At 38.6% G+C, this 68,086-nt stretch overlaps 2 protein-coding genes and 4 long non-coding RNA genes across 10 annotated transcripts; 3 read left to right on the top strand and 3 right to left on the bottom strand.

Annotated features, from left to right (window-relative positions):
- The first annotated feature begins 13,783 nt into the window (after positions 1-13,783).
- On the top strand, positions 13,784-14,923 carry LOC121859624. 2 transcript variants are annotated; one of them, XR_006087686.1, is made up of 3 exons: positions 13,784-13,983; positions 14,122-14,237; positions 14,492-14,923. It is a non-coding gene; the product is annotated as an uncharacterized LOC121859624 (long non-coding RNA). The 2 variants fall into 2 exon arrangements; XR_006087685.1 differs by lacking the exon at positions 14,122-14,237.
- Positions 14,924-17,406: 2,483 nt separating this feature from the next.
- On the bottom strand, positions 17,407-20,634 carry LOC121859585. The gene is made up of 6 exons (XM_042356522.1): positions 20,040-20,634; positions 19,615-19,712; positions 19,012-19,203; positions 18,511-18,606; positions 17,774-17,865; positions 17,407-17,415 (listed from the first exon to the last, which is right to left on the bottom strand). Exons 1-6 carry the CDS (start codon positions 20,222-20,224, stop codon positions 17,407-17,409), a joined length of 672 nt encoding a protein of 223 aa, XP_042212456.1. The 5' UTR covers positions 20,225-20,634.
- A 283-nt stretch (positions 20,635-20,917) lies between these two features.
- LOC121859623 lies at positions 20,918-21,913 on the bottom strand. The gene is made up of 3 exons (XR_006087684.1): positions 21,769-21,913; positions 21,557-21,644; positions 20,918-21,000 (listed from the first exon to the last, which is right to left on the bottom strand). It is a non-coding gene; the product is annotated as an uncharacterized LOC121859623 (long non-coding RNA).
- Positions 21,914-24,103: 2,190 nt separating this feature from the next.
- On the bottom strand, positions 24,104-25,967 carry LOC121859622. Its single transcript, XR_006087683.1, has 3 exons — positions 25,846-25,967; positions 24,914-24,977; positions 24,104-24,225 (listed from the first exon to the last, which is right to left on the bottom strand). It is a non-coding gene; the product is annotated as an uncharacterized LOC121859622 (long non-coding RNA).
- Positions 25,968-29,077: 3,110 nt separating this feature from the next.
- Positions 29,078-33,408, top strand: LOC121859430. The gene is made up of 3 exons (XR_006087640.1): positions 29,078-29,335; positions 29,584-29,709; positions 30,905-33,408. It is a non-coding gene; the product is annotated as an uncharacterized LOC121859430 (long non-coding RNA).
- Positions 33,409-43,441: 10,033 nt separating this feature from the next.
- LOC121859429 (phosphatidylserine decarboxylase proenzyme, mitochondrial-like) lies at positions 43,442-64,818 on the top strand. 4 transcript variants are annotated; one of them, XM_042356230.1, is made up of 6 exons: positions 43,442-43,671; positions 51,894-51,997; positions 59,681-59,734; positions 62,405-62,656; positions 63,269-63,513; positions 63,761-64,818. In XM_042356230.1, the coding sequence occupies exons 4-6, from the start codon at positions 62,425-62,427 to the stop codon at positions 64,412-64,414; spliced, it is 1,131 nt and encodes a 376-aa protein (XP_042212164.1). In that variant the 5' UTR covers positions 43,442-43,671; positions 51,894-51,997; positions 59,681-59,734; positions 62,405-62,424; the 3' UTR covers positions 64,415-64,818. The 4 variants fall into 4 exon arrangements, with proteins under 4 accessions (XP_042212164.1, XP_042212162.1, XP_042212163.1 ...); XM_042356228.1 differs by lacking the exon at positions 51,894-51,997; XM_042356229.1 differs by lacking the exons at positions 51,894-51,997; positions 59,681-59,734.
- Positions 64,819-68,086: the final 3,268 nt, after the last annotated feature.

Genomic DNA, 68,086 nt, shown 5'->3' with positions numbered 1-68,086 from the left:
GGCCAAAATCCTTTAAGGCTATAGACTTACAATTTTCGTCATTTCGGCCAAAAAATGGATTTTGTTCAAAATTTCAGTATAGGTACTCCTGAATGTGCTGCTTAGGATCTGTTACCAAAATTTGATATCTTGATTATAACTTGTTCAAATGGCTTTTTAGAAAATGTTCAAATGATTTTAGAATATTTTAATTACTTTTGCAATGCTAATTACTCGCCACTTATGGGTTTTCGAGGTCATTTCTTGGTGCTTGTGTATTATTCTGGATGTACTTAAATAGTTAGGCACATTAAATTTTAGTTCAGAGAAAACGTATTTTTGGCCAAAAATCCTTTAAGGCTATAGACTTACAATTTTCGTCATTTCGGCAAAATGGTTTTGTTCAAAATTTCAGTATAGGTACTCCTGAATGTGCTGTAAGGATCTGTTAACCAAAATTTGATATCTTGATTATAACTTGTTCAAATGGCTTTTAGAAAATGTTCAAATGATTTTTAGAATATTTTAATTACTTTGCAATGCTAATTACTCGCCACTTATGGGTTTTCGAGGTCATTTCTTGGTGCTTGTGTATTATTCTGGATGTACTTAAATAGTTAGGCACATTAAATTTTAGTTCAGAGAAAACGTATTTTGGCCAAAAATCCTTTAAGGCTATAGACTTACAATTTTCGTCATTTCGGCCAAAAATGGATTTTGTTCAAAATTTCAGTATAGGTACTCCTGAATGTGCTGCTTAAGGATCTGTTAACAAAATTTGATATCTTGATTATAACTTGTTCAAATGGCTTTTAGAAAATGTTCAAATGATTTTAGAATATTTTAATTACTTTTGCAATGCTAATTACTCGCCACTTATGGGTTTTCGAGGTCATTTCTTGGTGCTTGTGTATTATTCTGGATGTACTTAAATAGTTAGGCACATTAAATTTTTAGTTCAGAGAAAACGTATTTTTGGCCAAAAATCCTTTAAGGCTATAGACTTACAATTTTCGTCATTTCGGCCAAAAATGGATTTTGTTCAAAATTTCAGTATAGGTACTCCTGAATGTGCTGTAGGATCTGTTAACAAAATTTGATATCTTGATTATAACTTGTTCAAATGGCTTTTAGAAAATGTTCAAATGATTTTAGAATATTTTATTACTTTTGCAATGCTAATTACTCGCCACTTATGGGTTTTCGAGGTCATTTCTTGGTGCTTGTGTATTATTCTGGATGTACTTAAATAGTTAGGCACATTAAATTTTTAGTTCAGAGAAAACGTATTTTGGCCAAAATCCTTTAAGGCTATAGACTTACAATTTTCATCATTTCGGCCCAAAAATGGATTTTGTTCAAAATTTCAGTATAGGTACTCCTGAATGTGCTGCTTAAGGATCTGTTAACCAAAATTTGATATCTTGATTATAACTTGTTCAAATGGCTTTTAGAAAATGTTCAAATGATTTTAGAATATTTCAATTACTTTTGCAATGCTAATTACTCGCCACTTACGGGTTTTCGAGGTCATTTCTTGGTGCTTGTGTATTATTCTGGATGTACTTAAATAGTTAGGCACATTAAATTTTAGTTCAGAGAAAACGTATTTTTGGCCAAAAATCCTTTAAGGCTATAGACTTACAATTTTCGTCATTTCGGCCAAAAAATGGATTTTGTTCAAAATTTCAGTATAGGTACTCCTGAATGTGCTGCTTAAGGATCTGTTAACAAATTTGATATCTTGATTATAACTTGTTCAAATGGCTTTTGAAAATGTTCAAATGATTTTAGAATATTTTAATTACTTTTGCAATGCTAATTACTCGCCACTTATGGGTTTTCGAGTTCATTTCTTGTGCTTGTGTATTATTCTGGATGTACTTAAATAGTTAGGCACATTAAATTTTAGTTCAGAGAAAACGTATTTTGGCCAAAAATCCTTTAAGGCTATAGACTTACAATTTTCGTCATTTCGGCCCAAAAATGGATTTTTGTTCAAAATTTCAGTATAGGTACTCCTGAATGTGCTTAAGGATCTGTTAGCAAATTTGATATCTTGATTATAACTTGTTCAAATGGCTTTTAGAAAATGTTCAAATGATTTTAGAATATTTTAATTACTTTTGCAATGCTAATTACTCGCCACTTATGGGTTTTCGAGGTCATTTCTTGGTGCTTGTGTATTATTCTGGATGTACTTAAATAGTTAGGCACATTAAATTTTAGTTCAGAGAGAGAAAACGTATTTTTGGCCAAAAATCCTTTAAGGCTATAGACTTACAATTTTTCGTCATTTCGGCCAAAAATGGATTTTGTTCAAAATTTCAGTATAGGTACTCCCTGAATGTTGCTTAAGGATCTGTTAACCAAAATTTGATATCTTGATTATAACTTGTTCAAATGGCTTTTAGAAAATGTTCAAATGATTTTAGAATATTTTAATTACTTTTGCAATGCTAATTACTCGCCACTTACGGGTTTTCGAGGTCATTTCTTGGTGCTTGTGTATTATTCTGGATGTACTTAAATAGTTAAGGCACATTAAATTTTAGTTCGAGAAAACGTATTTTTGGCCAAAATCCTTTAAGGCTATAGACTTACAATTTTCGTCATTTCGGCCCAAAAAATGGATTTTGTTCAAAATTTCAGTATAGGTACTCCTGAATGTGCTGCAGGATCTGTTAGCAAATTTGATATCTTGATTATAACTTGTTCAAATGGCTTTTAGAAAATGTTCAAATGATTTTTAGAATATTTAATTACTTTTGCAATGCTAATTACTCGCCACTTATGGGTTTTCGAGGTCATTTCTTGTGCTTGTGTATTATTCTGGATGTACTTAAATAGTTAGGCACATTAAATTTTAGTTCAGAGAAAAACGTATTTTGGCAAAATCCTTTAAGGCTATAGACTTACAATTTTCGTCATTCGGCCAAAAATGGATTTTTGTTCAAAATTTCAGTATAGGTACTCCTGAATGTGCTGCTTAGGATCTGTTAACCAAAATTTGATATCTTGATTATAACTTGTTCAAATGGCTTTTAGAAAATGTTCAAATGATTTTTAGAATATTTTATTACTTTTGCAATGCTAATTACTCGCCACTTATGGGTTTCGAGGTCATTTCTTGGTGCTTGTGTATTATTCTGGATGTACTTAAATAGTTAGGCACATTAAATTTTAGTTCAGAGAGAAAACGTATTTTTGGCCAAAAATCCTTTAAGGCTATAGACTTACAATTTTCGTCATTTCGGCCAAAAAATGGATTTTGTTCAAAATTTCAGTATAGGTACTCCTGAATGTGCTGTAAGGATCTGTTAACCAAATTTGATATCTTGATTATAACTTGTTCAAATGGCTTTTAGAAAATGTTCAAATGATTTTTAGAATATTTTAATTACTTTTGCAATGCTAATTACTACGCCACTTATGGGTTTTCGAGGTCATTTCTTGGTGCTTGTGTATTATTCTGGATGTACCAAATAGTTAGGCACATTAAATTTTAGTTCAGAAAACGTATTTTGGCCAAAAAATCCTTTAAGGCTATAGACTTACAATTTTTCGTCATTTCGGCCAAAAATGGATTTTGTTCAAAATTTCAGTATAGGTACTCCTGAATGTGCTGCTTAAGGATCTGTTAACCAAAATTTGATATCTTGATTTAACTTGTTCAAATGGCTTTTAGAAATGTTCAAATGATTTTAGAATATTTTAATTACTTTTGCAATGCTAATTACTCGCCACTTATGGGTTTTCGAGGTCATTTCTTGGTGCTTGTATTCTGGATGTACTTAAATAGTTAGGCACATTAAATTTTTAGTTCAGAGAAACGTATTTTTGGCCAAAAATCCTTTAAGGCTATAGACTTACAATTTTCGTCATTTCGGCCAAAAATGGATTTTGTTCAAAATTTCAGTATAGGTACTCCTGAATGTGTTGCAGGATCTGTTAACCAAAATTTGATATCTTGATTATAACTTGTTCAAATGGCTTTTAGAAAATGTTCAAATGATTTTAGAATATTTTAATTACTTTTTGCAATGCTAATTACTCGCCACTTATGGGTTTCGAGGTCATTTCTTGGTGCTTGTGTAATTAGCATTGCAAAAGTATTAAAATATTCTAAAATATCATTGAACATTTCTAAAACATTTAACAATTATATCAAGATATCAAACAGTTAACATCCCAAGCAGCATTCGAAAATACTACTACTGAATTTTGAGCAAAATCTATTTTGGCCGAAAATTGACAAAAAGTAGCAAGTCTATAGCCTGTGCATACTCTCGAACTGAAATGGCTAGCTATTGAAATACATCAATAATACACAAGCACTACCTCACATAGTATCGAGATTAGCATTGCAAGCAGTAAATATTAAAATCACTAGCCATTTGAACAAGTTACAATCAAGATATCCAAATTTGGGTAACAATCCCAAGCAGCACTCGAGAACCTATACTGAATTTCGAACAAAATCATTTTTTGGTCGAAAATGATAAAAAATTGTAAGTCTTATGCCTTTAAAGGATTTTTTGGCAAAAACATTCTCAGAACTGAAATATGTGCCTAACTATTTAGTACATCCAGAATAATACACAAGCACCAAGAAATGACAACCCATAACAACACCATCTGTGAGAGAATTACTACACCACGTGAGGCCTTATAACACCATCTGGTGGGGAACTACTACACCACGTGAGGCCCAGCATAACACCATCTGTGAGGAATTACTACACCACGTGAGGCCCCTCATAACACCATCTGTGAGGGAATTACTACACCACGTGAGGCCCGTCATAACACCATCTGTGGGGAATTGCTACACCGTGAGGCCCGCATAACACCATCTGTGGGGAATTACTACACCACGTGAGGCCCTCAAAACACCATCTGTGAGGAACTACTACACCACGTGAGGTCCCTCCTAACACCATCTGGGAGGGAGTTACTACACTACGTGTTTGCTGTTCAACACCTACAATAATCTGTATGTTCACTGTATGTTCCTTTACCTTTCTCTAATGAAGGCTTTTGTTAAACCACCAATGTATGTAATCAGTCATTTATGTCCAATGTATATTTTTCAGCCCGGGCTGCAGAACTTTCAATAAACCTTTAATTATTATTATTATTATTATCATAGAAAACGGGAAATTTGTATCATAAAAATGGGAAATATCTACTTTCCGGGAAAGTTGGTTATCTACTTTCCCGAAAAGTAGACAGATTTTCTACTTCTCGGGAAAGTAGATTATCGACTTTTCGGGGAAGTAGATTTTCGAATTTTGCGGGAAATATTACCTAATTTTGCGAAGTAGATTATCATAGAAAACGGGAAATTTGTGTCATAAAAAATGGGAAATATCTACTTTCCGGGAAAGTTGGTTATCTACTTTCCCGAAAAGTAGACAGATTTTCTACTTCTCGGGAAAGTAGATTATCGACTTTTCGGGGAAGTAGATTTTCGAATTTTGGGGGAAATATTACCTAATTTTGCGAAGTAGATTATCATAGAAAACGGGAAATTTGTATCATAAAAAATGGGAAATATCTACTTTCCGGGAAAGTTGGTTATCTACTTTCCCGAAAAGTAGATAGCTTTTCTACTTTTCGGGAAAGTAGATTATGGACTTTTCGGGGAAGTAGATTTTCGAATTTGGGGGGAAATATTACGTAATGTTGCGACGTAGATTATCATAGAAAACGGGAAATTTGTATCATAAAAAATGGGAGATATCTACTTTCCGGGAAAGTTGGTTATCTACTTTCCCGAAAAGTAGACAGATTTTCTACTTTTCGGGAAAGTAGATTATCGACTTTTCGGGGAAGTAGATTTTCGAATTTTGGGGGAAATATTACCTAATTTTGCGAAGTAGATTGTCATAGAAAACGGGAAATTTGTATCATAAAAAATGGGAAATATCTACTTTCCGGGAAAGTTGGTTATCTACTTTTCCGAAAAGTAGATACATTTTGTACTTTTCGGGAAAGTAGATTATCGACTTTTCGGGGAAGTAGATTTTCGAATTTTGGAGGAAATATTACCTAATTTTGCGAAGTAGATTATCATAGAAAACGGGAAATTTGTATCATGAAAAATGGGAAATATCTACTTTCCGGGAAAGTTGGTTATCTACTTTCCCGAAAAGTAGACAGATTTTCTACTTCTCGGGAAAGTAGATTATCGACTTATCGGGGAAGTAGATTTTCGAATTTTGGGGGAAATATTACCTAATTTTGCGAAGTAGATTATCATAGAAAATGGGAAATTTGTATCATAATAAATGGGAAATATCTACTTTCCGGGAAAGTTGGTTATCTACTTTCTCGAAAAGTAGATAGATTTTCTACTTTTCGGGAATGTAGATTATCGACTTTTCGGGGAAGTATAGATTTTCGAATTTTGGAGGAAATATTACCTAATTTTGCGAAGTAGATAATCATAGAAAACGGGAAATTTGTATCATAAAAAATGGGAAATATCTACTTTCCGGGAAAGTTGGTTATCTACTTTCCCGAAAAGTAGATAGATTTTCTACTTTTTGGGAAAGTAGATTATCGACTTTTCGAGGAAGTAGATTTTCGAATTTTGGGGGAAATATTACCTAATTTTGCGAAGTAGATTATCATAGAAAACGGGAAATTTGTATCATAAAAAAATGGGAAATATCTACTTTCCGGGAAAGTTGGTTATCTACTTTCCCGAAAAGTAGACAGATTTTCTACTTCTCGGGAAAGTAGAGTATCGACTTTTCGGGGAAGTAGATTTTCGAATTTGGGGGGAAATATTACCTAATTTAGCGAAGTAGATTATCATAGAAAACGGGAAATTTGTATCATAAAAAATGGGAAATATCTACTTTCCGGGAAAGTTGGTTATCTACTTTCCCGAAAAGTAGATAGATTTTCTACTTTTCGGGAAAGTAGATTATCGACTTTTCGGGAAGTAGATTTTCGAATTTTGGGGGAAATATTACCTAATTTTGCGAAGTAGATTATCATAGAAAACGGGAAATTTGTATCATAAAAAATGGGAAATATCTACTTTCCGGGAAAGTTGGTTATCTACTTTCCCGAAAAGTAGATAGATTTTCTACTTTTCGGGAAAGTAGATTATCGACTTTTCGGGGAAGTAGATTTTCGAATTTTGGGGGAAATATTACCTAATTTAGCGAAGTAGATTATCATAGAAAACGGGAAATTTGTATCATAAAAATGGGAAATATCTACTTTCCGGGAAAGTTGGTTATCTACTTTCTCGAAAAGTAGATAGCTTTTCTACTTTTCGGGAAAGTAGATTATGGACTTTTCGGGGAAGTAGATTTTCGAATTTGGGGGGAAATATTACCTAATTTTGCGTAGATAATCATAGAAAACGGGAAATTTGTATCATAAAAAATGGGAAATATCTACTTTCCGGGAAAGTTGGTTATCTACTTTCCCGAAAAGTAGACAGATTTTCTACTTCTCGGGAAAGTAGATTATCGACTTTTCGGGGAAGTAGATTTTCGAATTTTGGGGGAAATATTACCTAATTTTGCGAAGTAGATTATCATAGAAAACGGGAAATTTGTATCATAAAAAATGGGAAATATCTACTTTCCGGGAAAGTTGGTTATCTACTTTCCCGAAAAGTAGATAGATTTTCTACTTTTCGGGAAAGTAGATTATCGACTTTTCGGGGAAGTAGATTTTCGAATTTTGGGGGAAATATTACCTAATTTTGTGAAGTAGATTATCATAGAAAACGGGAAATTTGTATCACAGAAAATGGGAAATATCTACTTTCCGGGAAAGTTGGTTATCTACTTTTCCGAAAAGTAGATTATCTACTTTTTGGGAAAGTAGATTATCGACTTTCGGAAAGTAGATATTTTCCCATTTTTTTTGTGACAAATTTCCCGTTTTATTGATATCTACTTTCGCAAGTCGGTAATATTTCCCCAAAAATTAATCTACTTCCCCGAAGTCGTATCTACTTTCGAAAATAGAAAATTCTATCTACTTTCGAAGAGTAAAATAATACTTTCCCGGAAAAGTAGATATTTCCCATTTTATGATACAAATTTCCCGTTCTAGATAATCTACTTTAAAATAGGTAATATTTCCCCAAAAGATTCCCGAAATCCCAAAAACACAAAAACCCACTAATATTCCAAAAATATTCACTTCCCCGAAAGTCGATAATCTACTTTTTCGAAAAGTAGAAAATCTATCTACTTTTCAAAGTAGATAACTTTCCCGGAAAGTAGATATTTCCCTATTTATGATACAAATTTCCCGTTTTCTATGATAATCTACGCAAAAATATTCCCAAAATCAAATCTACTTTCCCCGAAAAGTCGATAGAAAATATATACTTTCCGGAAAGTAGACAACCAAAGCAGATATTTCATTTTAGATACAAATTTCCCGTTATCACTACATCCAAATTAATATTCCCCAAATCGCTTTTCCCGAAATCGACCTACTTTTCCCGAAAAAAACCATACACTTTCGGGAAGTAACCTTTCCAGGAAAGTAAGATATTTCCCAGTTTTTATGATACAAATTTCCGTTTTCAAAATTAGGTAATATTCCCCAAAATTCAAAATCTACTTCAGTCGATAATCTACTTTCCCGAAATAATCTATCTACTGGGAAGTAAATAATCAACTTTCGGAGAAGTAGATATTTCCCCATTTTATGATACAAATTTCCCGTTTCTATGATTATCTACATCGCAAAATTGAATATTTCCCGAAATCACGAAGTCGATAAATACCCCGAAAATGAAAATATCTACTTTCGGGAAGTAGACTTTCCCGGAAAGTGATATTTCCATTTTATGATACAATTCCCGTTTTTATGACAATCTACTTTCGCAGCCGAAATCTACGCACCGAAGTCGATAATCACTTCCCGAAAAGTAGAAAACCTCTACACTTTCGGAAAGTAGACCTTTCGAAAGCATTTTTATGATACAATTTCCCGTTTTCTATAAAATCAGGTAATATTCCCCAAAAAAATAAAATCTACTTCCCCGAAAGTCGTCTACTTTCCCGAAAGTAGAAAATCTATCTACTTTTCGGGATAAATAACAACTTTCGGAAATAGATATTTCCCATTTTATGATACAAATTTCCGTTTTCAGATGATAACAAGCAAATTAGTATTTAAATTCGAAAATCTTCCCCGAAAAGTCGATAATCTACTTTCCCGAGAAGAGATATCTACTTTGGGAAGTGAATAACCAACCCCGGAAGTAGATATTTCGATTTTATTACCATGCACAATCTCGCAAACACGTATATTTCCCCGAAACTCGAAAGTCGATAATCTCCCAAAAATATCTTTCGGGAAGTAGATAATAATTTCCCCATTTCCCTGTACAAAATTCCCATTTTCTATGATTATCTCTCGCGGAAGTAATTATTCCCCAAAATCTACTTCCCCGAAAAGTCGATAATCTACTTTCCCAAAAAGTAGAAAATCTATCTACTTTTCGGGAAAGTAGATAACCAACTTTCCCGGAAAGTAGATATTTCCCATTTTTTATGATACAAATTTCCCGTTTTCTATGATTATCTACATCGCAAAATTAGGTAATATTTCCCCCAAAATTCGAAAATCTACTTCCCCGAAAAGTCGATAAACTACTTTCCCGAAAAGTAGAAAATCTATCTACTTTTCAAGAAAGTAGATAACCAACTTTCCCGGAAAGTAGATATTTCCCATTTTTTATGATACAAATTTCCCGTTTTCTATGATTATCTACATCGCAAAATTAGGTAATATTTCCCCCAAAATTCGAAAATCTACTGCCCCGAAAAGTCGATAAACTACTTTCCCGAAAAGTAGAAAATCTATCTACTTTTCAAGAAAGTAGATAACCAACTTTCCCGGAAAGTAGATATTTCCCATTTTTTATGATACAAATTTCCCGTTTTCTATGATTATCTACATCGCAAAATTAGGTAATATTTCCCCCAAAATTCGAAAATCTACTTCCCCGAAAAGTCGATAATCTACTTTCCCGAAAAGTAGAAAATCTATCTGCTTTTCGGGAAAGTAGATAACCAACTTTCCCGGATAGATATTTCCCATTTTTTTATGATACAAATTTCCCGTTTTCTATAATAATAACAATAATAGTAATTAACGGTTTATTGAAAAATTTCTGCAGCCCGAAGGCTGAAAATATACATTGGACATAAATGACTTATTACATACATTGGTGGTTTAACAAAAGCCTTCATTAGAGAAAGGTAAAGGAACATACAGTGAACATACAGATTATTGTAGGTGTTGAACAGCAAACACGTAGTGTAGTAACTCCCTCACAGATGGTGTTATGCGGGGCCTCACGTGGTGTAGTAATTCCCTCACAGATGGTGTTATGAGGGGCCTCACGTGGTGTAGTAATTCACTCACAGATGGTGTTATGAGGGGCCTCACGTGGTGTAGTAGTTCCCTCACATATGGTGTTATGAGGGGCCTCACGTGGTGTAGTAATTCCCTCACAGATGGTATTATGCCACTTATGGGTTTTCGAGGTCATTTCTTGGTGCTTGTGTATTATTCTGGATGTACTTAAATAGTTAGGCACATTAAATTTTAGTTCAGAGAGAAAGAGTATTTTTTGGACAAAAATCCTTTAAGGCATAAGGCTTACAATTTTTGTCAATTTCGGCCAAAAAATTGATTTTGTTCCAAATCTCAGGAAAGGTACTCCTGAATGTGCTGCTTAAGGATCTGTAAACCAAAATTTGATATCTGCAATATTACTTATTCAAATGACTTGCAAAATTAATTACAATTTTCTAAAAGCCATTTGAACAAGTAATAATGCAGATATCAAATTTTGGTTTACAGATCCTTAAGCAGCATATTCAGGAGTACCTTTCCTGAGATTTGGAACAAAATCAATTTTTTGGCCAAAAATCCTCTAAGGGGTAAGCCTTACAATTTTTGGCATTTCGTCCAAAAATAGATTTTGATCAAAATCGCAGTACAGGTACTCCTGAACATGCTGATTAAGGATCTGTCAACTAAAATTTGATATATGGATTATTGCTTGTTCAAATGATTTTTAGAATATTTTAATTACTTTTACAATGCTAATTACTCGCCACTTATGGGTTTTCGAGGTCATTTCATGGTGCTTGTGTACTATTCTGCATGTACTTAAATAGTTAGGCACATTAAATTTTAGTTCAGAGAGAAAAAGTATTTCTGGCCAAAAATCCTTTAAGGCATAAGGCTTACAATTTTTGTCAATTTCGGCCAAAAAATGGATTTTGTTCAAAATCTCAGTATAGGTACTCCTGAATGTGCTGCTTAAGGATCTGTTAACCAAAATTTGATATCTTGATTATAACTTGTTCAAATGGCTTTTAGAAAATGTTAATTATTTTTGCATTGCTAATTGCTCGCCATTTTGGGTTTTCAAGGTCATTTCTTGGTGCTTGTGTATTATTCTGGGTGTATTTAAGAAGGTAGGCACATTAAATTTTAGTTCTGAGAGAAAAAGTATTTTAGGCCAAAAATTCTGTAAGGGGTAAGCCTTACAATTTTTGGCATTTCGTCCAAAATTAGATTTTGCTCAAAATCGCAGTATAGGTACTCCTGAACATGCTGATTAAGGATCTGTTAACGAAAATTTGATATCTGCAATATTACTTATTCAAATGACTTGCAAATTAATTACAATTTTCTAAAAGCCATTTGAACAAGTAATAATCCAGATATCAAATTTTGGTTAACAGATCCTTAAGCAGCACATTCAGGAGTACCTATACTGAGATTTTGAACAAAATCCATTTTTTGGCCGAAATTGACAAAAATTGTAAGCCTTATGCCTTAAAGGATTTTTGGCCAGAAATACGTTTTCTCTCTGAACTAAAATTTAATGTGCCTAACTATTTAAGTACATGCAGAATAGTACACAAGCACCATGAAATGACCTCGAAAACCCATAAGTGGCGAGTAATTAGCATTGTAAAAGTAATTAAAATATTCTAAAAATCATTTGAACAAGCAATAATCCATATATCAAATTTTAGTTGACAGATCCTTAATCAGCATGTTCAGGAGTACCTATACTGCGATTTTGAACAAAATCTATTTTTTGGCCGAAAATGCAAAAATTTGTAAGCCTTACCCCTAATGGGATTTTTGGCTAAAAATACTTTTTCTCTCAGAACTAAAATGTATTGTGCCTTACTACTTAAATACATCGAGAATAATACACAAGCACCAAAAAGTGACATTGAAAACCCATAAGTGGCGAGTAATTAGCATTGCAAAAGTAAATACAATTTTCTAAAAGCCATTTGAACAAGTAATAATCCAGATATAAAATTTTGGTTCACAGAGCCTTAATCAGCATGTTCAGGAGTACCTATACTGAAATTTTGAACAAAATCTATTTTTTGGCCGAAAATGCAAAAATTTGTAAGCCTTACCCCTAATGGGATTTTTGGCCAAAATACTTTTTCTCTCAGAACTAAAATTTAATGTGCCTAACTACTTAAATACATCCAGAATAATACACAAGCACCAAAAAGGAACCTTGAAAACCCATAAGTGGCGAGTAATTAGCATTGCAAAAGTAATTAACATTTTCTAAAAGCCATTTGAACACGTAATAATAATCCAGATATAAAATTTGTGTTGACATAGCCTTAATCAGCATGTTCAGGAGTACCTATACTGAGATTTTGAACCAAATCTATTTTTGGCCGAGAATGTCAAAAAAATTTTGCCTTACACCTTTGTAATTTTTCGACCAAAATATTCTTTTCTCTCAGAATTGAAATTAAAGCAGTTTAACTAATAAAGTATTTATAGAATAACACATTAACACTGAAATCGCACTTTGGAAACCCATTGTTGGGACCACCGCCCCTGAGCGGGCTTCCGTGGGGCATTGCTGCCTCTACGGAGAGTCTCTGGGGGTGCCGCTGCTCCTGGGAGGTCCCTTGGGGGCGACTCCGCCCCTGGGAGGTCCATTGGGGGCGCCTCCGACCCTGTGAGGGTCCCTAGGGGCGCCGTGGCCAATGGGAGTTCCCCTGGGGATGGTACCATTCCTAAGGAGGAGGGTCCCTGGGGGCAGCTGCCTGCCTGCCTGCCTTACATCTATACACACACACGCACACATTATATATATATATATATATATATATATATATATATATATATATATATATACACACACACACTAGCAGAAACGCCGCCCTCCGGGCGGCTCATTCGCTAGGCCACGGTAGGACACCACCCTCCAGGATGTTCCACATTGTGTCACTGTTCAGTCCCCAAAACTTTTTCTTCCATCAATAGTTCATTAACGGTGTATGTACGTTCCACCATGTTTTTTACTACAACGGTACAGCAAAGTACATATTTTTAGCTTTAAACTCTTATTTTCTTATTGTGTAATCATCACTACATATAACACCACCCATCATCACTACATATAACAACATTCATCATCACTACATATAACACCATCCATCATCACTACATATAACACCACCCATCATTACTACATATAGCACCACCCATCATCACTACATATAACACCACCCATCATTACTACATATAACATCCATCATCACTACATATAACACCATCCATCATCACTACATATAACACCATCCATCATCACTACATATAACACCACCCATCATCACTACATATAACATCATCCAGCATCACAAAAACACACACACACACAGACATACTTCTTTGTGATATATATATATATATATATATATATATATATATATTCTTCTCTGTCTATCTATATATCTATTTTCTACCATCCTAGGAGGCGATTCAGGACAAAAATCGTCTGAGGAGGAGCTGGTGGAGATAGATGAACAAGAGGAGATGGTGGAGGAGCCGCTCCTCGTGGTGGAGGAAGAGTTGGTGATGGTGCGGGAGGCGGTGATGGAGAGGATCAGGAGAGACAAGGACGACTCGACCCGTCTCTCTGTTAAGGAGACTTTTGTGGTAGGTGGCGTGTTCTCTCTCTTTCTCTTTATACATGTCTGTCTATCTATAATTATCTCTGTCTTTCTATCTCACTTACTCTTTCTCTCTCTCTCTCTCTCTCTCTCTCTCTCGTAGTACAGGTATTGTGTCCCACAGGTACATCAGAGTGCCACGGGCCGGGTGGTGTTGGTGGGGGTGCTGGGGTCATGCCTTGGGCTTCTGGCTGGATTTCTTCTGGCTCTCCTCCTGGGTTGCTGCTACGTCCGGTGTAGGTGAGGAGAGGGAGAGAAAGAGGGGGGCTGGTGAATGAGAGAGAGGGGGATGATTAACATTTTACTTGGTTTAACTAACTCTAATTTAATTTAATCTAATCTAAATTAAACTAACCAAAATTAAAGCTGCTCTACTATTCATTCAACATAACATATCCTAACCCAAGCACTCATAACCTAACATAACTTTATCTAACATAACCTTAACTACCCTAATTTAAACATGACCTAACCTAACCCAACTTCACCCACAGCCGCGGAAGAGCTCTCGAATTTAACAAGAAGCACAACACCTACCAGAGCGCTGACGTCATAGACGGGGCCGTATGACGTCATTAGTGTCACCATGGCGACCCTCCCCTCACACTCATCTTTAGTTCAGCCCCGTCAAGCCCACCCTCACCAGCTACCAAGTTTATTATGATATTCTGAGGTGCTATATTACCTATGATGTCTTGATCGGTGTTAGTGCCGATACGTATGCCGATATTGGTGTTTTGTGGCCTTGAGTTTGTGGTTGATTTACGACTGACCGTTCGTACTCATTTGTATACTAATTTACATATATATTTACACACTTACGTATAACCACATGATTGGCACTTACATTTGTGTACTATTTTCTGTATAATATTTATAGACCGTAAATTTCCATACTAACTTCCTAGTGGTCATTCACACTCGTACATACACTAATTTACCAATGAACATACTGCACTGTTCTCTGGCCGTTTAATCAAATTCCTTTAACTTCTGGGGTGTCTAATCTTCAGGTGAAATAAACTTGTACCTAAGCTAACATAATGTGAAATAATAAAGTAAACACCAAGTCGAGTTTTATCAGTGTGTGTGCTTGCGTGTGTGTGTGTGTGTGAGTGCGCGTGTGCGTGCGTGTGCTTGTGTGTGCAATGTTTGTATAAAAATAATTTTATTTATGATTCCTAGCATATAGTTATATACAGTACTGTGTAAGTGTATGCATACAGTATACTGTATATAAATTAACTATGTAATAATGTACCGCACAAAAAACTACAGTATATCTCTACCTAATCCTACAGTCCTCTTCAGCTTTACCAACCAACAAGAAGCTTTAAAAAAAATTGTTCTTCAGATTGTTATCGTGGCTGTCTGCTATCAATGATATCGTAATATTTTATCAATGAACAAAAAAACTGGTGGTCTCCTGATATACAGAATTAATCAAGTTTATTGACGTAATTAATTATATTGTATTCATGTTTGTACTTAAATGTCGTACGTAAATGAAGGAGTTATCGTAGATGTGATTATTATTACTATTACTACTTAAATTACTGCTAGATGTATGTTGTTTTAAACCAATAGTATCATATTAATATCTTTAAACCTATTTACCCATTAGTAAACCAATAGTATTCTGTGTAATTATTATCTGGCATAAATAAAATGTTCAGAGCGTGAAATAAATTTGAACCAATAAGCTCTTTTCTTTCCCTTGACGTCACGGACTCAGTGACGTCAGGTAAATTATGTGAACCTTTTCCCGGGTAGAGCGGTGACAGAGAAAGGGAGGAGAGGGGATGGTGAGAGAGAGAGAGAGAGGAGGGGTGGTGAGAGGGAGGAAGGGAGGGAGGGGAAGGGAGGGAGGGGAGGGGAGGGGGAAGGGAAAGGAGAGACAGGGATGGGCGTAAGGGGGGAGAGATGAGAGGCCAGACACAGCTCTATGGTCGAGACAAGATGAACAGTTCTAAGGAATGAATCACAATTACCAGATGGTAGATAAATAAACGTCTTTTGTTATTTTTTTTATATAAAACCAACAAAATCTCTCTTTACATTAAGTTAAAAGTCATAAGACAATAAAAAAGACAGGAAATCATTAAGAAAATCCACCTTACATACTCTCCCTTGATTCGGGACAATAAGATAATTTAGTTAATTGCGTCTCGTGTTTATATTCTACAAGATTAGTGAGTAATATTTATAAACTCTTACATACTTACTACTTACCTAATCCCCCCATACATCAAGTACAGTGCTTCTACATACATGATGCCAATATCCAAACACTACCTTATTAGGAAATCGACAATATATCACTAATGTAAAATCTATACGAATTCAGTGTTATATTGTGGATACACCGTAAATATAAAAAATAATAAATCCGTGTTATATTGTGGAGTATTATTTCACAAGCTGTATCAACATAAAACTAAAAGTCAAAGTTTCAATTGTTTTTTGCCATGAGATGAGGAACCACAGGAAACTTTTTCAATGTGAAGTGTATAGACACATTAGTTTCAGTACCTTGGTTAATGTAAACATCACACGGCGGAGTAGAGACTGAGCAAGTGCTGTGTTGCTTCCATCAGCCAACACAGACGAGGAATAACAATAGTGTACACAACCCGGAGTTATTTGTGGAGTTGTATGTTGTATAAATAATAGTTGAAACGTCTCACTTTAATACAACACCGCCATATCCCGTCAGTTATTCAGGGTTAAGCATACAAATTCCAGTCTCGTGTATGCTAGTGTTTATATATCAGTAACTACCTGTTGGAGTGTGTACTCTTGAAGATTCCAGCTCATAACTTCCAGTAGCAACTAGCCATCAATAGGCAGCTTTATTTAGTACGTGAGCTAGCTAGTCCCTTCCTTAATTCTGATCATTCAAACTAGGGCTTATTACGGGAAAGATAATCTGGTCGAGAAGGCATCATCTTGAGGTGTTCGTCTTCCTGGGATGGAGGTTGTGGAGACGATGGAGGTGATGGCTGATGTGAGACGCCCGAGTCAGCACCAGAAGGGGTTTGTGGAGACGATGGCTGATGTGAGACGCCCGAGTCAGCACCAGAAGGGGGTTGTGGAGACGATGGCTGATGTGAGACGCCCGAGTCAGCGCCAGGAGGAGGTTGTGGAGACGATGGAGGTGATGGCTGATGTGAGACGCCCGAGTCAGCACCAGAAGGGGGTTGTGGAGACGATGGCTGATGTGAGACGCCCGAGTCAGCGCCAGGAGGAGGTTGTGGAGACGATGGAGGTGATGGCTGATGTGAGACGCCCGAGTCAGGTTGTGGAGACGATGGCTGATGTGAGACGCCCGAGTCAGCACCAGAAGGCTTGCTAGAGGGGCCTAAGACCTTCGTCGATTCCATCAACTTTTTCAAATCACTGACAACGTTTAATTTATCTGAGACATGAGAGATAGAGTGATCATAAGATTTCGTTGACAACTCTACCATAGCGCCGCCTGGGACAGGAGACTTCCTCTCGCTTATGGCGGGGGAGGAAGAGACAGAAGTTGTCCTGGCTGGAGTGGAGGAGGAGGAAACGGAAGGTTCTATCCAGGCTGAAGTGGAGGAGGAGGAGACGGACGGTTCTATCCCGGGTGGAGTGGAAGAGGAGGAGGAGACAGAAGGTTCTATCGCGGCCGGAGTGGAAGAGGAGGAGGAGACAGAAGGTTCTATCCCGGCTGAAGTGGAGGAGGAGGAGACAGAAGGTTCTATCGCGGCCGGAGTGGGAGAGGAGGAGAAGGAGAGAGAAGATACAGTCGTGGCTGGGGTGGAGGAGGAGACGGAAGGCCCCGTGCTGGCTGGCGTGGAAGAGGAAGAGGAAGAGGCGGCGGAAGATTTCGTCCCCACTGCAATGGAAGGATAGAAGGAAGACTAACCCAATGTAAATAACAAAAATATTGCAAATAATAATAATCAATAATAGCCATAAGTGATATAGTCTACAGTCGAGAGCACGAAATTAAAAGACCGAAATCAATCGCTATTTTAGTATTTATTTATATGTCTGTGTATACGTCTAGTCTAGTTTATAGGATCAATATTTAGTCAAACATTAAGGGTATCAGTTCATAGCCATAGCCATTTAGGACCACTTAAATATTAGAGACCCGGGTTTATTTCAACCTAACCTAACCAGAATTGTAACTTTTTTCTGACTTTTTCCTTATAACTTTTGTTTTTCCATTCACCCGTAAAACCACTCCCTCCTGTGGCTTCAAAACTCCAACAGTCTTGACCTATTGACTTTTATCTCCACCAGGTCAGGTCATTCAAGGAGCCATTGTCATGACCCAACAAGAAGTGGCAGTCATCCTTCACAACTATCATAATAAAACCTCTATTTAACGAATTATACAGAGAGGAAAGTCTTTAAAAAAACAAGTAAAAAAAAAAAAATAATATTCCATTAATTAAAACGGGATTAAATTTATCAATCCAGAATGTGAAACTAAAAACAGAAGTTAAAAATGATAACCCGAGCAATCACCTACCAGTTGTTTCCATGACCATCTCAGACACGGTATCCATAATAACTCTACTGACATGTGGGAGAGGGTCGACAGGTTCCTTGTTCTTGAGTGCTGGTACTGTAGGGGAGGAGAAGGTAGGAAAGACAGGAGATAAGTCTATTTGGTGTTACTTGGTATGTACAGTCAACTACTCAAATCCATTCCCCTCTCTTCCTGAAATCCGAAGCCAGAGATTCATGATTCGGTGAACTCGAAGCAGGAGATTGATACATTCTCCATAAATGCTTCGGATTCATGAGTCTAAATTTCGTGATTCAGGAGAAGCGACAGGACTTTAGTGGGTGACTGTACAAATCTTACGACACTTCAAACCCCCTCCACCAAGACCACTTAAAATATCCATCACAGCACATAAAATCCCCCCTCTCCCTCCATCTTGACCACTTAAGCCCCCTCACCAAACCCAAGCCCCCCCCCCTCTCCATCTCAACCCCTTAAACTCCCTGTACAAAGACCACCTACTCTCTAGGGCGAGGACAGTGGCCGCAGTGACCACCAGCAGGATCAGCGCTGATACTACGAAGCACCAGGCTATGCGCTTCTGTTTACGGAGGGTCTTCTCAAGGGCCCTTATGTCTTCAGGAGTGGTTGGCCGGGACGAGGTATTCCTCCCGCCAGACCAAGGTGTCCAAGGAAGCGGCGAAGAAATTGTGGCTGTGAAAAGAAGGTAGAGTGGGTATTGAGAAGAGGAGCAGGTGGAGGGGTAGAGAGGGGGTGGTGGAGGGGTAGAGAGGGGGTGGTGGAGGGGTAGAGAGGGGGTGGTGGTAGAGACGAAGATAAAGAGGATGTTGAAGGGGTAGATGAAGGGGTAGATAGGAGGTGGATAGAAATGGAAGGAGGACATACAAGGAAAAGGGGACATACAAGGAAAGGGGACATACAAGGGAAAGGGGACACAAGGAAAGGGGGACATACAAGGAAGAGGGACATACAAGGGGACATACAAGGAAGGGGGACATACAAGGAAGGGGACATACAAGGAAGGGGACATACAAGGGAAGGGGGACATACAAGGGAAGGGGGACATACAAGGGAAGGGGGACATACAAGGGAAGAGGAACATACCTGAGAACGGGGAGTTGGAAAAGTTGATCGAGTATTGAGTGGCGCTGGTCTCGTCAGGAGGGTAGTTGAGGGTCCCCACTGCCTCCTCTAAGCTCTGGCTGGCCCATCACACGCCATCAACGCCAATATATAAAGGCCAAAATAAATACACGAAAAAAAATCACGAAAACAAAAAGCAAATCATTGTCATCCCTGTGAGATACGTCAGTGGTGGCTTGTTACAACTACTACGTATTACTTGTCTTTTTTTATATACTTAATGCTTATAACTGTTGTTGTTCAAGTATGTTTGTCTCGTGTGTGTGTGTTTTGTGTCAACAGTTCCTGGGATTAAGTCAGATTCTCAAGATATGAAAGGTCAAGACAAACAAAGCCTCTGCGACTACACTTAAGAGCTTGAGATGTGCTTAATATTTCCTCCTCACCTGGCATCAGAACCCCGACATGATATAAACTGGGATGAACTATCTTCAGCGGAGCCTTGACCTAACATGGGCTGGTGTGGTCTGAGATCGAAGCCTTGACCTAACATGGTGCGGTCTGATTTGGTGTCTGAGCCTCGATCTGACGCGTTCTCGAAGTTGAGGGCGAGGGGGCGAACGAAGGGCATGAACTGTGGGCTAGAGTTAATGCTCGCCTCCTGTGAATACCTGAGGACGATACGATTCTCTGGTCAAGCTGTGTTAAAGAGGCCAAATGGTCACAGATGATCACAGTCACAGAAGCTCGAATAATCAGAAAAACTCAGTCAGAAAGATCACACAGTCAGAAATGGTCATTCACAGGAACTCAGTCAGAGGTCAAATTAAAAAAAAAAAGTCGTCCGGAAAAGATCACGGAGCCACAAATGTCAGAGCAATCATAAACTCAGAGTGGCAGAAATATACACTAAAAGGTCAAGGTCATTATACTGTACACGCTGCTAACACAACATCAATAGTGACCCTTTCCTCGTGGCAGTCATTAACAGCCTCACCCCACCCTGCAATCACCTTTCTATCTCTCCCTTATTTCCTTCTCTCTTCCTTTCATCCCCTAATTTACTGAACTCTCTCTCTCTCTCTCTCTCTCTCTCATTTCCTTCTCTCCCTTCCATCCTTTCCTCCTTCCATATACTGACCCACCTCTCTCTCCACCTCACTCCACCAACACACCCACCTCTCTCTCCACCTCACTCCACCAACACACCCACCTCTCTCTCCACCTCACTCCACCAACACACCCACCTCTCTCTCCACCTCACTCCACCAACACACCCACCTCTCTCTCCACCAACACACCCACCTCTCTCCCTCTATCACTGGGTGCTCCTCGTTGCCAGTGGTGGTGTTCGTCAGGGGAGATGGTCGCTGCTGGTTCCGCTGCGGTTCACTCTGGCCATCAACACTGCGATTCACCAAATAAATCTCACTCGGGTCTTGTAGATTTGGCTTCTCAGAGTCAAATGTTATAGTGCTGTAGGTGTTAAGGTGACTCCAGGAAAATTGAAATTCTTTATATATGAACAAATTTAAATTACAAGGACTATTTGTTATTTACTTGTTTATTACTGAACATAAACGTACGAGGGAGCTTTAGTCAATACGTGAAATACTAAATAATCTTGAAAAAATTAAGAAAATAATAATGTGTTTTTTCCTCCATCATCATCATCCACAGCTTAACTTCACTCCCTACACCGTTCTCAATGACATCAAATTCCCTATCCACCTCCACTCCCCTCTTATCCACCCCAATTCCCTACATCCACCCCATTCCCTTTATCCATCCCACTCCCTATCCACCACACCCCATTCCCTATATCCACCCCACTCCCTATCCACCCACTCCCCATCCATCCCATTCCCTATCCACCTCCACTCCCTTCTTATCCACTCCCTTTATCCATCCCATTTCCGCCCTAATCCAGCCCAGGTAGTGTAGATGAGTGCTGGAGACTCACCTGTGGTCGAAGTAGGCAGGTGTGAAGAAAGGTTGATCAGGAAATGGCGTACTATGTGACTCATCGTTGCCTTCGTTGTCGGTCGCTCCTGTCGGGGGAGGTAACGGGGGCAGTGTAGGAGGTTACTATCTATCCCAATTCACCCTAATCTCACTCAACTCACCCTAATCTCTCCCCTCTCCCACCCCACCGTCAGGCACTCAGGTACTCACTCAGAAGGTGTCTTGGTGAACCCCCAGCAGAGATCACCTTAATGGCAGGATGTTTGCTAGTGTTCCTCGGGGTGCCGTTAGCTCTGGACCCTGGGGAGTGGAAGGTTGATGTCTTCTGCTGCTGCTGTTGTTCCTCCTCCTCCTCCTTCGGGGTGCTCTGGGGGCGGAGGGGTGAGGTGAGGTGGTGAAGAATAAGGTGTTGAGAGAGAGAGAGAGAGAGAGAGAGAGAGAGAGAGAGAGAGACGGCAGACTGAGAGAAACAGACATCATACAGAGAGAGAAAAATAGAGACAAAGAAAGAGAAAGATTAACTGAAAAGATCATCCATAAAGGAGAGAGACTGAGGCATTCTCTTCACTGCTTCATGGAGTCGAAAGGAAGGAAGGGAGGGATGGAGTTTTCGGTGTTTAGTTCTACCACCTATCTTTGGGTAAAAAAGGAAGGGAAGGAAGTTTTCGGTGTTCAGTTCTACCGTCTAAGGGAAAGGAAATGGTTAAAGCAACACTCACAGGTGATGGGTAAATGAGGTCTATGTTTAGAGAATTGAATGAGTAATAAATAATCTTATCATGACCTCCATCCTCCCCTCCTACAGGATAATGGGTACAGTCCCTTTACTTATTTAATAGAGATACACCGAAACGTAAGTCAATGGCTTACCTACATTGCATAACACCAAAACTGTAAAGACACCTTCCCTTCAACAGTCTTCTATCCTCTCTCACCTTCAAATTCCCATGGAAGTGATTGATCGTCGAGGGAGTAACGTAGTAGGTGAAGGGAGATCCGGGGCTGCGTTGAGATCCTACTGCAGACTTTGACCCGTGATTCTGAGGGGACCTAGAGCGGGTTAAGTTCGATTTAGCTGTTGTGAAGGAGTCCTCATTACTACTTCTATTGGTCGGGGTTACTGATCCACGGCTAACGTCTAGTAGTGGTACCCCCAAGTCCTTCTCAGGTGTCCCCGGGGCGGTGGTGGTGGCAAGGGGGGCATCGCTCTGGTTACCTTCGGGGTTCTGGGGTCTCTGGCTTCTGGGGGTGTCAGGTGGGTCCCAACTGTACAGTACGAGACAGAGAAGCGATGATACCGATAACATACAGGTGTGTGTGTGTGGAGGACATGGCACTAGGGAGGACAGCATGGCACTAGGGAGGACAGCATGGCACTAGGGAGGACAGCATGGCACTAGGGAGGACAGCAGGGCAGTGGCACTAGGGGGACAGCATGGCACTAGGGAGGGCAGTATGGCACTACGGAGACAGTATGGCACTAGGGAGGACAACATGGGAGGACAACATGGCACTAGGGGAGGACAATATGGCACTAGGGTAACATGGCATTAGGAGGACAACATGGCACTAGGGAGGACAACATGGCACTAGGGGGGACAAACATGGCACTAGGGAGGACAACATGCATAGGGAGGACAACATGGCACTAGGGGAGGGCAGCATGGCACTAGGGGAGTGACAACATGGCACTAGGGAGGACAACATGGCACTAGGGCGGGACAACATGGCACTAGACAACATGGCATTAGGGAGACAACATGGCACTAGGGAGGACAACATGGCACAGGGAGGACAAATATGGCATTAGAGGACAACATGGCACTAGGGAGGGCAGCATGGCACTAGGGAGGATAACATGGCACTAGGGGAGGACAACATGGCACTAGGGAGGGCAGCATGGCACTAGGGAGGACAACATGGCACTAGGGAGGACAACATGGCACTAGGAGGATAACATGGCACTAGGGAGGACAACATGGCACTAGGGAGGATAACATGGCACTAGGGGAGGATAACATGGCACTAGGGAGGGCAGCATGGCACTAGGGAGGATAACATGGCACTAGGGAGGATAACATGGCACTAGGGAGGACAGCATGGCACTAGGGAGGATAACATGGCACTAGGGAGGATAACATGGCACTAGGGGATCAACATGCCGCTCCAGATGACATTATGGCACCCGAGGCATTAGCAGGACACCTCAGAGAATAATATGGCACCCCAGAAGTATAAAGCCAATAGATCATATGGCACCCAAGAGGATAACATGGCATCCTCAGAGATTATAGTAACCCTTAAGGACAGCATGGCACATCGTATAGTGATCAAGCCACTTACAGAGGATAATATGGCACACCCTACAATAATCATGGCACTCCCAAAGAACAACATGGCACCACAGAGGATAATATGGCACACCCTACAATAATCATGGCACTCCCAAAGAACAACATGGCACCACAGAGGACAATATAACACACCCTAGAGTGATCATGACACGCAGAGGACAGCAAGACTCAAGGCCATAACGCACCTTACATAGGAGGTACCGTTGGGTCCTGATTGGTCGGCTTGCTGGGTGAGCACCTCCGAGGGCTGGATGATGTAGCTGCTGGCAGAGCCTTGTCGACTCTGCTTCTTCCGCATATACTCTTGTACCACCTACGGGAGTCACACACAAAGAAGGCCATCAATTAAGACTGGCCATTCTATTCGATGATTCTTGTAGCGAAAAGCGTAGCGATATATTTCTTTATTCGGAGGAGCTAATAATGTAAGTGTTTAAATAGGGTGAAATAACTAGGAAAAAAGAAAGTATAGTTAGTAGGAAGTGAAAATTTATATCTTAACTACCAAATTTAATAAAAAAAATTATTCGAATATGAAATAATAAGTTTACTGGATATTAACAATTATAATTTATAGTATAGGAGAATTCAAATTAGAGCCTAATTTGCCCAGATCCTTCATAAACACGTAAAGACAAAAATATTACGACGAGGAAGAGATGTTAAGTATTATTATCGAACTACTGTATTGGGACAAAGAAATGGGCTTTACCACACTTAAAGTTTCAAAGTAAAGTAATGTAAAGTAAAGCTGTATATGGTCACCATAGTTCCAGAATCTTTTTTTTTATTTATTTTTTGACGGGAAGCTCATTAATATTTTGTTTTAATCCACAGAATGCAAATCTGGTGTCTGGGCAACGTAAAATAAATGCTTTGAATTAACTTCCTGCAAACAAGACAGAGGAGGAACCTAACCTAACCTAACTTCTGTTTAGGGTAATACAAATCGTCCACAGTCTTAATCACTTACGTTACATGAGACCCAAGACGGAACTCACCTCACTGTAGCGACGGTCTGTGCTCCTGGACACCGGCAGCGCCTTAGTCGTAGGAATTTCATGACTGCAAACACAAGGATGGCGTGAATGTTCGACGGTCGATAGTTACTCAGCTACATCCTAGATTAAGTTACTGGCTGGATAATCTATCGTATAGCTAATAGGTTTATTAAGATATGTCATTATTCAGTTATGTTACAAATATACAAGTACATCATCACTATTAATGGTGTAAATAACGGCTAATACCAGAAGTTGTTTGTTGATTTTCTTTATTTTTGCTTTACTTATTGTTTTGATTATTTTAAATATATTAAAAGATACGACAACTTTCTATTATGATTTTAAGTAGTTTATTTTTTTACTCTATCCCGCTTCACAATTCTCCCCCCGGCGCCATTTTTGTTGTTTATCTTACTGAATCCCTCTTCAAGAGACGTTTCCTAAATGATTGTGAACGCTTCCACGAATTCCTTCTATGGATATATTAGGTCAGGTTCTATTAGGTTCTATGCATTGTCGTTTCCATTTTTGTGTTTAATATCATATTAGTGAGTAGAAAAAATTCATCCAATTCGGACAATTCCTTCTGGTGGTAGCCGTTATCTAGGCCCTAATGGATGATCCAAGTTAAGTAGTGTGTTTACATCTGAGTAAAGTCTATTGTCAACTACGAACACCTTGTAAACGAGATTATTACTGCAGGTAAGAGCTACACACACACCTTAACAACGTCTTCACACATCCAACAGGTAGGCTTCACATCAAATAAACAGATATTATCAATTTTCTAATCATCAACACCAAAAATAATCTAAGACACTGGTGAACATTATAACACTGAAACACTAATTCCCGGTGACAATAACAGCATTAACGTGTATGTCGTAATAACTCCGCAATAAACACAGATTAACACTCATTTAACATACCTTTCTTTCGCAGATTTCGGTACCTCGACGTTGGACATTGTAGCATTAACTTGACGCTTAATAAATGTGTAACTCCTGTTTCTGCTACACCCACGGCGCTCTTCAGAGACACGTCCACCTTCCCTCACTTCACTCGGACAAAAGAATAAATGGATACTAAACAGAGGCAACGATCAAAACTGTTCCGAAATAGCGACCAAAACAGTACAGGAACAAGAACGAGCTATAAGTTGAGACATTTCGAACCTAAGTCAAACTTCACGGTGCAGTAATTCATTTGTAGAAGTGTTCATGATACCACAATAATCGTTAAGCATTATGAAACTCCATCAAATTGATCTAATACATAACAAACTACTGTACACTGTAAACACACCAATTTGTTTATAGTATTTGTAGCTGAAAATATAAGTATCCATGAACTTTGCTTTTCGGTGTATCGGTGAATATGAAACAATGAATCTTTACATGAACACAGTTTCCTGCATAGCGCAAAGAGGAATTCTGGGTAAAGACTAAATACAGACTCTGTACTAATGAGACTAACAGGAGAGTATTCTTGACATTAATACTGTTCCATGCTTATAAACCTCCTCTAAATGATACTCTTCTGTGCGTAATTATGCAGCATAACGATATGGATTACAGTCTTATAATTCACGTGACGCCATTGTTCTTGTAAAGTTATCAACACAATCAGTAAGATAAGATCACTGGGGCAATCACAAACAACAACGCCATCACCGCGCTGTGTTCACCTCTCCGAGCAAGTGCAGCCATGAAGGTGTTATTACCTTTAGTGTTATTAATATGTGTGGCTTACGGGGTGGTACAGGGAGACAACATCACAGGTAAGCTTCTGTCATGAGTGTATGGAGGTAAGTGCTGTCATGTGCTGGCGTAGAGGAAGATTTCGTCACTGGTTCGGAAGATTTCGTCACTAGTTCGGAGTGTGTTAAGTTTAGCGCCTTGAATTTCATAGCGAGTAACATGTCTAAATTGGATGACATATATTGAATAAATGTAGAACCTTTAATGCCTCTGTAACCGAATATAATTCTCAGATTGTGTGGCTGAATATCTTGGCTGTGAGGGTAGATTAATATTAAATTGAAAGCGTTATAATAGGCTGTTAGATACGATACGCCATCTATGGGGAAGAATTTAAGTACTATATACTGTAATAGTGCTGGGTCGTGGAGCAGAATGTACTGTAATATCATCTAATGACTTCAGATCACAAGAGTCTCCTCCCGAGGTAACGGTGGGAGGAGATTCTTCAGCTGAAACTGGAAATAATTACATTAAAACATTTTGCTACACAATGCTAAGTGAATACTGGCGGTAATGATGACCATACTACGTAAATGCCTTGATAAATAGACCACATATAAATGTATCTTATTGTATTCTATTGTCTAGTAATTTTTAGGGAAAAGTTACGACATTATAGTTTGTTGGGAACTATACCATGTTGGTTGTATTTTTGTAACAATAATCGAAGTATGTAAAGTCTGGCTACATGAAATTCCAAGTGTTGGATGTCTGAACGGCTGTGGTGTAAGTGCTCTCATAATCAACCTGTGTCAGCTATTCCACCAAGTGAAAATAATCATAATCTAATCAAAATGAAAAAAAAAACAAATAAGCTAAGCTGGTCTCGCCTCCTCTCTCATAAATTACGGTGCTAGTCAGTATTATAACCCGGGTACAGTAGAATAATTTGGAGGGTAAAGATACGCTTCACTGAGGGGTGATGTCAACATGTACTGTACTTTCAGTGTTTTGTGGATCAGGAAGACCTAGAAAAATATTTACAGGTGGTTGTTACAGGACATAAACAAAAGTTGATTAATTATCTTGTGGTTCGTTGGCTTGACTACCTAGCAAGAGTAGTTACTAAATTATAACTGAGTAGGTTAAGAGGGGCGCATGCGTCAGAGGAACGAGTGGGATCCGCGTGTGGCGCTCAGTTGTGATTATCAATGGATAAGGTTATCTTTCTTTATCTAAATGTTAGTGGAAACCTAGAGTCACGTCTCGCATGACAGCCACTTGTAAATACTTTTTTAAGTGAGCTCAACTAGACTTATATACCACGTCGACGCTCCCAAATGTATTCAGTACCTGGAGAGTATATACGAGGCTTCTAATTACTCATTCCTCAAATTATTCCTATGATTACTTTTCTTTGTTTTCCCACACTGAGACAGATTTTATTCATAATATTACTAAATCTGAATCAAAATGGTGCCATTCTAATGAAAATAGATCCTGTCTCATCATAATTACCCCTTTCTATCATACAACAGAAAGGAGATGTTTTCATTTCTTTCTCTTGTTTCATCAGTTAACAAGATCTCTCTTCCCCAGGTCCCAATGCGGAAGTAACATCAGCGGACGAGCCCTCCCAGCAACAAACCCTCACTAAGAAACTGAAAGAGCTGAGACAGACAAAAATTAAGGCTAAAAAAAATGACCAACCAGAGAGCGGAGATGAGCCCGTACATACACCACCTTTAGCAGGGGTTAAGGTCAAGCCCGAGGTAACGAAGGATGAACCTGAATCTCCTGCTGTATCAGATACTGTTGAACCTGAAGCAGAATCACCATCTGCTGAAGAACCTGAAACCCCAGAGGCTACCGAAAGGCCAATTCCAAAGCCAACGCCAAAGGCTACCGAAAAGCCAACTCCAAAACCAACTCCAAACTTAACGCCAAAGGCTACCGAAAAGCCAATGCCAAAGGCCACCAAAAAGCCAACTCCAAAGCCAACTCCAAAGGCTACCGAAAAGCCAACTCCAAAGGCTACCGAAAAGCCAATGCCAAAGGCCACCAAAAAGCCAACTCCAAAGGCTACCGAAAAGCCAACTCCAAAGGCTACCGAAAAGCCAACTCCAAAGGCTACCGAAAAGCCAACTCCAAAGCCAACGCCAAAGGCTACCGAAAAGCCAACCCCAAAGGCAACGCCAAAACCAACTCCAAAGCCAACGCCAAAGGCAACGCCAAAACCAACACCAAAGGCAACGCCAAAACCAACTCCAAAGCCAACGCCAAAACCAACACCAAAGGCAACCCCAAAGGCAACGCCAAACCCAACTCCAAAGCCAACGCCAAAACCAACTCCAAAGCCAACCCCAAAGGCAACGCCAAAACCAACTCCAAAGCCAACGCCAAAACCAACACCAAAGGCAACCCCAAAGGCAACGCCAAAACCAACTCCAAAGCCAACGCCAAAACCAACTCCAAAGCCAACCCCAAAGGCAACGCCAAAACCAACTCCAAAGCCAACGCCAAAACCAACCCCAAAAGCCACTCAGAAACCAACTCCCAAAAAGCTAGAACCGGCAAAACAACCTCTGCCTCCCGGTGCAATATTTCACGCACACAACAGGAAACCTGAAGCTACCGTAGCTACGCTGACGAAGGCTGTAACAGAGAGCAAGCAGAACCAACACCTCGACACTGTTCAGAATCAATTCCCAGCGAGGTAGAACTTTTCTTCGTTAGCTCTTATCTGCTTATTGTTTTATATAGTAATAAATAATGATCAAAGCCGTGTGTGTGTGTGGTTGTTTGTGTACAATGCAAATATACACACATTCTCTTGTTCCTGGCAATAAATTCTTATAGGTTATTATCATTATTTAAGGGTGACTTGTCTAATTACTTCCCGTGATTTTCTTTCTGGACGAGAACGCCATAAATAGCCTAGTAACTTCTCTCTTTATATTACAGGGCTGCCAACATACACTCAGGCGGGAATTCTCTGTCGACCCACACCAAGGTTATCCTCGTATCGTTGTCCATCATCACTATTGCTCTCACCGTCACCGTTATTGGCGTCTGGTTCAGGAGAATAAAGTAATTATTTCAGTTGTTGGAAGAGATTTCACCTTAAGTTAATAATAATAATAATAATAATAATAATAATAATAATAATAATAAACTAGTTAACGTTAATCTGAACTCAATTTCTCAGGAATTTAGCAAAGTGACATTAAACAAAGTAACCTAGCATAGAATAACTTAGCTTAAATTAACCTAAACTAATTTAACTTAACTTAAAGTATTCTAAAGTGATTTAACATTGGCTAACCTTCAGTGCCCTAAACTGCATTTTAACCTAACTAAACGAAATACGAACTAATATAATCTAGCCAATCCTAAAGTCCACAGTCGTCCACTCTCAACGTTCTTAGGCAGTTTTTACCAAGCCTCCATCCCAGACTCTGCCTTCCCCTGGTCCTCCTACCCTTAACTTTGTCCATTAGTGGATGAGTGGAACAAGTTACCAAACATCATCATTAACTCTAACACGCTGGGTAGCTTCAAATATAGGTTGGACGTATATATGAGCAATAGGGGTTGGGTGTAAACGGGACTGCCCAGTATGGGCCAATACGCCCGATGCAGTTTCCTCCATTCTTATGTCCTTATTAATATTTCTGTTATTATCCCCTCATCCCTAATTATATGATCAAAGTATCTAATTACGTTTTCTGTACACTTCAAGTATTTCTCTAGCTTTCCTGTTAATGTAACTTATTTTTAGCATTCGCCTATAACACCACCTGTCCCCTTTTATTAAGTCTTTTAGTTTACTCAATGCTGTTTTTGCTTGACCTATTCTTGTTATGATTAATTTCACACATCTACCATCCCAGTTGATGTTATTTCCTAAATACACACAATTTTCCACTTGTTTTAGTTCCCCGTTGCCTACCATAATTTTTATTTTAGGATTTATTTATCATCTAACCATACTCTAACCTCACCTAACCATACTCTAACCTCATCTAACCATAACTCTAACCTCACCTAACCATACTCTAACCTCACCTAACCATAACTCTAACCTCATCTAACCATAACTCTAACCTCACCTAACCATACTCTAACCTCACCTAACCTTACCCCTAATCTCTCCTAACCTTATCCCTGTATCCCCTAACCTTACCCTAATCTTCCTTATCCTTACCTTAAACTCATCTTTGTGTCTGTATTACTCTGGCTAAAGTATAAATAAGAATGTCTCAATATGTGTCTGTACCGGCAGCCTGTACACCGCGCGGTACGGGAGACACACACTGCTGGAGGAGAACGACGAAGAATTTGGCGTCTTCAACCGACTCACTTACAACTCATATGATGACAACTCCTACGAGTCATGGAAGAATCACACCTACTGAACCCCCGGGCATGTTTACCAAGTCTGACATCATAATAGCACCATAGATATTTACGTCATATGGAAAGATTTGGTTAGGTTGCAGGAGTAGCCAGAGTTATTACTTCACAATGCAGTACGCGACTTGGCCAATCAGATTGAAGTATTTGTTTATGTTAATGAGTGAAGCTTCTTTTAATTGTTCATGGCTTTGGAAGGTTCATACCCGCCATATACAAGTGAAGAAAGTCAAACAGATAACTCGACCAGTGATACCAACTTCCAAAATTCATAAAGTGAAGCATTTTATTTATTCAGATGTCGACAAATATTAGGAAAGAAGCAAAAATCCAAAATGCCTAACTACAGACAAGATATATCACCATAGTCTTAGATTTTATCATCAGAAAGTGTTTCAAACATACACTTTCAACATCAATAGTAAAACAAGATTAATTTACAAAGTACTGTACATAAAAACACAGAGAAAAAAGTCTTCCAAGTCACTACGCACTAAGGCTATACGTTTAAGTGTTGATATGTGAACTAGTTAAGTAAGTAATGTTAATTTGTATCTACAGTATATGTATTTTTCGTCAGTTTTCTACATCACTATCCAGTAAATGAGATGCACAAGTTTATCCCCAAAATATACAAATGTACAGAACATAACCAATATAAAACTGTATCAAGTCTCAGTTACAAAGGTAACAGGATACTCAGGACAGCAACAAATGGAAATTACAAATACTCAATACCGGAAATATGTGAACCAAAATATACGCGAAGACTATTTATCCGTGATGTAAACAAAAGATGTGGTATGAACTTGGTTTTGAGAAATATGAATGTGGGACAGTGTAGAAAAGTATTAAAACCGTTTGGCAATGAAAAAAAGATAATGGGAAATTTAAAAACATCTAATATACTATAGGACTAGCCGTCTGTCTGTCTGTTCTGGGCAACCGAAACGGCACAATCATTTTTCATCAAACTTGGTGGAAAAATCGCAAAAAAATCGTAGATTGGAACAAACCTGGTCCCATGTCGATGGTTTCTTTAGGAAGGCATTAATTAACCATTTTATTTCCGATGGAAAACGATGCAAGTCTACGGACTTGGCGCACCCTCATTCGCTGTACGCTGTCACGAGCGTTATAACTTTCACAAGGGCACGTAGGGCCCGCGATCACTTGTCTTATTCTATACACAACCCCACGTTCACATCCAAGACAGAATGGTAAAAAAAATTAATTTGATGAAACTGTATCCTAACTACAATGTAAAAAAAGGATAACTATTAGAAATTCATATAAAATTGAAGGTGTTATAAATAATAAATAATGGAGAATTGGTGTGGCTGACTGCTTTCCGAGCGAGTCACTTCTGGAGTTCAAAATTGGTACAAAACTGTTTGGGGGGAACTTTTGTGTGTTTGTGTAAATAGGACGTTTAGAGGGTGTGTGTGTGTGTGTGTGTGTACCTTTTAATCTTTATGTGGGATGGGGAGACTAACCTAATCTAACCAAACCCACCTAAGTTTTTTGCATGTTAAAGTTGAATGATTTGAAGCTGATATGGCAAGGATTTTTGGTCCCATAAACACCTTCTAAACTTTTTTATAAAATTTCCGAGACAGTATCGTACCCAATCAGAATGCTCTGCAAGCTTTGAAATAAACCAAAGCGACTTCACTGCTTGAGGTTTGCACGACTTATAAGTTGTCATTTTATATAGTGTACACAATACAACCGAATACAAATATCTATACCTGTACAGCTTATGCAACTTCATGCAGTACATTAGTTAGTGTTTTAAATTTTACTGAATTTTTTCCGTTTTTTAGTCATCACAACTAATCATTGAAGCAGTGCTGAAATTTTGCGCCTTTGTAGTCTTTCATGTTTTATGTTTTCAGGTTGTGTAAAATCAAACAACTGCCAGCGCCCTAGAACACTGAGTAACTGGCTACTTCATGAGAACTTCTTGTACCTTTACGACTAACTCTTGATCATGCTTATTTCCCGTCATTTCTATGTTTATAAGCGACATTAGACTGTACGCTCTCCTCAGGACAGGGGGCAGAATATTTTTTACCAATGACCAAAACCTTAATTAATACTGAATTGTTAATGTGAGTTATTTTACATTTAAGCAAGCAAAAATATTCCCATACTCCTGACTGAAGTGCTGTGTTTGTGTTAAGATTGCTGTACACCCTGTAGCCTTGCTATCGTCTGGTGAGAAAACTGTGCTGTGAAAAGGTGATAATATTACTACGCCGTTGGTAGTGCCTTACTAGGATATGTGATTGATTAGAATGTCATGTTGAATTATGCAGAAAATATACTTGTTTTGTGACTTATCTGAACAATAATAAACTGGTATAAATATTTTTTGTTTTTATCTTTATTTAGTGATATCCTCGCCTCGTCTCTCCCACAGTGGTCAATTAGCGTGCACTGAAACTCAATATATGACAAGAAAGAATGTTTACTCTTCACTTTAATTGTTATTATTCAGTGGATGAACCTGGTAAACTAGTGAATAAAAACTTTTAGTTGTCGAAGCACAGAAAAACATGTAAACAACGTATCATTTCTCTATAATCTCGACTTTAACTCGCTTTCTGTTCTTAAGGATGTTCCATATCTCACTTGACGTCGAGCTTTTAATGATTACCACCAAGCTTTGTTTGGAGCCTGTGTGTGTGTTTATAATGCATCACTGGTCCTAAGAAATTCCTTGAAATAGCCTGTCAGAGAATGTTGTGACTGCACCGAGTGTGAGTTCATTTCAGACCAGACTTGACCAACACTAGTGTATATTCAGGTACGTTCTAGTACTCGCACATGGCCAGTACTTGCCAACAGTGTGTAACAGAGAAATTACCGTCCGCCCGACTGGCTAGAGTCAACAAATGGCGAATAAAGTAACTAAAATACTATAAGGAAATCTCAAAAATAACAATTTGGAAAATATTTGATAACAAAATAACAAATAAGATGACATAAAAAAAATCCCAATTTCAAAAAAAAAATTATTCTAAGTTACAAGTGAAGCTGAAGTGGTGGAGAAGGTAAATAAAAGGTGTCCTTTGAACTTGGTGATAGGTAATGAGTGGGTCAGCGAGTGTTGGCGGATTATGTGATCAATAGTGTCGTTTCCCTTCTCAACTAATCTTCCGTTTTCTTTGATACAATTCAACTCTAGTATTTATATTATTATCCTAGACTTTATTGAATCGTGTAATAGGAACTAGATTTTTTTCTCCATATAAATTCACATTAGTTTGAAAATAGAGTTTTATCTCATATTTTGTTATTGTTGATGAACTAGTATATTACTAAACTTGTTATGCACTTGAACATCTTAGTTATTGAAGTGAAGTAATAATATAACAACAAAAACAGCATTGGTTTAAAATATATGTAAACCACGGACATTAAAACAGTGGATAACAGTAGGTAGTAGGTAGCTACCAAACAGGGAGGTACTAGCGCCTGGGAAGATATTGGGAGCATAATGTGTTGTCTAATGGTGGACCCTGCTGCCATATGTGACCAAGTCCCGGGTTGCTGATGGGCTCCAGTTCCAGTGGTCTGAGGCGAGTAGAGGCGGGCGTCGGTGCAAGGAGTACAGCGACGACATGGCAGCTTCAGCACTCACAATTCCAGCAAGTTAAGCCTAACAGGTGACACTGAACATGCATCGAAGACTTTTAAGCAAAAATTTGACCTCTTATGTATTTGGCTACAGGCTTGAAGAGGAGGTCTGACGAGGAAAAAGTTGCTCTTCTGTTAACCATGAGAGGGGATGAGTTGCTTGATACATACAATTCATTTGAGTTCCCTACACCAAGTGGTACCCAGCCAGACCCAGTCAAAGTGTTGCAGAATGTACTAGAGAAGTTTGACGCACACTTTGCACCAAGAAGGAATATGTTGGCTGACAGGTATAAATTCAGAAAGTGTGTACAGCAAACAGGAGAACCTCTGGATTCATTTTTCACAAAGCTCAACATTCAAAGCAAAGAATGCGAGTATGGTGACCAGAGAGAAGATGGAATGAGAGACAAACTAGTATTTGGATGCCTAGAAGATTCCCTTCGTGAGAAGTTCGTCAAAGAAGAGGACCTCAGATTTAGTGCAGCTGTGAAGATATGTGTGGCCCATGAAGCATCAAAGAAACAGATGGCGGTGTTTCGAAACGAGGGTCCAGCAGCTGTCAACAAGGTGACTCTGAAGAAGCATATGCAGAAGAAGATGTTGTTGATGTTACGATGTATTACTTCACTGCTTCCACCAACTAAAGTCTTTAAGCACGTATTGTAGACTAGATGAGACCCTTGACATCTACAATAAAAAAAATAAGAGAGTAACATTACCTGAGTGTTCTGTATTCCTGTCAGTCCGTGCTATAGTGGGGAGAGTGGGGAACAAGTTTTCGAGTGTTGATGTTGGCACATTTTATCAATATTTTGGACCAAATTATCCCAGGATTAAATGTTTTGCCTCAAAGATTATGTCAATGTTCGGAAGTACATATGTCTGTGAACAACTCTTTTCTGTGATGAACTTGAACAAGTCTCGGCTTCGGCCTCAACTTACTGGTGCGGACCTTAATTCAATACTGAAGGTTGCTACAGCTCAGTCGTTAGTGCCAAACTTTGATGCCCTGGTCCACACCAAGAGGTGCCAATTATCAGGAAGCAGCAGTAGCAAACAATAAGATTGATCAAGGTAAGTAAACACTTGATTTGTTTGTTTTTAAGGGTTTCGCACGAGGGCAGACTAAATCCACCTTTCTTATCTTGTCGCACTCCTCACCTAAGAGGTGATTGCGAAGTGCTCATAATTATGTCACTTGGCCCGCATACTGTGTACTCGTATTAAATCTGGCCCGCCTTGGCAAATGAGTTTGACACCCCTGCCTTAGCAGATACAGTATGTTCATAGATTCTAACAATAACATTAGGTTCCGTCTGCAATCTTCAAGAGCCAAGACTAAGGTAAGCAACAGGAATATAAATGAATATGTATTTTTAGATCACTCACTATAAGAGAATATCATGAAGACCAGTAAGCGATATAACATTACTTCTTTGATCTGGCAGCAATCCTAGTGCTATCGATAATACCACAAGCAGTTATTTCCTCACACACAGCAAACACCAACATAATGTAGTATAGCGTTTAGTTATCTCGTGTACCGCCCAACAGTATTACAAAGAAGCCACCGTAATATTATTCTTATTAGTGTCATGTTTCTTTATTTGTCTAGCTAGAGCAACACACACACACACACACACACACCGAAGGGTCAAGACGTACCTGGCGCTCCTCTCGGAGCAGCCAGGTCAACTGTTAAGTTGGCCCATACCAACCCCCTCCCCTGAACCCTCCTCCCCACCGGAATATCAACAAGTTCTCGCCAGAAGTTACAATTTCATTTAGGAAAGGAACGGAACCAGTGTTAACCAGAGGTGAACAGTGGTGAACAGTGCTTAAGTCAGTGAGAACAACTCAACAGTAACAGTCGTACCCAAGTGAGGTCCCAGGTACCCAGTGATAACGGCCCGTGAGACCCAACAACAACCAGCGATGTGTTAATCCGTCTACGACAGGAAGGCCTAAGACCAAACCTCACTCATATAACACCATCTGTGAGGGAATTACTACACCACATGTCCCTCATAACACCATCTGTGAGGGAATTACTACACCACATGTCCCTCATAACACCATCTGTGAGGGAATTACTACACCACGTCAGGCCCCTCATAACACCATCTGTGAGGGAATTACTACACCACGTGATGCCCCTCATAACACCATCTGTGAGGGAATTACTACACCACGTGAGGTCCCTCATAACACCATCTGTGAGGAATTACTACACCACGTGAGGTCCCTCATAACACCATCTGTGAGGGAATTACTACACCACGTGAGGTCCCTCATAACACCATATGTGAGGGAATTACTACACCACGTCAAGTCCCTCATCACACCATCTGTGAGGGAATTACTACACCACGTGAGGTCCCTCATAACACCATCTGTGAGGGAATTACTACACCACGTCAGGTCCCTCATAACACCATTTGAGGGAACTACTACACCACGTGAGTTCCTCCTAACACCATCTGGGAGGGAGTTACTACACTACGTGTTTGCTGTTCAACACCTACAATAATCTGTATGTTCACTGTATGTTCCTTTACCTTTCTCTAATGAAGGCTTTTGTTAAACACCAATGTATGTAATAAGTTATTTATGTCCAATGTATATTTTCAGCCTTCGGGCTGCAGAACTTTTTCAATAAACCGTTAATTATTATTATTATTATTATTATTATTATTATTAAGTCACCCATTTGGAAGATGAAATACAAACGGACAATGTCGTCATATGTTCAGGGCAACAGACGTGAGCTGAAAGATGGATGCTTGTGTGTTATTTTTCACTGTTAAAAACTGTACTGATATTTTTACTTTTTGTTTACGAAATATGGATTTTTTTTTATTACTATAACTTAATGGATAGTAGTTCATATAGGGGTTAAAGTTACCATTTGATTTAATGTCTTTTCCAATTATAACACAACCAAATAATACCTAAATTATGTTAGGAGTGTTATTATTTTATAGGTTGATATATGTTCACCACTACTATAGTTTGTCCACACTTCTAACCGCTGTTTTAATCACTGATGTAACCTGTAATTAAGTACATTTCTATGCTAGTGACTGGTCGATAGTGAGGAAGTTTTGTGTTACCTACAAATTGAATGCATCATAACACATATTTGAAACATTACATAAACTAGTACAGCAAATATATGTAGTGAAGATACTGTTGCGTAACTACACCTGAGTCCTCACTCACCAGAAACACGCGCCTAGGTTATGATGGGTTGCTGAGGCCACCTATCCCCGCCCCTGATTGGCTGAGACGAATTGTTATCATCAAATTACTGGCTGAGGCCTCTCCTTCCCGGCGCTGATTGGCTGAGGAGCTCACACTATATACCTACACCTCCCCAACCTGTTGTATAAAAAGGGTGAAATTAACCCAATGTTGTAGCTATGCAGAGTTGAAGTGGCAGTCACCCAGGGCTGTGATGTAATGTATGTGCTGTTTGATACACAAATACATACACTTGCTCACGTAAATACACACCCAAATTAACTACACCGTCCACACAACTAACAACTACATTCTGTTTACTATTAAAGGAAAAAAATATACTGATAACCACTAAGTAAAAACACGGAATTGTCAAGCACTTCCGTGTAATTCACATATTCATTAGCTGAACACAGACCTAACCTAACTTAACACCAACAATAACGAGAATTTTAAATAATAATTACTAACGTATTCACTAACCCAGAACACGAGCATAAAGGCCTTACAATTATAGAAAAAAAAATACTTGAAATATTAACGTAAATATTTTAACGACTACGACTCACTCTTGAAAAAATACAAACAAAAATAATAGACAAATGGAAATAGACACTCGTTATTCAGTATTATAAAAGAAAACAAAATCTATTCTTTGGATGGTTGCAGCCGCTTGATTCGTATACTTAAGGTCTCTCGTTAGGGTTGCGTTGTTAAGTATCATGAGCCCAAGACTTTCAAATTACTTAGAGAGATATGATAAAGCTATACAGATAGATAAACAGATAGATAGATACACCCTTTAGAAAAATCACCCTACAAACTTGACTCATCATGGTAATAGAATATAAAAAAAAATACCGAAATTTGGATTGGATAAAAAACAAATGCATTTTTATTCTTTTACGACACAGGGAGAGAATTTCCTAACCAGCTCAATTCCCAGTTTACGCCAAGGAAGCTCAAGGGAACACTGAACGATGTGCAATTCCACTCACAGCTGCCGAGTCACTGAAGGTTAAAAACAAAAGCGACGAAACCTAAACAGCACTCCAGCAAGCGAGGATGATAGCGACGCATTCCATCAGCTACCAATACTAATGGCGACCGGATGTTGATGTCTGACGTCATTACAGGTAGGTCTCCCTAGCGCCATAAGTGAAGCTTTTTTTTTAATGCATGCAGCTGAGAGAACAGTCGTCAGCTTGGAATACCCCGTAACTCTAGCATTGTTGATAAGATAGAGCAGTAAGTGACCCCAAACACGTGACAAATAAATAAAAATTAATTGAAATCTCGACAAACACAAATGCTGCTTCCTCCTCTACTCCTTGATTGAATTGCCTTATTATCTACCTATCTAGTATGTGTGTGTATGTACAAGATAATCATAACTCTCTCTCACTAATACACAACAACCAAACTAGAATTAACCTTATCTGTATATTAAAAATAAATAACAAGGTGAACGATAAAATATGTGTATTGGACTAATTCTTTTATTTGTGTGTTATTATTATCAAGAGTCAAGTGTATAGCTAGTGTTGAGAGTAAGCTTTGACCCTGCGACATTTTTAAAAGTTGGACCAATCTTGACATGATGTTGAAGTTTTTATTTTAGTTGAATAATTTTATTGACAAAGTTTGGAGTACAGTTTGCCTATTATGAGTAATTCAGTCAGGTCTTGACACTGAGGGTGGTATCATTGTTCACTGCCACGGAGGACAGAGGTTCATACACAGTAGAAGTCATATTCTATTTGAGGACTAACAAATAAAAAGATAGACTGCAAGAATGTCCTCAAGCACTCCTGATTCAGTGTAGTAATTACATGGTTCATGATACAATAAGCCTCAAGTCACATTCAATAATATAATGTTCAAGTGTTATGCTTTAAAGGTTTATCCAAAGTTTACATGCTGAGTGTTCGGGTATGGGTACAGCGTTACTAACTTGTTTCTGTATCCAGGCCTAACTCTGGCTCGTTTGGTAGTAACTTTGTGTCATTTCGTATGTTGCCAGAGGAAGTCCGTCTCAACTCTCTCTCTCTCATGACCCTCAAGGCAGTAATCACCTTGTACCCTCTATCACCTGTTGCCCGCCAGGTGAACATTGAACTCGTCTGGTCGCCCCTCAGCTATCATGCCGAGGTGCAACTTTGATCCCGTCAGCCGATACATCGATAAAATCCCAATAAACGATAAACGACCGTCTAAAATCCGACAAAACACTGACCTAACCTAACCCAACCTAACCTAACCTAACACTAACCTAACCCCTACCAGGTAACGTCATGTCGACTCCTCTGGTGATTCATATCTATTGTAAATATTTATATTATTAGTGTGATGTGTTAATGTTATCACAACGGTTTATTATTTAGGTGAGGTTAGGTTAGGTTAGCGTTAGGACGGTTATTCTTCAGGTGAAATAAACAAGGGGGGGGGAGCAAATCTTCAGGTGAACCAGGAATGTATGCCACTACCTCCGTTAATTGCTCCAACTCGCTCACCTTTACCTCGCCCCCCTGACTCACCTGGTGTCTTATCACATGAAGATATAATACTATATAAGGAAGAGTATAATCTGATCATTAGTAATTATAGACCTTACTTGTCGTGTGTGTGGGGGGAGGGGTCACGTGAGGTCACAGATCAATTGACCCGGACAAAGTTATCTACAAGTGACCCCAGGTTCATTAGCCCTCCCTTCACCACCTCTCACCCCATCTGTTATCAGGTCAGCGGGCCAAAGAGTAACCATCTCATCACCATCTGGACAATACCACCTTACAGCATTAATAATTAACAAAATAAAAACAGCAAAAACTACAATAATAACACTGCACTATAATAATAATAATAATAATAATAATAATAATAATAATAATAATAATAATAATAATAATAATAATAATAATAATAACAACAGTGTAACGAGAGTCGAAGATTTAAAACGTCGATCCATTCAAGAGTGAAGGTTTAACTCTAACCGCCGAGGGAGATTTAAAACAAGACTAATTTAAATGGCAGGGAGGAAGGGAGACTGTGTGTGGGAGGGAGAGAGGAAGGAGTGTGTAGGAGGGAGGGAGATTGTGTAGAAGAATTTAGAGATAGAGTGAGCGAGTGAAGGGGGTCTGAGGGAGGGAGGGTGTAAGAATGTTAGCGTATTAAAAATGTGACGGTTACTGCGTGGGCGTCCATGGGTGCGACCTTGCGATGTGTGTGTGTGTGTGTGTATATAATTATGACTGCTTCTATAAACAGTTTTCTTGGGCTGTTTTTGGTTTACTTGACTTATTGTTTATCATTGTTTGTATACCTACATTGCGAACTATCTATCTATCTATCTATCTATCTATCAATCTATCTATCTATCAATCTATATATCTAGGCTATGCTCCTACGTCATGGTGCAGTAGTTTAGGTTTTTTCCAGAATTAGATGCGCATGCGTAAGAAACCCTTATATTTAACACACTCAACTATAGCCAATAGCTTGAAGATTCTGACTAAATTATATATTCACGGATCTATATCCCCAAGATTCAAATAATATGGTAATGATGGTGATTTAAACACTTGTTGAGGGCCAGGTATGGGTTCCTCTCTCAGCAGGTGTGTACGTGTTACATCAGCTTGTTCGTAATAAAAATCTAGTAGTCATAGTAATCATGGGAAATAGTGACCCATATAACGAAGCATTAATGTACGTTATTACCGATACACGTTAAGGTTGTGACTCCAAGCCAACGCCTGCCAGTGACGTCACACAAACACTGACAATTGAGCGGCCGCGCCCAAACTTGTCACCGGCTCACCACCTGACTGATGTTGAAAAATATACTACGAACTGAACCTCTAAACCTTTTTTTTATCAGATTACTATACATGAAGGTAATATAAGTTAACCTAAGGTAGAGTAAAGATCCGAAGGTAATTTTAGTAAGGTTGAGATACGTTGGATTAATTCATGTCACCTATAAAATAAACCAAATATGGTTTCGCGTTCAAATCCGTGGTATTTTTTAACATCAGCCAGTCTGCCACCTTTTCAGACATGTCTCGAGTTCAATATTATATTTATATATCAAGATCCAACATTTCACATCTCACCTTTTATCCTGAAACAAAAATAGTTATTATCATACGAGAGTGTGGCCCATGAACTAACCACAGTGTGAGTTCTTAAAGCAGAAATGTGTTTTGTTACCTCGAGAACAATACGAATCCTGTGTAAATATATTCATATTAATTCGGTGCTTTGTTTCTTTTATTTTCTCATTCACGTTACTGAAGTAGAGATCATTAACCTGTACGAGTGTTTCAGAAGCTCTGTAAATGATAACAAACCACACCTGACCTACGTTGGATTTTGGCAGAAACAAACCCCCATCGTTCGCTCCTGCTTAAGTCAGACCTAATTCAACGATGGTTTTGTTTTAATACACAAGATGAAACAAACTTATTTACCTTTATCAACAACGGCTGTCTAGAACGAATACGTGAAAAAAATGAAAAAAAACGCCGAATTTTGAGATGCATCAACCGCATTCGTATATTCCCGAGGTAGCAAAACATTAAAACAAGGAAAAGATAATAAAATCGACTAGTTTAGGAGTGAGTCTTATACTATTACGCTGAAACCACCTTAAAGTGAAAGATATCAAATCAATACCAGTTCTGAAGGCTCCACGCGTCTTTGTTTACCCAGGACGATCAACAACCTGCCAGATAAGACAAACCGGAAATTACAAACTACAACTGCAAATGTCAAGTGATCCTACCTGATGTACATACTGACAGATGCAGTGTAGGTCAGTTTGTCTTTGTGGCTAATTAAATCGGAAAAAAAAATCGGTTTTCTGATATTTTGTTGCAGCTGAAATTCGACGTAATAAATTTAAACCCTTTACCTCTTACACTGAGAAGCTATCAGAAAGTGATTTTGGTCTGACAACCTAGAACACATGATTAGATTGTTTTATTATACAAGTAATTATAATATCCCCAAAAACAGGTGTACCTAAAAATTAATATCCCTGTATATAACGCCAAGCGCCTCAACCACAGGATTTTGCAAGACTGAAAATTATTAAAATGAAACTCTATTTATCGTCATATTATCTAATCCTTATATTTCCTCTTATTACACCACAATAAGAATAAAGACAGACTAAGCAAGATAAATTCCAAATGTTACTGACTGATAACGTCGTTGTCCATCTTGGGAGAAAAAATCAATATCCTGCGCACGCATCGCGCCATCGCCAGTTCAGATGAGTTGCCAAGTAGGCGCTGTTACTTAACCACTCCCAACGAGATAAACTAGTCACTAATATTATTTCAAATTTATTCCATTAAGTTAATTACTTTATACTGAGTTAAATAAAAATAATATGAATGTCTAGGGTAATTTTTTTCTCGTTTAAAAAAGGGGTAGAAAATGAAATAGTGGCAATAGTGTGTTGGGAGAGAGGGCGCGGGACTAATACAAACTCACTCAGCGCAGTCAGGCCCTTTAAGCTTCAGTCTGTAACTGTGTGTCAGCAGGGGATGAGAGGGAAGGTGCCAGGTCTCTCACACACTCCCCTGCTAACTAACAATAACTGAACTCTTTAAGCAGACTCCTAACAACATTGCTAATAATATAGACTAACTATGGCATCCCCAAGAATTAGATTTCCCTATGTCAAAAGATACAAATTATTTATCTTCTGGTCAACAATAATACTGGCGTTCACAGGTGTGTTTTTATTTATTTGTGTTTCTGGTTAAAGGGATGAACTCTAACTGCATGTGATTATTTATTTAATAGTAAGAAAGTACTTTAATACACCAACGGAAATACTCACTAACCCCCCCGGTGCGTGCGTGAAGTGTCCACGAAAGTATATGTGTGAATGAATATATATATACGAGTGAATAATGAGATCCTTACAGGTTTAAATAATGATACGTATAAAACGAAAAAAAATATGCGACACTGATAAGTAGTTAACACTTACCAGAGATATCCAAGAGTATAGAGTAATGCTAGACGTGGTGGCTATCTCCGCCCCGCCAGTTGAAGAAAATTATATCCAAGCATTAAGTGATTTTCTGTTTAAAGGATATAGAGATTATTTTATATCCTACGGTATGGACACGGGAATGGTTAATATTTCCATGTGTTGTGTAAGTGACTTATATACACACTTCCTTTGTAATTATTTTATATGTTTAGTTATATTTTGTCGCATTTGATTGTCAAGGAATTTTAATAGTGAATATAATGTAAATCGTTCAGCAATTTCCTTCATACTTCAGTACTGATGGGTCTTGGGTGATGAAAAATAAATAAAATATAACTGAAGGTGTCTCATTTTAGCATAGACATTATTCCGCCAGTTCAGTCATCGATTATTCTAGCTGTTAATGCATGAAGACAGTGATGCATGGGGAAAACCAGTTCATTTATATTCATGCTCAATAGTAGTGTATTTCGACTAGAATTTACCAACAATTACTGATATTTAAAAGCCGACACACTTAAGCACATGATAAGCGTTCCCTCATGGTTGAAAATACATTAATCTTCAAACTCTTGTACATAATCAATCTTTCATGCCCGAACCAAATGTCTATTCATATAGGTTGAATTACAGCTGAATAAATTACCCACAAAATGCAAAAATTATACAATGTAGATAGATAGACAGAAACACATTACGTAAAATCGTCATGCAAATTTACATTGAATTAGCGTGTATACTGTATACCTGTAGACAGTGCAGGTATACAATCAATGCACATAGACAATACAAACAGGCTCATCACCAGACAGACACAACTTGAGGGAGGAAGGATAGTGGTGAAATTAACCCTTCTGGTGTTGGAGAAGTTACTTATAAAGTATCCTGCTGGTGGTGTTATAATCTTTCCTGGTCGTGCTTAGTAATCAACATAGCCACGTAACGGCCATGATAGATAAATTCCTCTTATATTTATTCAATGTTTCCCCCTTGATAATAATGTTACAAATATGTACGACATGTTTTCATCTGTTTTATTATTATTATTATTATTTGTGTTATTGTTATTATTATTATTATTGTTGTTATTTGGAAGTGAATTACTATGGTAACTTCCTGGACCGATTGCCATGTTGGATTAAATTGCTATATTAAGGACAGTGTGACACGTTGACACATCTTAGTAATGTTGTTGCCATGATGATTACAATATGTATTAAAAGTTCATATTTTAAGTACAGTGTTGTCTGGGGGTCACACAGCCGTAAGATGTATGTGTGTGTGTGTGTGTGTGTGTGTGTGTGGCAGAGAGAGAGAATAACATCATCCTGAAACACACAAGGAAGAGTCTCCAGGGGTTAGAGCCCTCCATTTTAGGCTCTCGGCTTTGTGATGAGGCTATACCTGGCCATGTAGCTACCTGGTGCACGTGTTTAGACAGGTGTAGAGAGAGAGAGAGCGAATAGAGAAAGAAAATGAGAGAAAACTTTAATTATAGAGAAAGAGGGAGAGAAAAAAGAGTGAGACAAAAAGAAGAGGGAGAAAAGGAGAAAACTGGGGAGAGAGAAAGAGAGATAATATACTACGATAAGATTACAGTAGTTACCTTACCATTGTACAGTATAATAAGCTCAAGACGTTACACAATTTACCCCCTCTAGTGACTAAGCGAAAACTCTCTCTCTCACTGGGGGCGTTCTTCACCACCTCGGAATACCACACATACACGAATCTTACGCCAGACGATCGTTCGCCCGCTTTATGCTTGGAGTTACCGAGTTGTTGTAGTAGTAGGGAAGACCTTGAATGTGTTCTTCAAGGAGAGAGAGAGAGAGAGATATTACATTATTTGCGTGTGTGTGTGTGTGTTTTTTTTTTTAACCTAATCTAAACTAACAAGAAGGGTCTCCATACAGAAGACACTCTCGACTTGTGAAAGAGACCTAGGGGTACTTGTAAGCCCGGACCTACGGCCTAGAAACCAGTGCGTTAATGTTCGAAATAAGGCAAACAGAATATTAGGTTTTATATCTAGAAGTGTAAGTAACAAGAGTGCAGAGGTCTTATTGCAACTATATCTTGCGCTAGTCAGGCCGCACCTCGATTATGCGGTTCAGTTCTGGTGCCCTTATTATAGAATGGATATCAATTCACTAGAGTCGGTGCAGCGAATGACGAAAATGATTCCGGGACTTAGAAACCTTCCATAGGTTAAAGAAACTAAACTTGCATTCCCGAGAAAGACGAAGAGTGCGGGGAGATATGATAGAAGTATTTAAGTGGGTGAAAGGAATCAATAAAGGGGATATAGATAAAGTTCTTATAATATCCGAGCAGGATAGGACTTGGAGCAACGGATTTAAGTTGGATAAGTTTAGGTTTAGGAGGGAGATAGGAAGGAACTGGTTCACAAATAGGGTGGTGGACGAGTGGAACAAGCTTAGCAACTTTGTAGTAAGTGCTGGAACTCTGGAAAGTTTCAAAAGGAAGCTAGATAGATTCATGGATGATAGAGAGTGGTAGTAACTCGACAGGAGCTGCCATGCACAGGCCAACCGGCCTATTGCAGACTCCTTATTTTCTTATGTTCTTATGAAGGACGGAGTGGGCCAGACTTTTTGCGACGCCACAAAATCGCACGGACGTGGCTCATGTACGGGAGCCTTAAAGGTGAGGCGCCACACAGTGCTACAGGTTCCTCCCTCTCCGCCACCACCACCACCACCTCTCCTTGGTCTCCTACGACGTACCCGCATCTCCTCATGTCCCCCAACCATTCCTAACTCAATGATCTTACAGTGTCTCCGTGCACCTAGTATACATGTCCCTTGGTAGTTCGTTCACAGGGTCATTAAACACCGTTCACAGGGTCATTAAGCACCGTTCACAGAGTCATTAAACACCGTTCACAGAGTCATTAAGCACCTTTCTTTTTATCTATTTACCTTAAGTAAAATACAACTTTCAATTAATAAGTTTCCGATAACTAATTGTATCCCTCTGTTGTTGATGATGTTGTTGTTGTTGTTTTAGACGGGAGTGATTCAATTGTGTGGATTAAGAAAATAAAAGAAAACATGTAAAACCCTTATATCGGGTGTGTGTGACCCCGTGACATGACCCCCGTTTAATAAAGTACGTCTTATCACACCCCCCCTTTGTGTCACCTGCTTCCCCCCTCCTTGTGCCACCTTCTCCCCCCTTTGTGTCACCTGCTTCCCCCCTCCTTGTGCCACCTCAACTGTCCGTGACTCACCCATTACCTAAGTAACCACTACCACCACCAGGCTATTGATCGACGGTCACCTGTTGTAATAATCACCTCACCCTCACACCTGACCACCACGGGCGCCAGGTGCTTGGGTTTATTATCCTCCCAGGTATGTGTGTGTGTGTTGTTTTGTGTGTACGTGTGTTGTGTTATGCCATTTTGTGTATGTGTGTACGTACAGTATATGTGCGTGTTATTCATACAGGTGTATTATTGATAGACAGTGTATAACTAGTATTCATTGGCTTATTTCACCAGGTGTCACTGACGTACAGTAATTGACACCGTGGCAAATTGGTAAATAAATGTCATTCACACTTCACCTAAAAAATAATCCCATAAAAACATTAAAAATAACTAATATTGAGATAATTCAAATGATAATAAGCGAAAAATTATCCTGTCACGTGATCAATTGAAGGAATTAAACACTTTCAAATAATTTCGTTTTTATTTTTATACACTAAATTTATATATCCTGTTATACCACGATTTAAATTGAGTGAAAGTAACATTTTTTTTTTAACCAATGAGGTGACGAGAGTATAGGTTAGGTTAAATTAGTTTGTTTGTGTATCCGATTCTGCCCCGTTCTTATCCAGTCTTCTCTTCAAGTACTCCGGAAGTGTAGACAGAAGGAATCGAGTTTGTCTTCTTCTTTAGACAGTTTAAAGCCAGCCTGTCTTGACCTTCCTAGTGGATGTTTATTACACGTGAGGGATACTCTATCTATCTGTACTCCTCCAGGCGGGTGAATTAAAGGGACACACACACGTACACACAGACAGACACACACACACACCCACGTACACACAGACAGACACACACACACACCCACGTACACACAGACAGACACACACACACACACAGTCTCTTTCTGACGGTCTAGTAATTAAGGTCACTCTTGATTATCTGTTTACGTTTTGATTGACTGAGAGAGAGAGAGAGAGAGCGAGAGTCAGTGGATAGGGATTCTCTCTATCTCTCTTTCACAGACCGTATATATTTGCCTCCCTTCCTCCTCCTCCCTACATCCACTTCCCTCCCTTTCTCTCTTTCCTCCCTTTTTTCTCCCTTTGTTTCTCTCTCTCTCCCTCTGTCTCCTTCCCACGCCTTATCCTCCCTCACTCTTCCTCTCTCTCCTGTAATTCTTCTTTATTCTCAACCCCTTCCTCCTCCCTCTCCACCACCACTCACCCTCCCTCCCTCACCCTTCCCTCTCCTCTCCCTCCCTCCCTCCCTCTCCCCTCCCCTCTCCACCACCACTCTCTTTCTCGTCTTCCTGGTACACCCCCCACCCCCCCCCTCCCCTTCCCTGATAAAGTGTATTGATTTTTAGTAAAGGTCGCTGTGTCTGTGGCATATCATAGGTTATACTAGCGGTGGGTATATCATGAGTTATACTGGCGGTGGGTATATCATAGTGGGTATATCGCGGTTATACTAGCAGTGGGTATATCATGGGTTATACTAGCAGTGGGTATATCATGGGGTTATACTAGCGGTGGGTATATCGCCAGGTTATACTAGCGGTGGGGTTATACTATGGGTATATCACTAGCAGTGGGTATATCTAGTTATACTAGCGGGTATATCATGGGTTATACTAGCGGTGGGTATATCATGGGGTTATACTAGCGGTGGGTATATAATGGGTTATACTAGCAGTGGGTATATCATGGGGTTATACTAGCGGTGGGTATATCATGGGGTTATACTAGCGGCGGGTATATCATGGGGTTATACTAGCGGTGGGTATATCATGGGTAATACTAGCAGTGGGTATATCATGGGGTTATACTAGCGGTGGGTATATCATGGGTTATACTAGCTTACGAATAAACAAAAGCTTAAAGATAAACACAAGCTTGAAGATAAACACAAGCTTAAAGATAAACAAAAGCTTAAAGATAAACAAAAGCTTAAGGGTATCGAGTGCCACAGTACAAACAACACAAGCATAATACTTGAAGCTTAAGACTCACAGCTTATTTTACCTTACGATTAACCACCTTAATTCAAACCTAACCTAATCCAACTTATAATAGGACCTAAGATTACCTAACCCTCTCAACCAGGTAGCCTTAGGATGGTTAATCATTAGCTGGAAGGGGGGGGGGTAATCCTCAGGTAATGCTTTAGTCAATGAGTCATTAGTGTTGAGAGAGAGAGGGGGGAGAGATAGAGAGAGGGAGAGATAGAGAGAGAGGAAGTGTACTTGATATAATTTCGATAGAATTTTCCGCATTCTCTTGAAATTGAGTGTGTGTGTGTGTGTGTGTGAACCAATCAGTACTATCTAGAACGCGACAAACTGCTGTCATTGGTCCCCCACAACACCCCCCCCCCCACGACGAGGAAGCACCAACCAATCAACAGCCACGTTACTTACCGCATTGGTGACAAATAACCAATCAGAGACGACTTAACTTCCTACCTGTGAGTGTGTATTGACTTAATGTCGACCATACTCTAACTGTACCCATAAAACGAAAACAAACACACACAACCTTACATACTAACCGTGTGTTTGTGTCAGCCTCACCATTCACTCTTCTCTTGTTTGTTTTATTTTTTTTGTTCAACAGAATCCCACGAGGCAAAGACAATAAAATATTTGAATTGAAACCTATACTGAATTTGGTGTTTATATATATACTCTATGTGCTGTAAATCCCGAGGTTATCACTCCTGTGTTATCTGTGTCGGAAGTTATCACCTCTGTGTTATTTATGTCGGATACAGGTGACAGCAGGGCCTTCAAGGTTTCTTGGCGTCCCGGGCAACCTTAACTCTGGCGCCTTTAAGAATCCCTGGTTCGATCTCTGTGCAGTGAGAGTTCACCCGGGAGTTAAGGATATTAAAGTAGTGGAGTGCAGTGCCTACCTAACCTAACCTAACGTGACCTTAACCTAACCTAAATAAGAAGTGAACAGTGAGAATGGATTGTCATTTACTTATAATTTATTCACTACTTAACAGGCATTAGTAAGTTAGTAAATAAGTTAGTAAGTAAGTAAGTGAACAAACAATATGAGTGTAATGTTGTTGTCATTTTTCCTTTCTGAAGAACTATGTGGTACAGCGGAGAGAAGGAGGCGTAACTGTCGCAATACACACACACACACACACACAGGATGTTGTTGGTTCTCCTACTTGTACAGAAAACCCCCTGAATGACGAAATTTCTGAAGACCTGACCTGAAGATATTCCCTGCATTGGAACGTAACGAGTCGAGCTGACTATAATGTGACGGTGGTTCATTGGTTCGATGGGGTGAGAGAGGGGAGTTGGGATAGGGGAAGGGGATGGGGAGAGGTGAGAGAGGGGATGGGGAGAGGTGAGAGAGGGGAGTTGGGATGGGGAGAGGGGAAGGGAGTGGGGAGAGGTGAGAGAGGGGAGTTGGGATGGGGAGACAACACACAGGTTCTCAAGATTGCGTGAAATGCCTCTTGCTAAAGGCTTAACCTGAGTCTTGTCTGTACTACACTTTTCTCTGTATTTACAATTTTACCTGACTAAACGGATCACCTGAAGATTAACCCCCAGCTTAACTCACGCTAATTAATTACCCTCACGCTAACCTAACCCCTCCCCTCTCCCTCAGGTAGCGTTAGGGTGTTTAATCTTCAGGTGCTTTTAGCTATGGGACAAATATTACTAATCGTTCGTCGTTCCTGGATCCGAATTCAAAACCGGATCATCAAAGCAGAACGAGTCTTGTGTTTATGTTCTCGGATTCGAGTGACTTCATCCTGGCTTCCTGTTCGTGACTCTCCTGCCGTCCGTCTGTCTGTCTGTCTGTCCGTCCGGTGCCGATTACGTGTTACATGCGGGGGGAAGTCTGGTGTTACGTCGACGAATAACCTTACCTCCGTCTTGCCCTGTCACCACCACAACCACTATCACCACCACGAACACCATCACTGCCGACATCACCAAAAAACATCACGAATTGACTATCACTACCGCCTCCACTACTATCATCACCACGAACACCATCAACACCACCATCATCACTACTACCACAACTACCACTATCAATACCACCACTACAACCACCACTACTACCACCACTACCAAGATACGCACATGACTCAGCAAGAATAGGTAGGATGTGTTAATGCTACAGAAATGTGTGTCAAATCGGTGTTACCAAGGCAGTCATGTGCACCGTTTACGTATACTGTATTGGCAAAGCAGTCATGTGTGCACGTATTGACTGACTCAAGCAGGAAATTGACCCCTGACAAAATAACGTGACTGGCTATCAGAGTGAGTGTGTGTGTGTGTGTGTGTATGTATGCTTCTGCGCTTCACCTTACACAGGATGTAAGGGGGTGCCAAATAAACTAGCCCCTCGGGGACAATCTAAAAAACAAAATCTGTGTGTGTGTGTGTAAGTCATGCACACACACACACACACACACACACACACACACACACACACACACACCTGAGGTAAACAGAACATGATACGAATACATGTATTAATAATAACAATAATAATGACCATAAGCAGATCTAACCAAACCAAACTAACTGTAACCTAACCTAACCTAACCTAACCTAACCTACATTTATCATCAGCTACTAGTGGGAAGAGTCACCAAGTATTAGGCGGCTTCATTAAAGAGGATATCGTGTTCAAACCTCCAGCCTCTTCCTCTCCTCTCCTCTAGGCCACAACATGGAAGTGGTGACTCTGTGTGTGTGTGTGTCAGCTGCTGGCCATGAATGACTCACAACCGTCAAAGTCACCAGTCTGTCTATCTGTCATTGTAGGGTGAGTGTGTGAGACAGTAGTTCCCTTCAAGGTTATTATTTTATATGTCACTGTCTGTCTGTGTCCTTCAGTCTCTGTATGTATGTATGTATGTGAACTTAAGCTTTCAGAGTCTATACACCTCTCTCTCTCTCTCTCTCTCTCTCTCTCTCTCTCTCTCATCAGCACCCCTCCCCCAGCATCAGGTAAACTGTATTGGCACTTTAATTATTCACTAGGGCAGTGTTGTACAGTAGGTGGTCTTTGACGTGATGGACCGGGGAACGTGCCACAGGGGATAGATTTACCTGTATGTATACCTGTACTAGTACCTGTATGTATACCTGTACTCGTACCTGTATGTATACCTGAACTTGTATCAGTATCTACACCTGTACAAGTCAGTAGACAGACAAAACAGATAGACAGATACACGATTAGGTAAACAGTAGACGTACTGATAAATAGAGAGATAAGGAGATACGTGGATAAATAGGCAATTAGGTGAATGGAAAGATAACGTAAATGGATAGATAAGGGGGATAAGCATTCGAAGAGAGAGAGAGAGAGGTGTAGAAAGAGATATAAATAGACAGACAGAGAGAGAGAGAGAGAGAGGCGGTCTGGCCTTTGTTCAGGGGAAGCACATGACGTAGAGATGTGGGGCAGTGACTATGACTCCCTCTCCCTACTTTCCTCCCCTCTCTCCTTCCCTCCCCTCTCTCCTTCCACTCTCGTGGTCCCTTCCTTATCTCCCCTCTCTCTCTCTACCCTTCCAGCGATGGGGCCGGATACAGTTGCTCTCTCTCTCTCTCTCTCTCTCTCTCTCTTTTCTCACCTCCCTTCCCTCTCTCTCATCCTTTCCATTCCTCTCTTCCTTTTTCTCCCTCCCCTCTTGCTCCTCTCACCCTCCCCCAACCCTCTCACCCATTCACCCCCACCTCCCTCTCTCACACCTCCCCCTCACCCCCCCAATCCTTCACAATTCCAACTTCAGTTTCCACTCTTTCATAAGAAAATAAGGAGTCTGCAACAGGCCGGTTGGCCTGTGCATGGCAGCTCCTGTCGAGAGTTACTACCACTCTATCATCCATGAATCTATCTAGCCTCCTTTTGAAACTTTCCAGAGTTCCCGCACTTACTACAAAGTTGCTAAGCTTGTTCCACTCGTCCACCACCCTATTTGTGAACCAGTTCCTTCCTATCTCCCTCCTAAACCAAAACTTATCCAACTTAAATCCGTTGCTCCGAGTCCTATCCTGCTCGGATATTATAAGAACTTTATCTATATCCCCTTTATTGATTCCTTTCACCCACTTAAATACTTCTATCATATCTCCCCGCACTCTTCGTCTTTCTAGGGAATGCAAGTTTAGTTTCTTTAACCTATCCTGATATGGAAGGTTTCTAAGTCCCGGAATCATTTTCGTCATTCTTCGCTGCACCGACTCTAGTGAATTGATATCCATTCTATAATAAGGGCACCAGAACTGAACCGCATAATCGAGGTGCGGCCTGACTAGCGCAAGATATAGTTGCAATAAGACCTCTGCACTCTTATTACTTACACTTCTAGATATAAACCCAATACTCTGTTTGCCTTATTTCGAACATTAACGCACTGTTTTCTAGGCCGTAGGTCCGGGCTTACAAGTACCCCTAGGTCTCTTTCACAAGTCGACTTCTCTAGGTTGATGTTAAGGCTGTATACATTGACAGTATTTGTTCTTCCAATATTAAGTACGCTGCACCTGCTGGTGTTGAATTTCATTTGCCATTTTCAGACCACCCCTGCAGTTTATTTAGATCCTCCTATAATGCATTTGCATCCTGCCCTGAATTAATCTGCTGCCCTATTTTGGTGTCATCCGCAAACTTGCTTATGTCACTGCTGATCCCAGTAATCTAGATCGTTTATGTAGATTATGAACAAGAGTGGGCCTAATACTGACCCCTGGGGAACCCCACTGGTTACACGACCCCACTCAGATTTAACACCATCTACGCTGACCCTCTGCGTTCTATCGGTGAGCCATGATTTTATCCAATTTAAAACTTTCCCCTCGATACCATGAGCCTTAATATTTCTCAGAAGCCTCTGTTGCGGTACTCTGTCAACTGCTTTGCTAAAGTCTAAGTAAATAACATCGTAATTTTCATCTTTGTGTCATGTCTTAATTGAGTTAGTCGGATACGTTCACACACCTCCAGTTAGGAAGGAAATACACACACACACACACAGTACCAAATACCTACATATATAAATCTATCCGTCCATCCAAATCAGCACATACATACATACATACACAAACCCAAATTCCAACCCACATACACATTTCCTATTATTGGTATTCAGGAAATATTGAGCACATAATGAAACCTCTATTTAACGGACTGTATGAAGAGGAAAGTCCGTTATATATGAAACCTCCATCTAACGGATTATACGGTAAGAAAAGTCCGTTATAAGAACATAAGAAAGTGGGATACTGCAGGAGGCCGACTGGCCCATACAGGGCAGATCCCTTTCACACCCATCCCAGCACTTCCATGTGCCTATCCAACTTCGTCTTGAAGCTCCCTAGCGTCCCCGATCCTACTATAGCACTCGGTAGCCTATTCCACATATCCACAACTCTATTACCAAACCAGTGCTTGCCTATATCCTTTCTGAATCGGAATTTATCTAATTTAAAGCCATTTGTTTAGTTATTTCGTTATTACTGAGCTTCAGAACATCTTCCATTTTACCCTTGTTAATCCCACTTACCCACTTGTACACCTCTATCATATCTCCCCTAACTCTACGCCTCTCTAATGAATGTAAGCCTAAGCTTTTCAGTCTTTCTTCATATGGAAGGTTTCTAATATTATGGATCATTTTTGTCATTCTTCTTTGTACTCTCTCCAAAGAATCTATGTCCATTCTATAATAAGGACACCAGAACTGAACCGCATAATCCATGTGTGGCCTCACTAATGCTAGGTAAAGTTTCAAGATAACGTCAGCAGTTCTGTTACTCACAGACCTAGATATGAACCCAAGAATCCTGTTTGCCTTGTTGCGAACGCTAATACATTGTTTTCTAGGTTTCAAATCGTTGCTAACAAATACACCTAGATCTTTTTCACAAACTGAGTTTTCTATTTCCGTGTTACCTAGTTTATACTTAACGTTTGTATTCGTCTTCCCTATCTGTAGTACCTTGCATTTATCAGTATTAAAATTCATTTGCCAGTCTACTGACCACTCATGTAAGGTATCTAGATCTCTTTGAAGGTGTTCAAAGTCACTGTCTGAATTTATCATTCTCCCCATTTTGGTATCATCTGCAAATTTACTAATCCTACTAGTTATGCCTAAATCAAGATCATTAATGAATATAACAAACAGCAGAGGGCCTAATACAGATCCCTGGGGAACTCCGCTTTTGACCGCAACCCCAGTCTGACTTTAATCCATTTATGCTGACTCTTTGTTTCATACCAGTTAACCATGACCTAATCCATTTTAATACTGATTCACAGACAAATATTATTGGCATTTGTTTACACTCATGACGTTTTGGCGGGAAAGTATACTGTTAGTCTTGTAAATAATAATAATAACAATAATAATACTGCAAATTACTATTACTACTACTACAAACTACTATTATTTACTACTACCACTACTGCTATTAAAATAAAGCTTAAAGCAGGTAAACAAAAGCTTAAAACACGTAAACATAATCAACACTATAAACAAGATTTATAATCACCCAAACAAGGAATAAAAATCCACCGATGTCCTCCAGATATGTACACTATTACATATCATCATTACCCCCCCCCCCCACACACACACCTGGGAGTCTAGAGCAGGCCAACACACCTGCTGAAGGGTATAATGACAGCACCAACCTTACAATGAGTCACCTAGCGTGTGTAAAAGTAAAAAGTATACTTACACAAAAAAACTATTAATAAATGCACTTACAAACTTTACTAACCCACAGACAGATTTACATGTACTGATAACCTACTAGCAATTAATAGAACCATCACTAACACACCCATTCTTATTGTCAACTAACCTATTTAGACAAGTATGCAAGTAGACACATCTGGCATATTAGTGAATGACGCGTGTTGCCTGTATAATAACATCAGATAGCACAATAATACTCGGCAAAAATCGGAATAATGATAAAATACAAGTTCTTCTGATTTACACGATCCCAAAGTAGATTAAATTAGATATTACTACAAGTGTTCAGGGAATTTGGTGTGCATAAGCGTTCACCGTCGAATTAGTTACATATGGTTATATACAGTACTGTTTTGTAGAGCGGGGTGTCGATTTTGCAGAATGTAGGTGTATCAGTAAATTACGGTCAGATGAATTACAGTAAAGCCTGAAGTAAATATAGAAATTACAGCAAATTACTAGCATCTGAAATGGGTGTAAAGGAATTTTTTAAGCGAGCTGTACCGCCGCTCACCATAAAACTGACGCGTCTCTGCTCATAATTTATAAAAACTGTTTACTGTGAGAAAATCTAACTTAATGAACGGTAGTAATGTGAAGTTGGATCAGCTGTAGTGAATCCTTGCTTGAAAAGAAAAATAATATTAAAACACTGGCCTACACCTGACAATAAACGACCTTTACATAGTGTTTTCCGGGACGCGTACATTACACTAGGCTTCAGACATACAACCTACTGCGTATATGATTGACTTGTATATTTAAGATCGATTATATAGTTAATTAAGTGTATATCTGTTAGTATACCTTTTATGTATAAAAGGTTAAAGATTGATGTGTATTTATATGATCCGACTAGGCTACGCGTATCTGTTGTGGAACTTGTGTATACTTGCAATAGAAAGAAAGCTAAAGAGTTATGTGTATATCTTGACCAAGTATATATATATATATATACAAACTGTTTTGGCTACACTCGTGTCTACCATGTTTGTTGACAATTGAAAAGGAGTTTTGAAGATTAATAAACACCTTTCTTATACTTGTTAGTCAGTCAGTGGTAAAATATTTGCGTCACAGGTAACACGAAAATAGGTCCATAACTGATGAGCCGTAATCCAATTAGGGCCTGGCGTCTCCCCCCCCCCCCTTACTGACGTCATCACCCTCGCTTACCTGTCGTGTGAGGTCAACCGTGTTAAGTCACCTGACATTATCTCCCAGAATACACAGCAAGGTTTGTTGCCTGTGACGTCATTTACACCTGCTGATACTCCCCTCCCAGAATGCACAGCAGGGGTTGTTGTCTGTGACGTCATCAATCCACCAGTTGAAGCTCCCCTCCCAGAATGCACCGATGAGTTTGTCCGTGACGTCATTTACACCAGCTGATACTCCCCTCCCAGAATGCACCGATGAGTTTGTCTGTGACGTCATTTACACTAGCTGATACTCCCCTCCCAGAATGCACAGCAGGAGTTGTTGTCTGTGACGTCATCAATCCACCAGCTGATACTCCCCTCCCAGAATGCACCGATGCCTTTGTCTGTGACGTCATTTATACCAGCTGATACTCCCCTCCCAGAATGCCATTAAGACTGAGGGTTTGTTGACAATATGGCGTCATAAGCTCAACAGATGACACTCCAAAGGCGGTGTGAAATTGTGTCTTAAGGTTCGACAAGGAAGTGCTGGCTAACACGAACCAACAACACTTCCCACCAGACCACGGCGCTCTTAAAACCACACACACACACACACACACAACTTCCTCAACAAAATGCGACACTGAACGACTTTACTTAACCCAATTCCTCAATAAAAATCAGTTAGCATGTAATTGGATATCACATTATTATTACGCTGTGATTGTAGATTATATTTCGAATATATAACTTTATCGTAGCTGTCGTAGTTATATGTGTATTGTATCTTGATTATTTAACTTTGTCGTGGTTATTTACTAATGATGTTTTGCCTGATTCCCCTTCATTAAAGCTATTGTTGTCCAGAACATTCACCATCCAGTGTTTGTGTTGTGTTGGCGAAGTGAATGGTTAGAGCTTGTTTTATTTGGGGATTTTACATCGTGGCCTGAGATCTAGAAATATTATTATTATTACTATTACTGTTATTATTATTATTACTGTTATTATTATTATTATTATTATTATTATTATTATTACCAGTTGATATTCCGAGAGCTTGCTTGTCGCTTTCTGACGTCATGCTAGGCGTGGCAAGCGAGAGTGTTTCGTTTTATTGATCTAGTTTTCAGCAAGGAATAGCAAAGACAACATCGATTTTCTCGTCGACTAATTCATTTAACGTAACACCCGCAGCCCTTGGTGAGAACTAACGAATTTAGCGGTTGTGGGAAAAATTGAAAGCCTATTAAGATGTTATTTTCATTATACTCACAATCAATATTCCAACTTTTTACATTACGAGACATTAATATTATAATACTTTATCTGCCAGTCAACAACTTTGGAATGTATCTTTCGCTAAAAATTATTTAAATTTATCATAATTAATTCAACCTGAGATTGTCGTTAGTCTGTGACAATATTTAGATAATACTAATTGTAATTATTTTTATTAAAAGATGCTGTAAGAAAAATAATCATTCATATAAACAAACTTAATAACATAAATGACCACAAAAATGCACAATTTATAAGTTAGGAAACTATATATTGAGAATTTTGTCTCGGTGTTCGATTCAACCTTTTTCAACAGTCATTAGTGACTTAAAGAATCAACATTAAAATGGTGACAGGAATATTTATGTACCTTTTTGTATCATTATTAATCACATCTTGAGGAAGTAAACAAAAATAGCTTCTGTTTAGCGTCACCAAAGAAAGGTTGGCGACAATGGCATACCAAAATTTCATCTCAACGAAGGAGTATAAGTAAGTAAATTAAGTAGTGGTAGGAGGTCTCACAGTGGGACAATCGAGACCACGATATCTAAAAGTAACTAAACTATTGTATTATTATTTAATCATTTATTATTACACCGAGAAAAAATACATCCCAAAACATCAGTCAATTGGTAAGGTTATAAAGTACATGTAGTCTATTTAATCCGTCATTCAGTCAAGTATACAATATCACCTCAAAGTTATCAGTCATCGACATTTGGGTAAGTATCGCTCATTCATCTGTATTTTTGTTTTTATCGTCTGTATTTATTGATCTTGTGTCTGTTTTATGTCTCATGTCTGGTATGGTATGATTTATGGGCATATTTCACTTATTAATATAGTGAACGTGACAGACATATTGTATGGGTAACTTATAAGTAGAAATAAACGCACATACTGTACACAAACATGTATAAATGCACGTACACGCGCACACACACACACACACACACACACACTCACACACACACACACACACATGTACAAATATCACTTAACCACCAACACATCAAAATAATTCTGCTTCAAATACCTCCTGGGGATGCATTGTAACGGGACACCTCCTTGAAGAGATTTGAATATGATACTTGACTGATATTCCCACGTACCATATAATTATTAAGGAAAAGACATTACGTTGGGTATATATGATAAGTAGAGGAGACTCGCAACTCTATCCTGGGAGAAAAAAAGTACTTATAGTTAATTCTTAGAAACCACGTAAATACTGTGTCTTATCTGTCCAGTATTAATCCATCACTAAAACAAGATCTCTCCACTCTTTTCCATGTCTTACAATAGAATTTCACCAGTTTGGACCCAGATACATAACCGAACATTGGGTGCTGCCGAATCGTAAGTATAAAATAATATGTTAACATTGGATTTGTTATTTTTTCTTCTGCTTCTGGAACTACAGCGTTATATCTTTCCGTTGACCTCAAGAGATAACTTTCTTATTGGATTTGTTTTCTGCTTCTGGCACGCCAATACTGCTAATTGGTTTACCTCATAAAACAACACCATCAGTTACGGGATAGTAAATGTAAACAGACGTAAATAAAATAAAGTTTTCCCAGGAACGCAACAGAACGTGGCTATGCTAAGCGTTTTATTTTGCTGCCTTTGCATTTATCATTTTCACCATTGATCAGCTTTGCATCTAATTTTTTGTAAAGGTTCATCTTATTTTCTTGCCATTTTTTCTCAATCAATGCACGCTCTTCTTTATTTACGTTATTTATCCTTCTTTTCACAATGCTAAAATTATTATTATTTACTGTTGGTCCTTTGATTACAAGACGTTCACTCTCATTTATAATGATGGAAGTAGATACCAAGATGGTTGCGACTTAAAGCACAACTTTAGGCCACATAGACGAAGCTGCAACCATTTCCCCTATCACCTTATTTACAACGAAATACACTTAATATGAACACAATGTCACTCTCGTCTCCACACCCTTCGAGCTCGTTAAACAGACGAGTATAAGAATATTTTCACGAACTTCTCACGAAAACAGCAAAGCCCTTAAAAGGCAATAATGTAATATTTACACCATCTAACGGGCAGTTCTTTCCTAGCATATACAGACAACTTGCACAATGCAGGTTCTATGAGATATTACTGTACGCTCCTTTTGAGATTAACTACCTTGTATGTTAGGCGCGTAATAACTTCTAGTAAGACTCATATCATGTGGGATATTTATGTCTGAGGAATGACATATAATAATGTAATCTTCCCAGTTCATGCGAGCTGATACACCTATGAGCTTATAGTGTATACTTGTAATCACATACCTACTAAATTCCAAATCAAAATAGTTAGTGGTTAAAAATACTCGTTTTCTCTACATGAAATTTACGCGTTTTCTTCGAGAGGAAAATAAGCTTTATACACGTGTTATAAAACTTGTTCTTTTGATAACTTTGCATAGATTTATATAGAATATATATAAATATTATATGCATATCTGAACTCAAAAAGTAAGATTAAGAATTTTTTTATACGTGTGTGTAAACTGATGGACAGAAATTAAAGAGGCTTCAATAATACACAACCCTGATATATTTTTCAATGTTGTTGTTTACCCCAGAGATGTGAGGGAGAACAACAACAATTCTCTTGACAAAACTTCGTTGTGTAATTTATTAAGACTTTTCATTTGATTATTATTCTCCTACGACAATTGTTTCACTGTTGGGCCACATACAAGGAAGTGTATTTAAAGAAGACATCCACTGTATAGTCAGTATTAAGGACTTATAGCGGATAGTATTAAGAAGCCGGACAAGGTATTGATGAAAGTCCATTTATATTTGTTTTAGGGAGGTGATACGATGAATGAGGTGTTTAGTAAGACAACCGAGACTCTTGTCACTGCCTATAGTCGAAGTTTGATGTAAATGGTATAAATATGTTCCTGTCCACAGTCTTGAAATCTATAGACTGCTTGGGAGGTGATGGCGGGTTTGGTTGTTTGCTGTTCACTGAAAATATTTGTATATTCGCCTACATGCTGCTGCCTAGGTAACTTCAAAGTAGTCTTTTTACAATTCTAACTTTAGATCGATTTATTAGAAGTAACAACAATTGGACAATGAAGGACAATCTCGCCCAACAACCAAACAACCTAAGATAATACAATACTTTATACAGTATTGTATTTTTTATATTCTTAAAAAAAAGTGGAGATATACGCATGGATTTTGAAGTCCTATCCACACACGAATGATGTAGAAAGTATAAAAGTGATTTACGTGAAAGTATTACTTTGTCTTTTTTGTTAATTACATGAGTTGAGAAAGCGTTTATGTTCTAGAGTGAAAGGTCGTACAGTAGGTATGGTAGTTAATGTATGCATTTGGTCTTTACTACCAGAAAAATTATAATATCAAAATCCCCAAAAGGGCCAATTTAATATCATATTGTTCGTGGATAGTTTCTGACTTTGGTTAACGTGTAGATTAATGCTGCCAACGATTCTAGCAAGAACACACTGCTTTTTTCCACCATAATTTGTTTTTTAATTGCGAGTGACAGTGTTTTCTTTCCCCAGAAAAAAACTCTTAAAAAAAAGCAGCAAAATTCATGTAAGAATAAAAAATCTGCCGGCAAAATCACTTGCAGCACTTAGGTAAACGTTTACCAATCGCTGACTTACTTCTGATTTTATTTGTAGCTATCACACACTTTCCTTATTGTTTGATGCTTTGATATTGTTACTGAAACTAGATTCAGATTCTGACCTAGAAAAAAAAAGTTGGAACTTTGGCAAAAAGTACAGGTGAACTAATTCTAATAAGGGGAAACATTCCTTACTTGGTGCTTTAATCTGGATGTGAATAGAATGTATCTGAGAACTTGAGTCAGAGACATGGTCATAAAACAGCAATGCAGTGACAGAAAACTCTCAGTTTTATGTCTGCATTGTTTTTAAGTTGCAAAATTCTGAAGTAGTTTACTGGAGTATGGAGTAATGACTGTTATCACTAATATATGTCCATGTGCTCTTTTTTCAGTATTCTTTGACACAAACATTATGGCCCAATCAAGTTTAAAGCAATATCTCCGATCTCTCCGCTGGACTCCTCTACCAGTCGGTGTTGGTCTTGCACTAATTGCATTCCAACAGTACAGACACACTCGTAAGAGGGAGGCAGCAAAACTTGGCCAGTTGGAGCCATGTGACTGTTTAGCTGATGAATGGGAAGTTGAAGCATACAAGTTATTACCTCTCCGGTCCTTCTCACGAGCATGGGGATGGGTAAATGGTAAGTAACAATTTGTTAAATGTCATTAAACTTCTTCTATATCATTATATTTTTGTCTGTTTATAAAGAAAAAATAAGATAAGATTGCATAACGAATCATTCCTGTTCATCATCATTCCCAGTGGTAAGTAATCCATCCCTTTTAATGTCAAGCTAACAACATAGTCAGTCAATCGAACGTACAACTCGAATACAGGTTATAAACAACAACTACTTTTTCATACCACAGTGAAGAACACCAAACAATCACTACAGGAGCTGATGAGATAGCTACATTAACACTTTAAGAAAGAACACTTTGTGCAATATACTGTATTGCTCCAGACCATAATAAAATACAGAGGATTTTACTAGGTGCAAGTTAAATGGGCTTCTTAATAGGCTCACCATAACCTAACGATTAAAATTGGAACCCCTGAGGAATGGGCATCAATCCTAACAATTAACATAGGTTGGTGCCTTTTAACTGATCAGTATTGTGTCAAAGTAATGTACGTTGTGTGCCATTTATTAAGGTAAAGTTCTTTACAGGAGACTGGATTGTCGATAGATTGTATTAGGATACAAAATTATAAATGAATACAGTACTGTATGTCATGTACTCTATTCCAGGACTTGAGTTACCAGAATGGTCTAGGAAGTCAGTGCTTGGTCTCTTTGTGAGAACCTATGGTTGTAACATGGCTGAAGCAGAAGTAGAGGATCTGAATAAATACAAATGCCTCTCTGAGCTGTTCCGACGTACACTGAAGGATGGCTTGCGACCGCTAGACATGTCTGCCTCAGTGGTTAGCCCAGTTGATGGTAGAATTTTATCTTTTGGAATTGTTAGCTGTGGCATGTTGGATCAAGTTAAGGTAAACTTTATCTCTTGTGTGGAAATCATACGAGAACTTACTTCTTTCTTTGAAATTAAATACTGTACTGTGTGTATAATAGATGGCTACTGTACGATTTTGTCAGTAAAACTCGATGAGATAAAAAATGAACATGAAATTTGAGAACAGAATAATGATAACATGTAATTGTATGGAATATTAGCACTGGTGTTTCCTGCCATATACAGTACTGTACTGTATTTAAATTATCTGGTTTTGTTTTTAGGGTGTGTCATATCCTCTACGGAAGTTCCTGGGTCCCAATTGTTGGAGTGAAGGAGGCCCCATGGTAGTGAACAAGGATGACGATGACTGCTTCCACCGTTCATGCCTCAGGGATTGTGAAAATAACACGCTATACCAGTGTGTAATCTACCTAGCACCTGGTGACTACCACCGCTTTCATTCCTGTGCTGATTGGAAAGTTAATTTTCGGAGGCACTTTCCTGGGGAACTGTTGAGTGTAAATCCTTCTATAGCAGCGTGGGTCAGGAACCTTTTTGTTTTGAATGAAAGGGTTACATATGTAGGACATTGGAAGTATGGATTTTTGTCAATGACTGCAGTTGGTGCTACCAATGTTGGGTCTGTTAGAGTGTACTTTGATGATGACCTTAATACAAATGAGAAAAAGTGGAACAGCAGTATTTTCCATGATAAGTACTTTAAAGAGAAGTCAATTGAACTTTCTAGAGGAGGAGAGTTTGGGGAATTCAACTTGGGATCAACCGTTGTCCTTGTCTTTGAAGCTCCCAAAGATACAACGATATGTGTTGACATTGGACAAAAAGTGAGAATGGGCCAAGCATTATTTAGAATACCTAATTCATATGTAGGGAAAGCCAGAAGTGAGATTGTTCATCCAGGCCCACAACGATAGACCTGTGCTTAGCAATGGCAGACACTTGATGTGCTCAGTACTGGAAATGGTTAATGCCAGGAGAACAATTGTCATGAAGACTTCCTAAAGAACCAACATATTTTGTTGATAATATTATTTATGATATTATAGAATCAAAATATCTTGGTTGTCAAAGTGATTTAAGAAGAAATGTGTTCAGTGTGACAGAGGCTAGTCAGGTTTTAAAATAAAATAAAATGTGAATGTGAGACCTCCACAAAAAATTACCATTGTTGTAGAATTACAATACTAATCAAAGATGCCATATTTTTATCAGTTACAGCTTGTTGTTAGTTGGTTTATTGTTGTTTGCATAAATACTCTATGGTGTTTTTAATTTACAATATTTTGTTTTTACGTTGTGCCAATTTTGAAAAGGTAAATTGAAAGACAGTGAGATGGGGATAGACTGCAGGTAAGGGTTGTCTTGTGTTTGGATAAATTTAAACTAATAGAGACAAAGGACAGTCACTGGACACTCTAAAAGTATATATGTGTCTCGTAAAATGATTCGTAACAATAACCCTCTGCTAGCCTGGCCCCTCAAAAAATTTAAATAAAATAATGTATTGTAGAGGGACTTTTGTGAAAAGATGACACTAACTCCAAAATAATGCTAAGAGGTTACTGTACAGTATTAACATGATATTTTATTAATGAGTAGTTAATATGTAGCCAATACTGCTGGATGGAATAATTTAATTGAGGAACTAAGAATTATGAAAATTAAATAAGAGTTCTTTATCATGAATATCTGCAGAAGAGCCAGAAGAATCATATACGTACAGTATAGATACAGGTCCTCGAAACTGGTGATTCTCGAAAACCGGACATTTTCTTCCCTTCCACACACACACTGACACAAATGCAATTGGAAGTTTATTTATCTTCTTTGACAAAATATAAAGAAATTGTTTGATGCACACTTGAGATGACCCTCCCCCTCCCCCCAGATACAGTCTACAGCACAGTACTGTACTTAAAAGTTGAGAGCTCTCTAAATGTGAGTTGGATGGATTTGTTGATGTCCCAGCAGCTTGTACAGTACTACAGTATAGTGAGTTGTGACATATACCAGAAATATTAAGTTCATAAACAATTCATTTATAATCTCATTGAAAAACTAAAATTAAACATTGATTATGTTTATTTATGGTTGTTTATACAGTACAGGTATTAATAAAGTACTGTATCACTATTGTTTTCACATAGGTTTTGAAATTATTATTGTTCAAATTACAACAATGGTTCAAGATAGATGATACCAGATGTTGCCTTGAATCCCTGCTGTAATTTGACTAATAATAGTTTCAAAGGTTATGTGAAAACAATGATATTTAATTAATTTAAATAAAGGTACTCAAGGTGTTGGGTTATTTATTCAGTCAGACAATAATTGTGTATGAACTCACTCCTTGTGGCATATGTTGTGCAACTCACTGTAATCTGTAGGGACCATTTAAATTGCATTTAGAGAACTTTCAACTTCTAAATAGACTATGCCTGTATTATATATATATATATATATATATATATATATATATATATATATATATATATATATATATATATATATATATATATATATATATATATATATATATATATATATATATATATATATATATACAATGATGATTTCTTTATTTTGTTATCTGAGAAGTATAACAAACCTTCAACTGAGTTTATGTGAGTGTGTATAAGCAAATTGTGACAGTTTTCTGGTAGATCAGGAAGCTGGAAAATCATCAAAACTAGTTAGGTCTTGGCACCAAAGGCCCTGAATTTGAGGGTCTATACCTGTAGCAGATGACCCAGTTTCCTACTCTGAATATTTTTTGCATGGATAATTCAGAGTGTTTGATAAATGACTGTACATTATATGGTGTGTGTAGGGTCGTGTCCTCAATAGACATATGAGCATTTGGGAATATGCCTACAGTATATCAAACAAGATGAGAGAGTGTAGTGTTGAACTTTGGATGTCTTGTTACCATAATACCTGTATTTCACTTTGGACACAGTATAACGTATTCAAGTTGAGGATATAAGCAAGTTTGAGTTGATATATATTAGTCATGTATCGGATGTCAAACAATTACATCTTTCAGATGTGGATGTCCACCTTTCACATCCTTGTGGATGCGGATGTTTGTTTATGTGTAAGTAAAAAAAATTTAAATGTAATAATTGAACTCAAACTTTAAATACTAATTAATTTTGTTGATTTATTTGCTATAAGAATACTATCCTTAAAAATCCTACTATTTAATTTTCTCATAGTAATTCATATTCATAATTTCATATTACTGTACAGTATATTGTTATTTTCTCTATTTTAAAAGTTTTTATGGTGAGTTTTTGCCACACAACGGTGTGATAGTTGTGTGTTACGAGGACAAAAACAACCCAATAAATTAATATTCTTGATAAAGTTCTTAGACTCTTTACAAACATCAAATATGTACACTCTGGAAAGCAGGAAAGTCACTACTCACACCCAGTACTCTATGGTAACTGTCTCAGCCGTGTTGCCAGTTACCACGATTGATCCTGTTTGTCTTACTAAATTACACGTCAAGCGCAATAATAATATTACAATTGATTCTCCCAGTTTCTTTACATATTGAGAGTAAATTAATAAGAGTGAGAGAGGGATAAGTGACTAAGGCAAGGTTGCTCTGGGCAACATCCTCATTCTGCAGGTGATGATGCAGATGCGGATGTTGATTGTGATGTAAATGTGGATGTTGATGTTAATGCAAATGCAGGTTTTGTTTTTGATGTGGATGCGGACGTGACATACATCTCTAATATACGGTATATACTTGTTGTCATAGCACTGTCTTATCGCTTTCTACATTTACCTTGCATTACTCTATCTTATTAGGGTGCAATAGCTGAAAGCATACAGCCTCATATATAACATCTAAGACACTTCCATTTCACCTAACTTTACAGCTTGGGAAAGTGAAGGCATTCAAGACTGTCTCTATGTGTACCAAAAAAAGGCTTACTCTGTGGTGTGCTACATCCACACTATGGAATCCACTTTTGCGCTTTCTATTTGTTGTCTCTCTATGAGGTTTCTGTACCTTGTGATCTGCCTCACACAAAAGTGGAAGAGGAATAAATGTGACAGATGCACTGTAACATCTGATGGTACTGTATGTATGTCTATCTGCAAGAGTCCGTGTAATTACTACATATAGGTGGTCGCCATCTGTTTTCTAGTGTTTGATAATGTTTTTGTTTTTTTGCTGTTATTTATCTCTCCTACTGTGTCAGTGTTGCCAGAATCAAGAGCAGTATGGACTCTTCCTTGATTTGTTATCATTCATTCTCTCTCAGTGTCTGTGATATATGTTGTTCTAGTAACCCCTTGTGTACAGGTTCCCTCGGAGCTGAATGCAATTGTCTGGCATTAGTCAAATAATATATTACAAGTGGCACCCCCATAATGAAGGGATATATATATATATATATATATATATATATATATATATATATATATATATATATATATATATATATATATATATATATATATATATATATATATATATATATATATATATATATATATACAGTATATATATATATATATATATATGTCTACTATGTTTCCAAGTATTATAGAGACATTCCCTA

Source organism: Homarus americanus, unplaced genomic scaffold, assembly GCF_018991925.1.
Source record: "Homarus americanus isolate GMGI-L3 unplaced genomic scaffold, GMGI_Hamer_2.0 scaffold7626, whole genome shotgun sequence".
Lineage (NCBI taxonomy): Eukaryota > Metazoa > Arthropoda > Malacostraca > Decapoda > Nephropidae > Homarus > Homarus americanus.
The sequence above is the reverse complement of the archived record's forward strand: the minus strand, read 5'-3'. Positions and strand labels throughout refer to the sequence as shown.

What these genes read in the sequence shown, in the direction of transcription:
- LOC121859585 (XM_042356522.1), bottom strand. Translation starts at nt 20,224, where the DNA reads ATGCCCTTCGTTCGCCCCCTCGCCCTCAACTTCGAGAACGCGTCAGAT. An exon ending in TTCCAACTCCCCGTTCTCAG is followed by an intron (nt 19,204 to 19,614) that starts GTATGTTCCTCT and finishes TTCTTTTCACAG; the next exon opens with CCACAATTTCTTCGCCGCTT. An exon ending in CACTGTCCTCGCCCTAGAGA is followed by an intron (nt 18,607 to 19,011) that starts GTAGGTGGTCTT and finishes CCTCCCCTACAG; the next exon opens with TACCAGCACTCAAGAACAAG.
- LOC121859429 (XM_042356228.1), top strand. Translation starts at nt 43,587, where the DNA reads ATGGCATCCCCAAGAATTAGATTTCCCTATGTCAAAAGATACAAATTA. An exon ending in AATAATACTGGCGTTCACAG is followed by an intron (nt 43,672 to 59,680) that starts GTGTGTTTTTAT and finishes GTCTTACAATAG; the next exon opens with AATTTCACCAGTTTGGACCC. An exon ending in ACATTGGGTGCTGCCGAATC is followed by an intron (nt 59,735 to 62,404) that starts GTAAGTATAAAA and finishes CTCTTTTTTCAG; the next exon opens with TATTCTTTGACACAAACATT.